Here is a 72,089-nt window from a genome sequence, read left to right as displayed (position 1 = left end):
TTCAAAACCATCGTACAATATGTGTTAGATGAGTATGTGCCAAGAAATATCGTAAGAGATGGAAAAGAGCCACCGTGGTACAACAACCGAGCTAGAAAACTGCTGCGGAAGCAAAGGGAACTTCACAGCAAAAATTAACATAGCCAAAGCCTTGCAGACAAACAAAAATTACGTGAAGCGAAATGTAGTGTGAGGAGGGCTATGCGAGAGACGTTCAATGAATTCGAAAGTAAAGTTCTATGTAGTAACTTGGCAGAAAATCCTAAGAAATTTTGGTCTTATGTCAAAGCGGTAGGTGGATTAAATCCATATGTCCAGGCACTCTGTGACCAAAATCGTACTGAAACAGACAATGACAGACTAAAGGCCGAAATACTAAACGTCTATTTCCAAAGCTGTTTCACAGAGGCAGACTGCACTGTAGTTCCTTCTCTAGATTGTCGCACAGATGACAAAATGGTAGACATTGAACTAGACGACAGAGGGATGGAGAAACAATTAAAATCGCTCAAAAGACGAAAGGCCGCTGGACCTTGTAACCTCCCCCTCACTTACCGACCTTAATGACAGTGAAAAATGAAACCGCGTGTACCTAATGGGAGTTTTGGAAAAGCAATCGTCACCGAAGTTAAGCTGTCGGTAAAGAGGGAGGAAAGGGTTACATCTAAATGAAAGGAAATGTGCTAATGAAACTGGTGGAAATTAATTTTGAAAAGGGGTAAAGTTAATAAAGAAAGTAAATGTGCAGCCGTTACGTTAACAATTAACTAGCGGTAATTAGGTATTTGAGATTTGGGGGAAATCACGGTCGCCAGTCCTAAGGACAATTACTATAGTAACTGAAAAAGAAAGGTTATTACACATATAATTAGCACTAGAAGCGTGGCAACTGAAGGTTGACACGTGTAGTGTGAAAACTGAAAGTTTGTCAGAAGTAATAAATTTCGCTACACCCTGACTTAATTTAGCAAAGAATTAATAAAACCGGAAAATCGAAAGTTAATTTAGTGACTGAAGTTAATATTGAGCTTTCTTTCTGAAGCACATCGAAATTCAGTAAAATACGGTTAGTCTTGGACTACCTCAACAATCATTTCAAAAAACTACTTGAATCTACGCAATTTGGAAATAAGAGATTTAACTTTGAACTTGAATTAAATGATTCTGAACAATTAACAATAGTAAAATTTAGTACGTACCAAGCTGAGCTGCAGTCACAGGTACGCTAAAATATGCTAACAAAACTCGCACTCTTAATTTGTGCTTATGTAATCTGAATATTGTAGCCAGCTATGAATACTTTGAAATTAAAGCAGTGAAATCGAATGGTATAATTTTAATGCTGGCGTTTAAATTTCAACGACACTCGGGTACATTTCGGAAAAGGAAGGGACCCTGCTTGGTAATGCAATTGGGACAATGAGCAACAAGGGTTCATGCTAAGTTGCTGTTATTATAGTTACGAAAATGGTACAGTTTAAAAGCTGAGGTCTGCCATACAGTTCTAAAACTTTACGTGCTTCCAGTCTTCCTTGATGGTTGATTGAAGGTTTGAAGCCGTCGAACGAGGAGGTGGCGACAGTCACTCATTGTCGGCCGTGGTTGTTGCAGAAGCTGGATGTTGGCGCGCCTTCTTCTCGACACGGTCACCAGACGAAACGGGCTCTTGATGTGCGCTAGTTAATGTTTCCCGTCCGCGACACCATGTCAGAAACTATCATCGCAAGTCGAGCGCAATTACATGCTGCCAAACCCCGAAAGCGCGGCAACTCGCGGGAGCGTCACACAACACACCTGCTCCACTCGCTACTCCCGCCAGCCTCCTTCTGCCCAGCCCGCGCTCCACGCGGCAGAGTTAACACTACCAAAGATCCTACACACTTTGATTCTTCACACGACCTATCGACGTAATCGTTCGATAGCAGTTTTCCCTAGGCAAGACCCAGCGTAAAAATACAAATAATATTTACGAAACAAACCAATTATACATCGACATAAATGCATAAATATACAAATAGTAAAACAATTACAATATACAAAGAGACAGAAATGTCATATCTTGAGGTAACAAAGCAAGGAAAAAAAATAGTACAATAGATGGAAATAGGAGGATATGCATTTCCGGCGTTACAACCTGATGGGATACCAGTTCGATTTTACACAGAGTACACGAAGGAACTTCCCCCCCCCCCCCTCCCCCTCTTGCAGCGGTGTGCCGTAGGTCTCTAGAAGAGCGTAGCGTTCCAAAGGATTGGAAAAGGGCACAGGTGACCCTACGTTTTCAAGAAGGGACGTCGAACAGATGTGCAGAACTATAGACCTACATCTTTAACGTCGATCAGTTGTAGAATTTTGGAACACGTATTGTGTTCGAGTATAATAACTTTTCTGGAGACTAGAAATCTACTCTGTAGGAATCAGCATGGGTTTCGAAAAAGACGGTCATGTGAAACCCAGCTCGCGCTATTCGTCCACGAGACTCAGAGGGCCATAGACACGGGTTCCCAGGTAGATGCCGTGTTTCTTGACTTCCGCAAGGCGTTCGATACAGTTCCCCACAGTCGTTTAATGAACAAAGTAAGAGCATATGGACTATCAGACCAGTTGTGTGATTGGATTGAGGAGTTCCTAGATAACAGGACGCAGCATGTCTTTCTCAATGAAGAGAAGTCCTCCGAAGTAAGAGTGATTTCGGATGTGCCGCAGGGGAGTGTCGTAGCACCATTGCTGTTCACAATATACATGAATGACCTTGTGGATGACATCGAAAGTTCACTGGGGCTTTTTGCGGATGATGCTGTGGTATATCGACAGGTTGTAACAATGGAAAATTGTACTGAAATGCAGGAGGAACTGCAGCGAATTGACGCATGGTGCTGGGAATGGCTATTGAATCTCAATGAAGACAAGTGTAATGTGCTGCGAATACATAGAAAGAAAGAGCCCTCATCATTTAGCTACAATACAGCAGGTCAGCAACTGGAAGCAGTTAATTCCATAAATTATCTGGGAGTACGCATTAGGAGTGATGTAAAATGGAATGATCATATAAAGTTGATCGTCGGTAAAGCAGATGCCAGATTGAGATTCATTGGAATAATCCTAAGGAAATGCAATCCGAAAACAAAAGAAGTAGGTTACAGTACGCTTGTTCGCCCACTGCTTGAATACTGCTCGGCAGTGTGGGATCCGTACGAGATAGGGTTGATAGAAGAGATATAGAAGATCCAACAGAGAGCAGCGCGCTTCGTTACAGGATCATTTAGTAATCGCGAAAGCGTTACGGAGATGATAGATAAACTCCAGTGGAAGACTCTGCAGGAGAGACGCTCAGTAGTTCGGTACGGGCTTTTGTTGAAGTTTCGAGAACATACCTTCACCGAGGAGTCAATCAATATATTGTTCCCTCCTACGTATATCTCGCGGAGAGACCATGAGGATAAAATCAGAGAAATTGGAGCCCACACAGAAGCATACCGAGAATCTTTCTTTCCACGAAGAATACGAGACTGGAATAGAAGGAAGAACCGATAGATGTACTCGAGGTAATCTGTAACCTCCCCCTCACTTATCGACCTTAATGACTGTGAAAAATTAAGCCGCGTGTACCTAATGGAAATTTGGGAAAAGCAATCGTCACCGAAGTTAATCTGTCGGTAAAGAGGGAGGAAAGGGTTAAATCTGAATGAAAGGAAAAATGCAAATGAAACTGGTGGAAATTAATTTTGAAAAGGGGTAAAGTTAATAAAGAAAGTAAATGTGCGGCCGTCACGTTAACAATTAACTAGCGGTAATTAGATATTTGAGATTTGGGGGAAATTGCAGTCGCCAGACCTATGGACAATTACTATAGTAACTGAAACAGAAAGGTTATTACACATATAATTAGTACTAGAAGCGTGGCAACTGAAGGTTGACACGTGTAGTGTGGAAACTGAAAGTTTGTCAGAAGTAATAAATTTCGCTACACTCTGACTTAATTTACCAAAAGAATTAATAAAACCGGAAAATTGAAAGTTAATTTAGTGACTGAAATTAATAGTGAGCTTTGTTTCTGAAGCACATCGAAATTCAATAAAATACGGTTAGTCTTGGGCTATCTCAACAATCATTTCAAAAGCTACTTGAATCTACGCAATTTAGAAATAAAATAAGTAACTTTGAACTTGAATCAAATGATTCTAGACAATTAACAATAGTAAAATTTAGTACGTACCAAGCTGAGCTGCAGTCACAGGTAAGCTAAAATATGGTAACAAAACTCGCACTCTTAATTTGTGCTTGTGTAATCTAAATATTGTAGCCAGCTATGAATATCTTAACTGAACTTTGAAATTAAAGCAGTGAAATGGAATGATATTACTTTAATGCTGGCGTTTGAATTTCAACGACACCCGGGTTCATTCCGGAAAAGGAAGGGACCCTGCTTTGTAATGCAATTGAGACAATGAGCAACAAAGGTTCATGCTACGTTGCTGTAATTTAGTGAAAAAAATTTAACAGTTTGAAAAGCTGAGGTCTGCCATACATTTCTAAAACTTTACGTGCTTCCAGTCTTCCTTGTTGGTTGATTGAAGGTTTGAAGTCGTCGATCGAGGAGGTGGCGACAGTCACTCATTGTCGGCCGTCGCTGTTGCAGAAGCTGGATGTTGGCGCGCCTTCTTCTCGGCACGGTCTCCAGCCGAAACGGGCTTTTGATGTGTGCCAGCTAACGCTTCCCGTCCGTGACACCGTGTCAGAAACTAACATAGCAAGTCGAGCGTAATTACATGCTGCCAAACCTCGAAAGCGCGGCAACTCGCGGGTGCGTCACACAACACACCTGCTCCACCGCCCTCCTCCAGCCAGACTCCCCTCTGCCCGCGCTCCATGCGGCAGAGTTAACACTACCAAAGATCCTAAACACTTTGCTTCTCCAAACGACTTACCGATGTAATCGTTCGATAGCATAGTTGTCCCCAGGCAAGACCCAGCGTAAAAATACAAATAATATTTACAAAATAAACCAATTATACATCGACATAAGTGCATATATATATACAAATAGTAAAACAATTACAATATACAAAGACACAGAAACGTCATATCTTCAGGTAACAAAATAAGGAAAAAAATTTGTAGTACAAAAATGGAAATAAGAGGATATGCATTTCCGGCGTTACAAACCTCCGCCACACACCGTCAGGTGGCTTGCGGAGTACGGATGTAGATGTAGATGTAGATTGAGAAATGATATTTGAAGCTGGCCACAGACGAAGACTACTGCCCACACCATACATTTCGCATAAGCACTGCGTTATTGATACAAGATCATAACGATTATGTTACCGCCACCCTGCATAAAAAGCGGTCTTTCGTTTACACACACACACGTGTCGCTGATAGTGTTACGCTTTCAGGTAGAAATACTGTATGTGATTTGGAATCAAGTCTATCCAGTCTACTATAAATGCTAGTTGTATCTTGTAGAAACGTCTTTGAATGGTTACAGCCATCAGTGAATCATATTCGTGTCACTCTCGTATCTCAAAACGATTCCCCTCTTTTTTTTTTAACCTATCTGCTAAGGAACCCGTACACCAAGATCTCCAGCGCTGTTTCTAGACACTCCCTCTGCATCTTGTAACTGCTCGTAAGCCCGTGCCCCGCCCTCTCTGCAGCTTAGTCCATGTGATCGTCCCAATTTAAGTCTGACTTGCACGGAAGTCGGAAAGCGCTATATCTAAGATGTTCTGCATCCTGTGGGGAAACTGGACGAGCTGAATTAAGGTGACAGGAGCGCATTTTGACCACTCGGTGGAAATGGAAACATAAGTGTCATAGCTCCGCCAGCAGTGTACAGTGTGTAAGGCCAGTGCCAAACGAAGCTTTCCCCTGCAACACGAGGTAGTAGAAGAGACAGTACAAGCAGTTATGGTGGTGTCACCTGTTAGGAAAATTATGAAGACTACACATCATACATGGCATGGAGGAAGGACGAAGATTTTGCGACACATCTCCAAAGTACATACAGGTAGTCCGAAGGATATCTGTGTCTCTCACGGTGCATTCATGTCTATCATCCAAACATATGAGGCGATCCTATTAAATATACGAGTATTTATCCACTGGAGCAGGTGGTTCAGGTCGCTTCCACAGACTGGTGTAAAATTTCATCACCTGTACTTTAACATGGCCGTATCCAACAGACTATCAATCACGCAAGAGGTTTCCTTTGTTGCTCCTTCATAAGCAATTTAATACATTGTTTCTTTCTGTTGTAACACACCTAATCAGTGTACACAACCTTACACTTTGTTTTCTCTACCATGACTTAGAGACCTGTGTCAGCTGCTGCTAAATCGACATTAACACACCTCGATGCTCTGGCTCTCGCTGAAAACTGCACGTCGCATTGACATAAACTATACAGCTACGACACTACAGGCTGGTAGAAATAAAACTCAAACACAATGTTTCTCATTGACAAAAAATGTGGAAGACATCGGAACATATGGAAACTGGAAGAGTTTACGGTATTGTAGAGCGCCTCCAACAACTATTTGAAGGTGTTTACATGTACAGTTAATCTCATCTTCCCATCGATGGTTAGTGGATGTCTCAGTCCTCCGTTTCAAAAAGCATTGTTCCTTCATTTTGCAGTCATGTACAGTCGTGCTCAAAAGTATTCGAACGACCTGAATTGCATTTCGCCTGATTCGCATGCAACTGGCATAACGCAGCTGTCTAGCAGGTCCTCTAATCGCTCCTTGGTACAGTCGTTTGACTATTGAAAATGGTTCCAACAAGTCACCACTAGAAAACACTGCTCTGTATCGCAATAACTGAGGATGTAAAGTAATACCACGATACTACAAATATCAGGGAACACCTTATCACAGATAAGACTGTCCTTAAGGCTTGTAATGCTCACATTTATTACAATAAATGACATACCTGAAACTTTACCACTATCATTATTACGTCAGATAGGTAATGCACGTAGTAAGTTCGCCGATTTCATGATCTACTGTCGGAAGTAACATATCGTACTTATTATTTAACACAAAATGACATTAAACATTTAGGTTTTTCACGAGCAGCTAGTTGAGAATATGTATGAACTTCAAATGACACAACGAACCGTCTCGTTCCGCATATGGATTCAAACTCAGGTCATGCAGACTAAGCAAACATTTCGTGACTGACGGAAACTAAGTCATTCCTGATTAGGCATACAGAGAGTAATATACCTCGATTTTAGACAGTATCAGTTAACAAATATCAACTTTAAATTACATAACGCAGACATTTTTGAGGGACGCGAATTCCTACCCAGCATCTACTATCCCTGTTAACGAACTACGAGATATGTTAAATAATGCTTCTTCACAAGTAACTTAGTTGAACTGCCGTGAGGTAAAGCTTTGTGTTGGACAGGGATTCGAACCCAGAACCTAATCGGATTGATATCGAAGCACAATCAACTGTGACATATCGGATTTTCTCCGCAGTAGCTAGATGTTTTAACTGAAATGACGAGACGAAACATTAATTTTTTCCTTCCCAGGACTCCAACCCGGCCACTATCGCTGTTATATTTTAGAGAAAACGAACGTTAAATATGGGTTTGTTGCAACAGCAGCAACATGTGAGCATCTTTGGACTAGAAATAATATGACGAAGAGTTCAGTGCTGACTGGGAATAGAGCCCCACACTTATCGTTGTTGACTACACACAAAGAGACGTCAGCTACCGAATTTTTCTCCACCAGCAGCCCGGAATAACATCTTGAAATTACAGTTATCTCGCAAATAGGTCTGTGTCTCACTGAGAGTCGAAATGTCAAATATCGTTTGTGTTGACAACAAATGAAAATACATTAAACATCAAAATTATTATCCACCAGCAGATAGATGTTCTCATGCTAGAGCTTGATAAGACATAATGAAATCTTTAGTGCCAGACCAGAATTCGAACCCAGTTACGCGCAATATGTGGAGATGTTGAGGAATCTGCAGTTTTGAACAAACAACAAATTGCAGCCGAGCAGTATTGTCACGAAAGGATCAAATTCCGCGTTAAGGGCGGGCTGAGTTGCATTCTCAGTTCAGAACCAATTTTATCGACATACAGAAGCTCAGATAAAAGATGGAATAAGTGTCCTGTGAGCCTACGTAGCGTTTGGTTCGTCACTAGAAATAAATAACTAGTATAAGAAAGGTTACTGGTGATAGAGTTTCTACATGTCGCCACTCCAGACTTTATTGTGGTTCAAACTAACGTCTACTTGGTAGAGAAGGAATATCATTTTGAATGTGAATTTCAGACCACAGTGCCATTATATCTTCTTCACTTGGTGCAGACAGAAGAGAAAAGAATCTGTCTCTTCCTATATAAAATCATTGACAGGAGTTGGAATCGAACCCAGACCATATGTAAATGAACCTATCATCAGTCCAACAGACCACCAAATCCTCTTCTCTGTGACTCATTTTTCTATCATAACGCCGTTGCGCCACATTGGATGAGAATTCTTACACACAGGCTCCCTGTAGTAATTTGCAGCATGTACAGTAAATTCATTTACTTGGTTGACCGAATCACCATGAACTACCTGCCTCGGCTACCCAGTGCATACATTCGACTCTATTTTGTAATCACCGAAATGAAATCACGTAACTGCCACCTTCACAGAACAGCCAACAGTGTAGGATGCAGAAATTTAAATAGGAAGTGTTCCTTTCCACTTCAGCTACTCTATTGCGCTTTTTGTTTGTTGAAAACGTTGTGCAGTGCAAAAGAAAGCTGTAACTCTTTGTCTCTAAGAAGTCTAGACCCGGCCATATGCATTATCTCACAGTGCAGTGGAATGCAGAAGTTCTGGAGGAATTGTTGAGTTCATGGTAAGTGTCGCGCACTGTAGGTAAGATGTCGTGAGTTCGAGTACATTCACTGTTACGTTTTTTAAAACGCAATTCTGCTGTCTGCTAAAGTTATCAATCTAACTTCGAACATAATTCCCTTCACTTCTCAATCCAAAATAGTCGAATGTCAAAAAAGAGCTAACTTCTGCGACATTTTGTTCTTTTCAGGTTTAATAGACAGCCAGGCAGCAGATGCATCTCGAAACTTTTGTTCTATGTATGGGAAGCGCGCAACGTGCCAAAATACGTCAGAAAAGTGTTTTCTACATTAGCTGTCGTGTGGTAGTGGCATTTTATTCTTCTTCAAACCTTGTCTGACAGCTTTAACTCAGAACAAGTTTACTACATGATGTAATCAATAAACTGCATGTGCATTGTCAGACTGTTATAGATAACGTCAGAGAATTCGCATATATCCTTGATGATTAATATCTCTCTCATGTTTACTATTGTTTTAACAACACTAAAGGAAAACTTACGAAAATTGTGCACTGTATTATAAGAAATGAAATAAAACTACCCACGATAACCTTACGACGAAGGTCTGGTTTAATAAAACTGAGTATCTGTACACAAGCGTGCCTCAATGGACACGAATTAGTAAAATACTACTCATTTAGATTGGGTCTGTGTTTAATTGGTATGCTGTGACATACTCAAGGGGTATACAAATGTGGCATTTCATAGATAAAGTTACATATTCCTAAAATACAAAATTTGCTTGCGAGCAGAGGAAAGAAGCGTTACTTGTTGTAACGAGAGAGAGAGAGAGAGAGGGAGGGAGGGAGAGAAATCAAGAAGAATTAGAGAGAGAGAATAAAAAATTGTTGTAAAGAAATTAAATCATGGTATGTAAAGAAATCTTTCCACATCATTACGAAATGTATTCATGAGCTATGGAACAAGAATTAGTCGTAATCTAATCTACTCATATCGTATTGAGAAATAGCAATGAAGATTCATGAATTACCGAAACTTTTTCCAATTCCAGTAACCAAATCTAAACTTGACAATAAAAGACGACAATTTTTGTAATAAACCGGGCCTCCTATCAAGACCCTTCGTCCCTGTTATCTAACCACGAAAGATGTCTGATATACGTCCATTCTGAAGTAACAAAGTGTGCATTCATTTAAAGATGAAGTGCATGATGTGGAGTTCTGTGACAGAGATACCAACCCAACACATAATCGGATTGTTAACTAAGTAAAATCAAATGTTACGTATAGGTTTTTCTTACCAGCTGCTAGGTGTCTGAATCTAAAATAAGGATACAAACTTTCGTGCCTAAGCGACAATCGAACTGCACACCTACCGTGCATCCACGAATATAGCTTAAGTATCAGCTGCTTACTCACCAACAGTAAGATGTGTGCGTGTTTGACCAGAAATAACATCACCTATTGCGATTGTTGGCCACACATGAACAGACATTAAAAATGCACGTTAATTTTCACTAACAGGCCGGTGTGCACGTGATAGGGCTTGAAATATATTATGAATATTTTTGTATTGGATCAGTATTCGGACCCACATACTTATCTTTGGAGGAGACCTAGAGAAGATTGTAATCTTGGGAAAAGGAACGGAATGATTGAACTATACTATTCCGAGAGATTCAGATCCTTGAAAGAGGAGATACGAATTCGAATCACAGTCCAGCACCAAATTTTCAACGATTCTAATTCAGTCAAGTATCAGTAAAATAAGAGCCCAGTTCCTTTAAATGCCTATCCGTTCATCAAACAAAATAAAATTTTCTAATGTAAGTAAGCTTACTGGCGACTGTATTTCTGTTTACCATGATTTCCGCTATGTCATTTCCCAACGTAAACCGGGTCTGCCCAGTTGGTAATGAAGGAACGTGATGTTTAATGCGGATTCTGGTTTATAAGGTGTTTCTCTTGAGGTTACCAGTGGTAAAGCAAATCTGTTTGTGCCTCTTAAAAGTAAATGCCTGAACCCACGCATTGCACCTGTGACAGTTCGTTCCACCAGACCATTGTGGCCACATTTCCCAGCCCCAGGAGTGTGCTGTAACGGATGATGTGCTTAGCTTACAAAATTAGTCACGGTGGACAAAATGCGAGTCTATTCAATGGTTAAGTAGAAGCAAGCTTCGGACGCGGATATTATGCTTTTCTCATGTCAGCAGGATGTAAAGACTCTTCTAGGCATCATAGGCTAGCCATTTTGAAATTTTCACAAATTCAGCAAATTTCTTAGTTCGGGAAAATCCACTGTGAAGTGCGAAGTTACCAGATAATTCGATTATTACCGTCATTATTATTATCAGTTTCTTCATACCGCTGCTGGAACACGTACTTGAAGGTCATATAATGCCTTTTGGTCATTATAGAAGTAGTTTCCCAAGAACAGGTTCTTTCCCTGTCTGCGGAATCCTTTTCATGTTAATATCAAACATCAGCAATTACTCGAAGATTACATTAAAAACAAAGTAATTGATGAAGACGTTACTTGATAGCAAAAACGCGCTGCCTTTCGTCATTTACTTGCGCCTAGAAATGGCTATCGAGTACCTGGAAGTTTGAGAGAGTAATATCCACCACATTCTGCAACCTGTTTGGAAACAGAATGAGCTGAGGGAATGCTATAGAAGCATGAATTTGACCACTCGGTGGAAGTGAGATCATGTTGTCGTAGATCCGCCACCCATTTACGATTGTAAGGTCAGCATCAAATGAAGGCTGCTCCTGTAACAATAGAACAGTACAAACGGTTACGATCGTGTTTCTTGCTGAGAAAATTAGGAAGACCCAACATCCAAGCAGATCCACACCCTTCTGTATCCATTCAGGTCTATCACCCAAACATTCTATCATCGTTATTCTATACCATCCAGCAGAGAAAAAATTATGAACTATAAAAACTCCATTAATTTCATCTGATATATTTTTAACGAATCTCTCTGCCGATATATCGAAAACAAATACTGTCTACGTGCCATCTTCGAGCATACGCGCGATCTTATTAAATACACATGTATTTATCCATTGGAGCCATGTGGCCAGTGATCGCCGTCACCTGCACAGACCGATGTTAAGTTTCATCGGCTGTACTGTACGAGAACCTTCTCCCACATGTTGTCAGTTGCAGGTGTCGGGCCCTGTTTCGTTGTTTGATCACAGCTTTTTTGCTGTAACACGCTTTGTACACTGCCATACATTTTTTTTTTCCGCCACGACTTCGACGTCTGTGTCAGATTCTAAACTGACATTAACACATTTGGTCCATTGTCTCCCCCAGGAAACTAGACAACGCACAGTGTAAATCACATTAGGTGGTAATCAAAAGCGTACCTGAACTCTTGTGATGGAAAAGACACCGTCGATGTACTGTGATAATAAGCATCATAGTTGACAATGCGATTGGCCGGCCGCGGTGGCCAAGCGGTTCTAGGCGCTTCAGTCCGGAAGCGCGCGACTGCTACGGTCGCAGGTTCGAATCCTGCCTCGGGCATGGATGTGTGTGATGTCCTTAGGTTAGTTAGGTTTAAGTAGTTCTAAGTTCTAGGGGACTCATGACCTCAGATGTTAAGTCCCATAGTGCTCAGAGCCATTTTTTTGACAGTGCGATCAATTATAGCAATTTTATCGAAATTTCAAAACCAGGGTTGACAGAAGATATAGAGAAGATCCAACGGAGAGCAGCGCGCTTCGTTACAGGATCATTTAGTAAGCGTTACGGAGATGATAGATGAACTCCAGTGGAAGACTCTGCAGGAGAGACGCTCAGTAGCTCGGTACTGGCTTTTGTCAAAGTTTCGAGAACATACCTTCACCGAAGAGTCAAGCAGTATATTGCTCCCTCCTACGTGTATCTCGCGAAGAGACCATGAGGATAAAATCAGAGAGATTAGAGCCCACACAGAGGCATACCGACAATCCTCCTTTCCACGAACAATACGAGAATGGAATAGAAGGGAGAACCGATGGAGGTACTCAAGGTACCCTCCGCCACACACCGTCAGGTGGCTTGCGGAGTATGGATTTAGATGTAGATGTAGATGTAGAACCAATGACGTGACAGCATCCTTGCCGATTTCTGTATCATCGCTAAAGAGTCCCTCCACTACATTGCGAGTACCATCGCGAATGTAAATAAATGACTGTATAGTGTGTTCATTCATTGCTAATTCTCGAACATATACACCAAAGTATACCACATAGCGACCTGCATATCTCTAGCACTTCGATCATAGTACGTAACTTACGATCTTTCTCTATGTGGATGGGAGTCACAGTGTATTCTTGCATTCTTAGGATAAAGTTAGAGACCAAAAGATCTCCTCACATTGTCTTTGACCAACGCTCCATGCATCTGACTAGAAATAGACCGCTACATTCCACGTTTCGTGTAGGAACAGTGCGAACCGAGGATGTAACTGCTGTCCCGCACCCATCCAAGAACACAAGATTTCTGCAGATGTGCGAATGTCTAGGAGGTTGGTACCCCTTCTTGGTGTACAGTAGATGGAAATGGAAGTGAGCGTTTGGTGTCATTGGTCGGGTGGCCCCTTACGGGGCAGGTCCGGCCGCCTTGGTGCAGGTCTTATTACATTCGACGCCACATTGGGCGACCTGCGCGCCGGATGGGGATGAAATGATGACGAAGGCAACACAACACCCAGTCCCTGAGCGGAGAAAATCCCCGACCCCGCCGGGAATCGAACCCGGGCCCCTTAGGACGGCAGTCCTTCACGCTCACCATTCAGCTATCGGGGCGGACCGGTGTACAGTAGATATGAAACTGTTGTGATGATAAAACAGACGGTTAAGAACAATAAACGGGTGGTTCTTATGCATGATGCAGCTCAGGACGGACGGAGTTTGTTGCGTTTTACGTAAATAAACTGCGTTATCAATTCTGAAGTATTGTTCTAGTGTCTGGAGTCATTACCAAGAACGTATTGGTAAGAGAAAAATGGTTCAAATGGCTCTGAGCACTATGGGACTTAACATCTATGGTCATCAGTCCCCCTGAACTTAGAACTACTTAAACCTAACTAACGTAAGGACAGCACACAACACCCAGTCATCACGAGGCAGAGAAAATCCCTGACCCCGCCGGGAATCGAACCCGGGAACTCGGGCGTGATTGGTAAGAGAGACCATAAACACATGCACTCCTAAGGCTGCAATGTTCTGCACGTAAAACACGCTATAACGTTAGATCGTTGCAGTTTCCGACCTAGTAGGCGTATGAAATGCAACACAGTTATCATTCCAATGTAAGAAATATATTTCCAGGGCATGACATACATTCTCATAGCAGGTTTCTCTACGATAAACTATGGTGATAAACATTAATATGAAAAACTACTACTTTAAAACATCTATTCATTGTAATACACGTACGATACAGCTTTTCAGAGGTGTATAGGTCCCCCCTATTCACATCTGATGACGGTTCAGAAATTATACAGGGTGATTCAAAAAGAATACCACAACTTTAGGAATTTAAAACTCTGCAACGACAAAAGGCAGAGCTAAGCACTATCTGTCGGCGAATTAAGGAAGCTATAAAGTTTCATTTAGTTGTACATTTGTTCGCTTGAGGCGCTGTTGACTAGGCGTCAGCGTCAGTTGATGCTAAGATGGCGACCGCTCAACAGAAAGCTTTTTGTGTTATTGAGTACGGTAGAAGTGAATCGACGAGAATCCGTGGGAAACAACTCAGTATGAACGTGACTCGCCTAAAGTGAACGTTTTCTGTGCCATTTCAGCCAATAAAGTTTTTGGTCCCTTTTTCTTCGAAGGTGCTACTGTAACTGGACTACAGTATCTGGAGATGTTAGAGAATTGGCTGTTCCCTCAGCTCGAACAAGAAGCACAACAATTCATATTTCAGCAGGATGGAGCGCCACCACATTGGCACTTATCTGTCCGTAACTACCTGAACGTCAACTACCGGAGGCGATGGATCGGCCGCCAGGCAGCCCGTGACAGAGCACTTCATCACTGGCCTCCAAGAAGCCCTTATCTTACCCCCTGCGATTTTTTTCTTATGAGGGTATGTTAAGGATATGGTGTTTCGGCCACCTCTCCCAGCCACCATTAATGATTTGAAACGAGAAATAACAGCAGCTATCCAAACTGTTACGCCTGATATGCTACAGAGAGTGTGGAACGAGTTGGAGTATCGGGTTGATATTGCTCGAGTGTCTGGAAGGGGCCATATTGAACATCTCTGAACTTGTTTTTCAGTGAAAAAAACTTTTTTAAATACTCTTTGTAATGATGTATAACAGAAGGTTATATTATGTTTCTTTCATTAAATACACATTTTTAAAGTTGTGGTATTCTTTTTGAATCACCCTGTACTATGCTCACATCAGTCCTATATAAAATCAACTTTAGTAAAGAAGAATGCCTCTTACAAGGAAAGAGACAAACGCATAGCATGGAAGTTTGACATCTGAAATTACATGTCATGCCGCCACTAACTCCGTAATCAGGACATCTGTCAAGCAGATGTATACCTGGGGATTGTAGTACCTCACAAACACCTGTCGTTAACTTAGAATCACTGTAGTTATGAAACTGAAGACTCGATTTTATGCCCAAGATGCGGCGGGGGAATGGAGTGCCTCACATAAATCTTCGTTCGTCTAGAGGAATGTGTTGCAACAGGATGGATGTCCTCCGATGACGGAGAGATTTTGTGTTAACGATGGCAAGTAGACAGTGCTCTAAGTCATACACAGAACACGTATTATTAGGCGAGTCGAACGCAGGTTATGTCACGCAACTGATGCATCTCTACAAAACAACGGAAAAAATGGTCAGATGACCTACAGTGAAATGTCCCTCTCTCTCTAGAATGCCTCTCTGGAATGCACCATCAGTCTACCACTAAATCCTATCTCGCTACAGCTCCATCTCACCCAATCACTCCATCCGCTCTGTCATCCTTTAACGCATATGCAAGTAAGTTTAGAGGAAGATGGTTCTCTGTTTTCCAGGCATCAAAGACGGCAGTACACTTGGCGCGTGTCACTATTACCTCAATAGTAGCATGTTGCCTCGATGAAAAATAAAAGATTGTATCACGCTCGTTCCGTGTTCCAAAATTGCTTGTAAATGTAGTACAGCTGCCAACACCCACCGAAAATGCACTATTTTTCTCGTCGGGCGGCGTAGTACAGCACTGTACTCGCATGCAACCAGTCACCTCCAACCGCATATCTTAGAGTTGCAGCACGTTTGCTCTGTTTTAGCTATGTCAGTGTATGTACATGTGTCGCACAAGGCTCCCATGACGTGCTCTTCCGGCTGGTGGATTCAACTTCGAACATAAAACACATCTCCGTACGTAACGCGTGATTGGTCCACCTTGAAGCCCTATCCCAACTGTGGCGTGTTGTGGATCCGAATCCCAACATAGCTCCGGATATAACGCTCGGCAGATCCGCATTCATACGCTAGCTCGGGTCTACAGTGAGACATGGGAGCCATCTGCGGCACATGCACAATAGGTACTGTTGTTGTTGTTGTTTTGGTCTTCAGCCCAGACACTGGTTTGATGCAGCTCTCCATGCTACTCTGTCCTGTGCAAGCTTCTTCATCACCCAGCCTACTGCAGCCTACATCCTTCTGAATCTGCTTAGTGTATTCATCTCTTGGTATCCCTCTACGATTTTTACGCTCCACGCTGCCCTCCAGTACTAAATTGGTGATCCCCTGATGCCTCAGAACATGTCCTACCAACCGATCCCTTCTTCTAGTCAAGTTGTGCCACAAACTTCTCTTCTCCCCAATTCTATTCAATACCTCCTCGTTAGTTATGTGATCTACCCATCTAATCTTCAGCATTCTTCTGTAGCACCATATTTCGAAAGCTTCTATTCTGTTCTTGTCTAAACTATTTATCGTCCATATTTCACTTTCATACATGGCTACACTCCATACAAATACTTTCAGAAAAGCCTTCCTGACACTTAAATGTCTACTCGATTGTAACAGATTTCTCTTCTTCAGAAACGCTTTCCTTGCCATTGCCAATCTACATTTTATATCCTCTCTACTTCGACCATCATCAGTTATTCTGCTCCCCAAATAGCAAAACTCCTTTACTACTTTAACTGTCTCCTTTCCTAATCTAATTCCCTCAGCATCATCTGACTTAATTTGACTACATTCCATTATCCTTGTTTTGCTTTTGTTGATGTTCATCTTATATCCTCCTTTCAAGACACTGTCAATTCCGTTCAACTGCTCTTCCAGGTCCTTTGCTGTCTCTGACATAATTACAATGTCATCGGCACACCTCAAAGTTTTTATTTCTTCTCCATGGATTTTAATACCTACTCCGAACTTTTCTTTTGTTTCCTTCACTGCTTGCTCAATATACAGATTGAATAGCATCAGGGAGAGGCTACAGCCCTCTCACACTCCCTTCCTAACCACTGCTTCCCTTTCATGTCCCTCGACTGTTATAACTGCCATCTGGTTCCTGTACAAATTGTAAATAGCCTTTCGCTCCCTGTATTTTACCCCTACCACCTTCAGAATTTGAAAGAGAGTATTCCAGTCAACATTGTCAAAAGCTTTATTTAAGTCTACAAATGCTAGAAACGTAGGTTTGCCTTTCCTTAATCTTTCTTCTAGATGCTAGAAACCGGAAAAAATAACAATGCAGAGGACGCGAAATCTGATTATTATGCTCTGAGAAGGACATAACACGCATTTCGTAGGACTGGACTCTCTTGTTTAACTTCTGATCGCTTCTTCGTTTTGTATATCACGCTTGCAAAGTCGTCAAGATTCTCCGCAGGGCGCTGTGGGGTTCACACATTTCCGCCGGCGCATCGGGCGCTTCCACGAGGCAAGCTCCAGCCCCCTCCCAGGAGGCGGTGACTTGCCAGCCAGGCGGCAATCGCGACGGCCGTCTCGCTCCTCGCGGGACGCGCCTACCCAGCGCCTGCTGACCGGCTGCTGGCCTTCTGACATGGAAGGCGCCGCACCACGCGAGCTCTGAACTCTCGGGCGGCTTAACGACAAAGCCGCAACACACGTCTCCGGCGGTCTACTGACTTAGCGTCTTCCCCAACAGCTCTGTCCGAAGGAAAAGTCAGACTATCCATCTGTCTCACAATGAACAAAGCTACGCCGCCCGACCAGTAAAATAGTGCGTTTGCGTTAGGTGTTCACAGCTGTACTACACGTACAAGCAAGGACACTTCCTGGCAGATTAAAACTGTGTGCCGGACCGAGATTCGAACTTTTTTTTAAATAGAGATGGGGCCCCTCCACGCCCGCACCAACGTGGTGACCAAACCAAAAGTTCTACTGTCACCTCCGTAATCATGTTAGTTATCTAGTAAGTGGATCACAGGATGCTGGGCTGTGATGTTGTCCGTGCGTCTGGGTAAGGCTACGCATGAACACGGTCCATCAGGTGATAGATAGTGGACGAAACGCGAGTGAGGGTAGCGATTTGAAGAGCAGAGGGAAAAAAGTGCCATGGCTCGTGCCGTGGGAAAAAAACCTCTGCGACAGTGGGATGGGTAGTAAGAGCAGTAGTGGCTTACTAGCTGCGATAGCTCATGCAAGGCTGGATTTGTTATTATAGCTATCATGCATCATTACCGTGACAAGCGATGGCGATGTGTCCCAGTTGCTGCAGCTGCTACATTTCTGGAACAATCGAAATCGTTATACAGTAGTGGGAGATCGGCCATAGATCATCTCACTGTGTGGAGGATGTGTGGAGCTTGTTTGCATGCAGTGTACGGTACGGCTTCCCTGTGTGGTGCCAGTTACTCGGCAGTGTATTTCAGCTGGAAATCCAGTAAATGCGTCTGATTAACAGGGGCTCGCCTGTGCCGTTATGTTTGCGTATGCTTGGCCATAGATGTTATGTCCTTGCAAGTATGTCTTTTGGTCTTTTATGTTTCCATCTATGGTTGTGGTCGTAGTTCCCCAGATTCAGAATAAACGGGTTCTGCGAATGTCTGGAGTTTCTGTATAGTCTTGTGGTGAGTTTGTGGATTCGAACTCGGTACCTTTGCCTTTCGCGGGCAAGTGCTCTACCAACTGAGCTACCCTAGCACGACTCACGCCCCCTCCTCACAGCTTTACTTCTGCCAGTACGTCGTCTCATACCTTCCAAACATCACGTAAGCTCTCCTGCGAACCTTGCAGGCTGTGGCTAAGCCTTGTCTCCGCAATATCCTTTCTTTCAGGAGTGCTAGTTCTGCAAGGTACGCAGGAGACCCTCTGTAAAGTTTGGAAGGTAGGAGACGAGGTACTGGCAGAAGTAAAGCTGTGAGGAGGGGGCGCGAGTCGTGCTTCAGCAGCTCAGATGGTTGTTCTGATGGCGCGCCAAAGTGGAGCATGGCGCGGAAAGTATTCCTATTTCATTTCACTTCTCTTTTCCCCTCCTCTTCTAAGATTTTTTTTTCCTTACACATGTTTATCATTTTCACGCATAGCTTTCTATCTGCAGCCTATTCGTTTTCTTTCTCCTGTGCTCTCCCCCCCCCCCCCCCAAAAAAAAAAAACATAAAAAAATTTGGGTGCTGCTGATGGTGAGACTGTATACTCATTTATGTTAACAAAAATAAATAAATAAATAAATAAATAAATAGAAAAAGAAGGTCGTTGCGGAAATATAGCTACCTTTTATGTTTCACGTTTTCAAAGGATATTGTGTTATTTTATGAAGAACGTCGTCTTTTATTTTCATACACAAGAGGTTTTTACTTGTTTTCTCCTTACCTGCAAAAAAAAAAATTAAAAAAAAAGATGGTAGAGCACATACCCGCGAAAGGCAAAGGTCCCGAGATCGAATCTCGGTCCGGCACACATTTTTAATCTGCCAGGAAGTTTCATATCAGCGCACTCTCCGCTGCAGAGTGAAAATCTCATACTGGAAGTGGAAGCAATTTTGGAAAAAAATTATTCGCCATGCAAAGAGACTCTCATGATCAATTCAATTAACTAGCCTATCGAACTGATATCAATGACATGCTGCCTGGCGGGTGGAAGAAATGGCTAGGGCACCGCGGAACGATTCTTAACAAGCGTTTCTTTTTTTCGTTTTGGCGATATCTTTTAACCAAATTTCAATCTCCCACCTACACAGCGTGAGACAGGCTCTCACAATTTGTTTCGTAAACGCTAGTATGATGTAGCATCGCACTGGTGAAAGGGTACCTGTCATAGTGTACAAGACAGCTACGTTCTCTCGAATTATAGCTTCGTGTTTTCAAACGTTAAATGAACGTGTTTTCTTCCGACATGTGTGCCAAAGGCGTGACATTTTGTAATGAAATGTTTGCAACTACACACGTACATGAGAGTTTATTTGCAGACACTCAGCCGCGCTGTATTAGCCGAGCGGTCTAAGGCGCTACAGCCATGGACTGTGCGGCTGGTCCCGGCTGAGGTTCGAGTCCTCACTCGGGCATGGGTGTGTGTGTGTTTGTCCTTAGGATAATTTAGGTTAAGTAGTGTGTAAGCTTAGGGACTGACGACCTTAGCAGTTAAGTCCCACAAGATTTCACACACATCTGAACATTTTTTTGCAGACACTGAACGTGAGAGACGCTCTCAGGTCATGTAATTTGTTCAACAAACTGGAAGAAATTGCTTAATATAGATGTTTTTCTTTGGAGTTTAAATTCGAGCTTTCTCGTTACTCTGATGATGGTTTCAAAAAACGCGAAAATTCTGTGGTGATCGGTAGTTCTCACATTAAAATAGTCGAAGCGTTTTTCTTCCTGATTTTACACAGTGTGGGGCATGTCTCTGCTGATCATCTGTGAACAGTGGCGGTACACTTCTCTGGACATCAAAAAATAATGAGATGCGACTGCAGTCGAATATAAAAACTGTACCGATTTTGATAATAGAACTGAAAGACAATGGAGCTTACCTATTTTCGTGGAAAATGGACATTTATTTTGGTTGCAAATGTGTTTTACTTTTTGTAATAGATGCTAGATTATAGGTGCATTGACATCAAATACAATTGTTCTCCATCACTGAACGGCGGGCTGATGCGGGTGGATTGTGGGGGGGGGGGGGGGGGGGGGGGGGGGGAGGGGGGAGGAAAGGTGTGTCTGCTGTGGTGGTGGTCGTCAGACACAGCCGGCTTCTGTCTGGGGGGCCGCATGTGGGGGCTCTGTTGCTGTATTTTAGACGAACAAGTTGCACATGAGGCGTCCATCCTTCTATCTCGTATTGTTTAGTTGACTATACGTGCTACTGGCGTAGAAGCGTCAAATTAAGGCAGCAGGCAGGTGGTGGAAAGCCGAGTTTTGTGGGCCAAATGGACCGTTCTCTGGATGGGCGGGGTTATGCCTGTAAATTTCTCTTTTGTGCTAAGGGCCACCACATCAAAGGCGGAGCATATATTCCCCCCCCCCCCCCCCCCCCATAGGTGGATGGATTGGGAGAGGGTTGGAGGGACGGTGGAAGAGGGTTTCTTTAACGGCGGTTTGACACTTATTGAGGAGAACGTACATTCAACTACCGCCTGCTCTGCAGTCTTTTAGGACAATTATTTTCCCCAGTACATTTGCTGCATTCTGACCCGTTCATTAAGAGCGCAGGTTTTTGCACGACAATTTTCAAGTGTTATTAGAACTTTGACACATTTTTTTATTCCATCAGTTGTGGTAGCGTGTATTGGCTTCGATTACCTGGGCTGTGGGATGATTTTTCAGCAGGCATCCGTAGCGAACTCTGACATCAAACAGTCCTTACAGATAATACACTTTTTAAATTCCTCTCTGTCGAACACCACCATGTCGTCAGTTGAACATATTTCCCACCAAAAAGAATAAAGATAGTACCGTACACCCCAGCCTTTTTCCCACCAGCTTGTAGATGTAGGATAGAATTAGAGTGTGTCTGTCGCTAGTTTCGAGTGGTATTGCAAAATGTTTTCCCAGTGGGATAACACCAGTTGTATAGTATCATCAGTTTTTGCTGTGTATTGCGCTTTTATGCCATCCTTGTGCAGCACTATGCATGTAGTTGTGTAATTAGGACCGATATTGGTGTCAGTTTCCTGACCAAAATAACTGAAGTTGGGGCGAGTGGTAGACAGGGGCAGGGGTGATTAATTGATAAATTTAATTAATTTACGTATCAATTTTATATCAAAATTGCAAGGAGGGCCCTACAACACTACTACTACTGTCTCATTCCGGAGATAGATTTTGTATGTCAGTTGAACGCATTTCCCACCAGCCTTTCTTCCCACCAGCTTGTAGGTATGGTCACTCCCAGTTATTTTTGGAATGTTGCAATATTGGGGAGTCTGATCACTAAACGCGATGATAGGTTTGTAGTTTGCTTGTTTATTTCCTAGGTGGGAAGTTGATATAATGGTCTTTTGAAAATTTGGTCGGAGTTGTTTTGTTTGAACAATTCAACTTCAGGTCTATTGTTAGTGTTGCTTCTTCTTCTTTAAAGCTTTGATCCTGAGCGATCAGGGCAATACCATCAGCATAAACAAATTTCCTAGACTTTGTTTGTGGAAGATGGTACGTACAGAAATTAAAAAGAAATGTGGCCGAAACAGAACCCTGTGGGATACCATCACCTATTTTCTGAATCTTCTTTTGGAATTCTCTGAGTACACCTGGAAGTTTCTATTGTTCAACATGTTGCCAATCAGAGTGGTTAGTTTCCGACACGAAATGACAATGATGAATTTGAGCAGGACTTTGTCATGCCAGAGAGTATCACAGGCTGCAGTTAGATATAAGAAGAAGGAAATGAAAAAATTTTTTACATCAGTGGACATAAACCATATTTAAATAATTCTAAAACAGCCTTTTCATCGTTTCGTATTGAGCTGGATAATTGTATTTATCTTCTTGAATATCAATAATATTTTTTAAATTCAGAGCCGGCCACAGTGGCCGAGCGGTTCTAGGCGCTTTAGTCTGGAACCGCGCGACCGCTACGGTCGCAGGTTCGAATCTTGCCTCGGGAAAGGATGTGTGTGATGTCCTTAGGTTAGTCAGGTTTAAGTAGTTCTAAGTTCTAGGGCATTGATGACCTCAGATGTTATGTCGCATAGTGCTCAGAGCCATTTGAACCGTTTTAAATGCAGACGTTTCTTCTGCGCAGGTGGACGACCCGTTGTTTTACAGGTTATTCTGTGGCGTTGCGAATCCAATGATTACCCGTGCGCACGGATTTTAAAATTTTTGATTCGCCACCAGACGAGGCTGGACAGTTTTTACGGCGAAAAATTGTGGAGATGCCGTTATAAAATCCGGCGGTAAGCCCGAGAACCGTATTTAAAACCATTACGTCGGGAAACCATTAAGTGACATGCCGTATTATTAATGTCATTTATTTTACGGTATGCTTAGCAACACATTTCAGAAACCGCGCGCACGAGTGAACTTTGGATTCACACTGTCATGGAATAATCTACGAACATTGCGAGTCGCCGACCTTAGCGCAAGTGTCGTCTGCATCCCATTCCCGTATAGCTCGTTTAAAAATATCAATAATACACGAAAAGGCAATCCAACATCGGCCTTTTTCCTTATTTTTACCTTCTGGAATAAAGAACTATATTTCATTAAGATCTCTTCAGTGGCGGAGCAGACGGAGCTACTAATTTTAGTATGTATACAGTTTGGAAGAATAAGCTCCCTTGGTGCAGATGTGCATTCTGGCGTGTTAAATCATACGACGTCGTTGGCTGTTTTATCACTGCTAGCCGCTGTTATAGCTTTAAAACAAATCTCACATTCCACAAATTAAAACAGAATTTTTATCTCTCGTAAATCGTGAATCAGTAAAAGCAGTGGACTTGAGACGCCATAAACAAGTACCACGAGTGTTAGTCGCCCTCGTTTCGTCAAGCAAACCTCAGTTCTAGAAAGTTCTCGAGCTTGTGGGGCCTGAGAGATCGACTGCTCGATGCAGCCCGACTTGCTGCATTTGCGGTGCATCGAGGAGTCGTGGAGCCGGTTGGTCCACCCTGCATGTCCGGTTGTGAAAACGAGAAACATAAAAACCTTGTACCAGCCATACACACACGTGCGTGACTCATTTGGTAGGTCCGGATCTCGCAGATATTGCAGTCCGGCAGTTTATTATGCTGCTCATTCACAGTAACGCGACAGTGTTAACAGCAGAACCCGATTTGTGTAGCTTTCGTAACACGTAAAGCGCATGCGAAATGTGCAACTGTTTCCGGAAGCAATAAAGTGGCTAGTGGCAGAATAAAACTGTGGTACACGACCAGTCGATTTAGGGTAGGTGCAATAAGAAACAATGAAAAGAGAAAAAGCCAGTTTTGCGGTATCTTGCATACGAGGCAAGCTGACACTTAACGATGAACGGTGACTGAGGGAGAGATTCAAATAGAAACAGGGCTGTCAGCTGACTAGATGATCGACAAGCACGTTACTTCTAAACTTCCTCTTCACTCAAAATTTTCGAGAAGCATGGCACGAAAGTATGGTAAACTGTACTCGAGCCTAATGTTTGTTTGACTCTTACAGCGATTCACTACATGTACAGTCTTAATAAACGGGGTGAATCAGAAGGTTGAGGGTAAACTGCAGTAGCAAGAGAGGAAATAATTCTGAGCCAGTGACAGCTTTGGAATGGCAGGAACAACAAGGACAATCAATGCACTCCGGTCTTGAGTTCGGCAATGTACTGCTCTTGTGTACGTACGGTTCTATGCAGTCAGACGGAGCAACTGCACACTGAGCAGTGCGAGTTCGAGACGTACTCAATGCCATATATCAAATATGAGTTTCACATGGTACTTAGCGCGATATGACGTGATGAATAAGGATTTTTGCAGCCAAGATCGCGTGTTGAAATACTTTTCTTCCTGAATGACGAGTTTCGGCGGAGAGATCAGCCCTTCCTGACGTGTCGTAGCTATAACGACTCCACGAAGTATTCGCCTCCACACTGTGGCATTCTGTTGGTGATATGGACATTTTATGTGCTCTGTTTTACGTATTTGACAAGCCAGTGGGGAGACTTTATTTCATAAATGGAATTTGCTCTCGTAATGGTTGTGCGATTCATGCGCAATAATAATATTTCTAGAAGCTCCGGAGATACCGAGCAGGGTACCGCAGTGGTTACCACGCAGGATTCGCATTCGGCAGGACGACAAAATGGTTCAAATGACTCTGAGCGACTTAACTTCTGAGGTCATCAGTCGCCTAGAACCTAGAACTAATTAAACCTAACCAACCTAAGGACGTCACACACATCCATGCCCGAGGCAGGATTCGAACCTGCGACCGCAGCGGTCGCGCGGTTCCAGACTGAAGCGCCTAGAACCGCTCGGTCACTACGGCCGGCAGAAATTCCAAACTGCAAGTACTACGACAGTTAGTGGGATATGAGAAAACTTGGATTTCATGGTCGAGCGGCTGCTCATATGCCACACATCACGCCGTTAAATGCCAAACGACGCCTTGCTTGGTGTCAGCATCGTAAACATCTGACGGTTAAACAGTGGTAAAACGTTGTGTAGAGCGACAAATCACGGTACACAATGTGGCGATCCGACGGCAAGGTGTGGGAATGGCGAATGCCCGGTGAACGTCATCTGCCAGCGAATGTAGTGCCATCAGTAAAATTCGGAGGCGGTGGTGTTATGGTATGGGCGTGTTTTTCATGGAGGGGGCTTGCACCACTTGTTTTGTGTGGTGTTATCAAAGCGCAGGCCTACATTGATGTTTTAAGAACCTTCCTGTTTCCCACTGTTGAAGAGCAATTCGAGGATGGTGACTGCATCTTTCAGCACGCTCGAACACCTGTTCATAATTCACGGTCTGTGGCGAAGTGGTTACACGACAATAACATACCTTTAATGGACTAGCTTGCACAGAGTCCTGACCTGAATCTGTAGTACACCTTTGCGATGTTTTGCAACGCCGACTTCGTGCCAGGCCTCACCGTCCGACATCGATACCTCTCCACAGTGCAGCACTCCATGAAGAATGGGTTGCCATTCCCCAAGAAACCTTCCAGCACCAGATTGAACGTATGCCTGCGAGAGTGGAAGCTGTCATCAAAGCTAAGGGTGGGCCACCATATTGAATTCCAGCATTACCGATGGAGGTTGCTACAAACTTCTAAGACATTTTCAGTCAGGTGTCCGGATACTTTTGATCACACAGTGTACATTATTCAGACTGTCAGACCTCTGGAGGACGGATGTTCTGAGTATAAGTATCACACACGCTTACAACAGCCGAGTAAATCCGCTATTGCAGAACATTTTGTTGGCATAGGTCATCATATGGAATACAAAAAACTTAGGTACTCACATGCACTTCCAACTATTGGGATAGTTTTATTAAAGAAGCTGTTGAAATTAAATTAGCAGCTAACATTACAAATAGTGAGGGAGATTTTTGCTTAACATGAGGCCTTAAGACAAGTGTGTGAAGAGACCAACAAAGTAAACTTATAAATCAAAACGAGGAGCTGATATGTAATGCAACTCAACAACAACAGAAAATACGAGTCTTGTGGTGGGACATGAACAGGAATACTGATTACACTTGTAGCGGTTCGCCTACTTTGTCTATTCGTTTGTTGTTCGCCCTGCCGACGTACTGCGTTGCTACACTTGCTGAAAAAATAGGGCTGCGGAAGTACAACTTCTGTATACTGTAAATGATGCAGCCGACAGATGCACAGTTGCGTTTCAGTCTTTTACTTTCACTTTTCACAACCCTCCAGTATTACACACTTATATGTGGGCAGTGCACTATTGTTTAAACTTTCCATAAGCCACATTAATAGTTTGCGAGCGAACCTCCACATACTGCTACAATAGTTTACTATTGAATATCTACGAGCAGTAATAACGTAACCACAAAGATCACAGTTCTTTCTGAATAATCAGGTACGTATGTTGCAATGAGTGTCATTGCTTATTAACACACGGCCTAATTTTGTAAAACTGATTTCGCAGTTAAGTTGAAGCATTATTGTTGTTTCAACCAACACAGGTTTCTCGCCTGAAACTCGGCTGTGGACTGTCTGTCTCGTGACCACAAATCGAGCCCTAGGCCCTGAAACTACACATTGTTCGATGTTTAATTTACAGAAATTACAATTAAAACTTAACTCATTCACTTTGAATACATCGAAAACTTTCTTCCTTTTAACAGCTTATTCTACTACAAGGTTTAGGCCGACTTATTTCTTTTAATCGTGAAATAAAAAAATATAGTTGCACAAACAATACTTTCGGAAAAACTGTTAGTTACTTTGGAATTAATTAAGTGCGGGATTTGCTAACATGTTTTCGAATAGAGCCAAGTAAATACTTTAAGATTATTAGTATATCGTCTTCCAAATGTTTATAATTAGTACAGAATTTATATTTGTTTTTATGTCAACAATAGAATTTAAGTTACGAAACAATTATTGATTTCACCCGATAACAAAAGATACTAACTAGGTATAGTCAAAATAAATTAGAAAATCAATTACATACAGAAAACTAAGCACAAAATTAGATCTGGTGTTATATTCTTCAAAACTGAGGGCAAACCTTTCTCTTTCATGAAAATGCACATTATTCTCACATTTGTTAATGGCAATTAGTTAAAAGTGAAACGAATTTAAGGGGGCATATGGCAAAACCAGTGGGGAAATAAAAAAAAAAAAGCCAGCTTGCTTCGTCACACACACTTGAAAAAAAAATTATATCTCGAAATATGTACTGGATTGGAACCGTTCAGAAATATTTCTTAATGCCTCTATTTTCAGCTTGAATATTCAGTTGTTGAGTTACTTTTTTCCGAGGTAGGAATTTCAAGACTCTTTTATCGTGTTTCACACCTTTCAGTCCCATCCATCCAATCTTATCCATAAGAAGCAGACAAATGAAAACGAGACAGTTGGAAAAAAGTAAATGAACTGTTTATTAACAAGTTTGTTTGTGTGGCCATCCTCCGCAGCAAACATATAAATACAAGTTTTGCAAATCAAACTGCCTTTCCCTGCTGCTAGTTATTTCATTTATCCCATTCGCGTTTCGCCTTCTCCTGTTTTAAGGCATCATCAGTGGGATCTATAGCGATACAGTTTTGTTGGTTATAGATTACCAAACAGTTCACTTCGCGATTTTTTGTAAAAAATGTAATTACTTACGATTTGCTGATCTGCGTTTCCTCACATCTGGTCTGGAGGTCGCACTAGCACATTTATCACTGTTCTATATTCACATATTTGTGTTTTCGCCATCCACACGCTGTTCAGCACGCTGTTCACTATTTTTTGTGGTGGACTATCGTTCTTCTGTCACTCGATACAACTATTTCGTCGTACACTTCTTGTATCGAATGACAGAAGAACGATAATGCACCACAAAAAAGAGTGAGGGACATGGTGAACAGTGTGTGGATGGCGAAACCACAAATATGTGAATATAGAACAGTAATAAATGTGCTAGTGCGACCTCCAGACCAGATGTGAGGAAACGCAGATCAGCCAATCGTAAGTAATTACATTTTTACAAAAAATCGCGAAATGAACTGTTTGATAATCTATAACTAACAAAACTGTATCTTTATGGATCCCAGTGATGATGCCTTAAAACAGGAGAAGGCGAAACGCGTATGGGATAAATAAAGTAACTAGCAGCAGGAAAAGGCAGTTTGATTTGCAAAACTTGTATTTATGAACTGTTTATCACTTCAATAGTAAGCGCTATAACTGTGAACACTTTCATCTGGCTGTAAGACATTACCGGTTTTGCCTTCTTCGAAAAACGTTTGCTGTTGTGAGCTGTAAGGTAACGGGCGATTTGTGGCGCCCTGAAAATATTCTTCTAAGTTCGGAGTGGGCGTGGCCGTGCGGGGGCGTCTCGGCGGGCGCACCCCATTGGCGGCCGTGTGGTGCCGAGCATCGGCCGGAGCCAGAGGGGTGGGCAGCCCCAGCGCGTTGTCAAGGCCGACCGCGCAGCTGGGAATTCCATGTTGATGCTGTGACGAGGACGGTGCTTTGTGTCGACGAAGGAGGTGTGTATGCTGCGAGTGCCAAAGATGGCGGACTTTGTGAAACCATAATGGCAAACATTTCTCAGTTCATGTAGAAATTAATAATAGCCGGAGGAATCGTCACACCTTAAAAAGAAACATGCACATTACCATTATTTTCACGACGATTCTGATGGTGTTATCAGAATTTCAATACCTTTGTTAGTTTAAAGTTTAGTCTTCTTTCTTTCTTTCACTGGTGCCATGTCCCGTGCAGACGCAGGGTCGGCATTGTTAGGAACGGATTTGGCAAGGTTAGTGGAAAGGGGTGGCCGTATGCCCTTCCTGCCGGAACCCCGGACCCCCCGGGATGGAATCAGTGTACCCCTGCTGTCTGTTTCCAGTGTAATTCATGGAATAGTGCGAGCGTGTTCAGATGCCTGTGAGTTGTGTAACGGAGGTGGAACGCGGGGGCTAGCCCAGTTTTCGCCTAGCGGGATGTGGAAAACCGCCTAAAAACCACATCCAGGCTGGCCGGCACACCGACCGACGACGGTAATCGCGGAATCGATCCGGGGTCGGTGCGCCTACCCGAGTCGAGGAAGCAGAGCATTAGCGCTTTCGGCTAAACTGACGGGTCATTAGTTAAAGTTTAATCTGACTAAATTATGCAAGTAACACCCAGCAACGTATTTCCAAAATGTAAACGGTTCATCCGATTTTGCCGATCAACGTGTGTTTACAAAGCTATTGGTCTAAACTTAAATTGGTATGAACTAGAGGCATGTAACTTGATAGTACATGAGTTATTGGAGGTCAAAGTGGCCGATTACTATTGATCGCGTCAGGCCATAAGTACTCCACAGTTACACGAAAACACGGTAGCAGCATGCTTATAAACATATTTATTCGACTATGTCTTTGTTTATTCCGATATATGTTATTCATGAAGAAATTGGTTAGATATTTACTGTGTTTAGAAAGCACAGAGACATAAGCCTACTGGCCTACCTTTTGTTTCTATTCCTTTGATATATGTTTATTTGATTTTTTTGTGTATTTAATAATGTGTGTTAGAGCTTGTTTATGGTCCATCTGTAGGAATATTTATTAGTTGGGTCTGAGCACTATGGGACGTAACTGCTATGGACATCAATCCCCTAGAACTTAGAACTACTTAAACCTAACTAACCTAAGGACATCACACACATACACGCCCGAGGCAGGATTCGAACCTGCGACCGTAGCGGTCACGCGGTTCCAGACTGTAGCGCCTAGAACCGCTCGGCCACGCCGGCCGGAGGAATATTTATTTAATTTCAAGTTATTTAAATGTAAATCCAGTATATCGTATGTTTTTCAATAGGTCTGGAGTGTGCATTGGCTTGAAGAATTGGCGGGAGCGCTCTATCCAATCACAGAGCTCGGTGACGAGGAGACTGGATGGAAATGCTGGACAGGACAAGAGATTGCTGGATGGCAGGCAGCAACGGTCGGTCGCGGGAAAGACTGGGAGAGTGGTGCAGTTTGTGTGTGCTCGCAGGAGATAGAAATATTTCGTAGTGCCGATTTGTGCACTTGTGAGATTTCCGTGGCTTCTGCAATGAAGACGTAGCATGCATTTAGAAGTGAATATCCCGCGAGCTATGTTGTTGGTCATAGCTAATTACGTGAAATGGGAATCTATTGTTTCCCTGTTATTGAACTTATATTTTATTTAATTGCTGGCCCATCGACACGAATAAGTGTTTTGCAGTAATAAACGGCATTCTTAAACGTACTTATGCTAATGTACTCATCATTTAAAGTCGTTAAAAATAGTACTTGCAGATTTTATTTAATTGCAATTTTTCATTTATAACTTTGTATGTTACGTTCAAAATTCCTAATTGCAGAGTGATAGGAACCTTCAATCATGCGATTCATGTGTATATACATATGTATACTGTAGACTCAGCAGTATTTTTTTATTTAATAAAATTGCAGCCAAATAGCCATATACAGTTACTTTGCTTAACATTTTACATTTACATTTTACATTTTTGCATATTCATTTATCGATTTCACTCTTTTACTGCACAGTTCTATGTGATATCGTTCACAGGCTTCGTTACACAGTTCACATACACATGTTGCGATTGGGTCGTGATAAGTTTTGTTCTTGCAGATTAGATGATGAAAGCCGTGAATAGAAAGTCTAGTTACGACATGTCGCTGTTCGAAGTTTGGTGCTGTCCATGAGCGGTTCGTCATTGCTTCGGTGCCATAAAACTCCGGCCATATTTTTTCTCGTTTGTCCTCCATGATCTTCAGTTGCTTTCTGGAAGCCCTGGTGTGTGGCATCATATATCAAAGTCTGATGTTTTCAATTAGGAATGTCTCTCTCGCTAGCAGGTACACTAGTCTAGGTCTTGTTGTCTTTGAGAGACCTAGTACTCTTTTTAGATAGGTCGATTTTACCTTTTCTAGTGTTTCTAGATTTTTTTCTGTCACCTGGTCCCATATAACCTCCATCCCATAGGCCAGGATTGGCTAGATTTTTTTGTTGAATTATTTCATGGCTGTTTCTAGACTGAGTAGGCGGATGTTTTTGATGTCCTGTATTGCTATTATTGCTTGGGCTGCACGTTCTGCTGTATGTTTTGTGAAGCATTTGGCTGTTGGTTGCAATGTCACTCCTAGGTATTTAAAGTCTGATGACATTTTTATTTTTTGTCCTCTGATACTGATTTCCGCATTCTTGGGTGTTTTGCCTCCTTTTCTGAAAATTACAATTTCTGTCTTTGTTATGTTTATGTGTAGTTTGTGTTCACTGCACCATCTGTCTATTTTCTCAATGATTCTCTGCAGCTTCTGTATATCTGTTGAACCTACGGCTATGTCGTCAGCGTATGCATATACATACACATCTTCTTCATTTTCTCCAATTCGAAGTACTTCTTCAGTGGCAAGAATGTACAACAATGGGCTCATTGGGTCACCCTGTATTGCAGAATGGGGTTCGAAAAAGACAGGTTGTCTGATATTGTAATTCAGTTGTATTCGAGGATTGATTTGATTATTCTTGCCCATACACTATCTTCTCCCATTGTGTTTTCCAGTTTTCGGACTATGAGCTCTCTTTCCAATAGGTCAAAGGCTTTGGTATAGTCTATGAACACTGTGTAGAACATTTGTTTCTTTTGTAGAGCATCATCGATGTTGTTTAGAAGAAGCCTGACTGCCGTAAGTGTTGATCTTCCAGATCTGAAACCCATTTGTCGTTCTGGGAGATGACTGTCAACAGAGGCTTGGATTTTTTGTGTTATTATCTTTGAAAACATCTTGAATTGAGTATTTTCCAGGGCTATGCCCCTGTACTTGTTTGGGTCCATTGGGTCTCCTCTATCTTTGTAGAGAACTTTTATTGTCGAGTGTCTCCATTGTGTCGGAATTCTTCCAAGTTCCAGGCATTTGTTAAACAGTTTGGTCCATATGTGTTGGAGGGCCTCTTTTGCATCTTTTATATGTTCATTATATATATTATCAGGTCCTGCTGCTTTCTTGTTCTTCAGTGCTTTTATTACTTCTTTCACATCATCTTCATTTAGGGGTTCCCATGTAATGTCTTTTTCCTTAGTTTGATGTTGTTTCTCTTTCTTTGGGGGTGTTTTGAGTCCTCGTTTGTTCAGTATCTTACTGAAGTGGTCTTCCCATTCCTTCAGGTCTATATTTGGTGTATGAGCCATTTTTCTTGGTCTTGCTGCTATGTATGGGTCTTTCTCTGCTTCATCCGCTTCTCTTTTTGCCTCACTTTATATGTATTCTTTTTTCTTCTCTTCTATTAGTTTTTTGTAGATTCTCCTCTCTTCTGCGTACAGTTTGTATGTTTCCTCATCATGCTGGTTTCTTAGTCTGTGGAGGATTCTTAGAACAGTGTTCCTTTTGCTGTAGCATTCAGCATCGAACCATCTTTTGGCTGTCCTTGTTTTGGGGATTGTTTGTATCACTGAATTTTTTAGGACGTCTTCTATTTGGTCTGTTGCTTTTTCAAGGTCTCCTTCCTCTATGAAAGTTTCTATTTCTGTTAATTGTTCTTGCTCGTTTGTTAATTTTTCTATATCAATTTTTCTTTGTGTGATTTGGTGGGTCTTTCTTGCTGGCGGTGACGTGACGATATTTATTTTTATCTTCATTGGAATGTGCTTTCGTATACGAGTAATGGAGTCATGCCATATTGTTTGAATACTTCCTTCTATGTCTCCTCTTGTTAATGCGATATCAATGGTGCTCTTCCCATTGTGGCATATGTATGTAGGTATCTGTCTGTCGTTAAGTAGGGTGAAACCACCTTCTTCTAGGGTTTCAACGACTAGTTTTGTTTTATAGTTTTCTGTGTCTACTCTGCAGTTGAGATCGCCTGCAATAATGGTGGGTTTGCTGTCGCATTGTTTGATGAGTGTGACTATTTCGTCAATTATTTCTACAGCATTTGTGTGCGGTTTAAAATAGGCTGCAATTATATTTATGTTTGCCGCTTCTATTAGCATACTATTTTCTTGTTTTATGATTTTTTTGGTGGGCGTCATCCAGGGTTTCATTTGGATAGATATTCCTCCCATGGGTCGTCCTCTTTCTCCCTTCTTTGCCATTAGGTGATAATTATAGAAATCTTTATGTTGCCAGCTGTCTATCAGGAAGGTTTCTGTTAGAATTGCAAAGTCCGAGTTTTGCAGAATGTCTGTTGGTGTTAGGTTAAGAGCACTTTTTATTCCCTCTGTATTCCACAAGATTGCTTTTATTTCTTGCTCTTCTGGTTTTCTTCTTAGTTTAGTTGAGCTCTGCTACTCAGCAGTATTTGACTTGTAAAGCGGCAACTACGTATCCCAGCCCCTAGACAACATAACCAGCCAAAACTTTTGATATTTCAACTCTGAGTCTCAGGGTAAACAGTTGAGGGCCACTCATCACACTTTTCAATTTGAAAGCCCGCACAACATAACCATGGCTGTATAGCCATGATTGGACAAAGGAGAGCATCCCTTTGTCCGAAGCAAATCGAAGGCCTCAAATGTCTCTCTTCAGGGCTCCAAAGACGTGGAAATCGCGTTGGGAGAGATCGGCACTGTCAGGAACATGTGTAAAGGCTCCCCACCGAAATTTCTGCTGCGTAGGAGAAACAACCTTGACTGTGGGCGGTCCTTACCTTGCAACATAATGATGCCGTCCGTCAGCATTCCTGGGTTCTTGGACTTGATGGCGCGCTTTTTGAAAATTGCCCACGTGCCGCAGTACATTAATTGTGACGAAGAGGTCCACACCTCGGTAACAGTCATAGTTCTGTGGGCAACCGCAACATTTTTCCATGGATCCAGTGACCGTCTCGTCTCACAGTGGGACAAAAGTACTAACTGTTAGTGAGCCTCCCCCTGTCGGAGGTTCGAGTCCTCCCTCTGGCATGGGTGTGTGTGTTGTCCACAGCGTAAGTTAGTTTAAGTTAGATAAGTAGTGTGTAGGCTCAGGGGCCGACAACCTTAGCAGTTTGGTCCCATAAGACCGTACCACAAATTTCCAGATTTCCTAACTGCTATCACGATTAACTTTTTTTTCACTTGTCTCGTTTTTTTTTTTTTTTTTTCATTTGTCTCGTTTCCATCTGACTGCCCAGTTATACAAAGCGACTGTAATGCAGTCCAGAATCCTAAACCAAGTACTGATTGTAGATGGTCTGTCTATCTAACGGATTCCAGGGGCAACTAAAATTTGATTTTCAGTAACTCGCGCAAGTAATGAGAATTTGAAAATTTAAAATGGTGCCACAAACTACTAATTAAGAGATATAATTTTGTGTTATATGTTTAAAGAAAGAATTACAGTTAGAAACTGTGTGCTTGACTTGAGACTGACGGTGCACAAGTACCTGGACTTAAATCATTCAGTATTTGATAATGGAAGCACATAGCGACTTCCTAAAACTTTACGCAGGTTTAAAACTTTTCGAATCTTCTTCTCTCTGCACCTCCGTCAAAGTGATGACCCCTCTTCATGCAGTAAAACGGCAGAATCACGCATGACGTTTTAATGCCGTGTATCAATTCTTTACTACGAACTCTACACCAAACACACATTAGTGACAGTTTCCTCATATACCACAGATGTATCTATAAAATTATATAACTGTACGACACTTAGTTCAGGAGATAGTCATAAAAATTTACACGCGTCAAAAGCTGCACTGTCCAGTCACATCAATGTGACCACTTGTCGAAAGCCACAGCAACTAAATTTTGCAGCGTGGACATCTGCGAGACGTGCAGGAAGGGTTTCAGTGATGAGCTGGGAGGTACCAACGAGGCCGTGGAGCCATATCAAGTTGTAAGGAGTGTGCCGCAACTCTCCATTACATGCGGCAATATATCCAACTTAACGCTATTCTTTGCATTGTGTAAGCACTCAGATATCGATACTAACAATCAGAGGGCGAAACACTAGAGCGAGATTCCAATCACTGTTGTGAGACGAGTTCTGTCTGCAAGAGTGGAAGAGTACTGTCGGTCGAGAGCTCGGAGACAGAAGACGTGTCACGCTGCCCTCATGTCGATGATGGCAGACCTCACCACACTCAGTGCCTGATTTCATTTATATAGCCAGGTGAGACCCAGATGGCTTAATTACGTTTGAAGATGGAATTCAAGGTAAGATTCGCAAGCATAGCGGACAAGCAATTGCAGGGCTAGGCTCTGATTGTTAGTCCGAGTTTGCAATAATCCCATGTTTTGCTTGACACTGAAAGAAGCCTCCTTATCCTCAAAATAATAATAATTATTCTCCACATCTAAATAATATGCTGTGGTTACTAAATATAAATGCAGTTTTGGAATAGAAATAATTTGTTAATCTGCCACTCAGCCATTATTGACGCACATGTCATTTGCAATTGTCATTTTAACACTTGTTCATGATGACTATGAAGTTTCGAATAGACTTAATTGACAAAATCCCTTCTCAAAACTTATTTAGTAGTTCAAAAAATGTTCAAATCGCTCTGAGCACAACGGGACTTAACTTCAGAGGTCATCAGTCCCCTAGAACTTAGAACTACTTAAACCTAACTAACCTAAGGACATCACACACATCCATGCCCGAGGCAGGATTCGAACTTGCGACCGTATTGGTCGCGTGGTTCCAGACTGAAGTGCCTAGAACCGCTCGGCCACTCCGGCCGGCATTTAGTAGTTAACGGGACCCAAGCAAATTCCTTTTCATTAAAGTTACTCTTAGTAACAATAAGCTTTAGCCGCTGCTGATGTATGCTGCTGTGAATTGCTGTAAACCACATGGAGAAAGGCAGTCATCTAAAGAAGTGAGTGCAAAACACAGGTCTATAACAGAGACACTGACACAGCACAACATGTCATGTACTCTAGCTTAGTAAATTCCGTTATACAAGTCAGATTCTATATCACTTGTAAATTCATATTGAAATACGCAGTCAGATAGCTTTTCGAAATGGTTCAAAATTGGTTCAGATGGAACTGAACATCATGAGACTTAACTTCTGAGGTCATCAGTCCCCTAGAACTTAGAACTACTTAAACCTAACTAACCTAAGGACATCAAACACATCCATGCCCGAGGCAGGATACGAATCTGCAACCGTAGCTGTCGCGCGGTTCCAGACTGTAGCGTCTAGAACCGCTCGGCCACCCCAGCCGGCTCCTTTTCGAAATGTTAGTTTTAAGTTTTTCATGTAACTATCTGTCGATGGCTTAAATGACAGTGAAACTAACACTCATGCAACAGACACACACATTGTCAAGCAGGTAAGATTCCGTTTACTGAGAGCTCAGGTTGCTTAAACGGTAAGCATGAATGTCAAAATAAGAATTTTATGTAACATTTATACTACTGTTAGTATAAGGACTAATGGAACTTTTTCAGTTGAAAAGAGAATAGAGAACATATGTTGAACAGTATTCCATAGTGAATACAACAATGAAAATTCTAACTATACCAATTCCCTTTACTGGATTCCATATCCTGTAGAAAGATGTATACAGTTTATGTGTAGTGTAGATCTCTGTGTGTTTTGTGGTAGTTAGGGTGATGGTAGGATAGTATTTCCAGTACCCCAAAAAGGTACACTTCTGATCACACAAATAACTGTTGAACAGTACAATATTATTCGGTTTATGATTACTAAGACATTAAGCTTACTTAAGTAAATATGCACCAAACACTGCCTGTGCAGATCAATATTTTCTTAGCATTCTTGCGTATAGCTGTCTCAAGCGGCATATCGTATGTCCATATATATACAAAGAATTTGTTATTCAATATAATATTTTCGTGTCATCTTGTGTATGGCGCTGCAGTATGCAAAGCATTTCTTAGGCAATATAAATTTTTGTGTGTCATTTTCGTGTATAACACTGTACAGTGCAGCACACTTTGTTTGATGTTTATATTATAAGGCAACACTGCCATGCAGAATTACGTCTTCATATTTTATATGTTTACCTTAATAAACTGCATGAGCAGATATCTTAATTAGTAATTAAACAGTTTTCTATTGATTTTATGTACAATAATTTTAGATTTATGTTAATATATTTGTGTCTCATATGAAAGAATTGACAATTTTTTGTTCATATAAGCTATATGTGCAGTTACTTACTTGATTATCTTCACTTATGTTTACAGGAATATGTAAAAATTTTTGTAAAGTTGTCACGATACGTATTTTCTGTCCACAGAGTACCAAGTAACTGGGCTCTGACAGGGCACAAACAAATTACATAATGCACATGTGATGCCTGCAACAATGACGTCACTTCCAATAATGGCAGCAAGCAAGGTCTGTCATAAAAGGGTGTCTGCAGTAAGTACCTGTTCTTGAGTGACAATCAGCGACCAATGCTGAGCCTCGCGTTCAAGAGCAACAATCACACAGTGCTGTCTCAGTGAAAGGACACTGACAATACAAGGTACTCTATCAAAAATGCTGAACTTTGCCTTCGAGAGCCACAATTACACAATGCTGTCTCAGTGAAAGGACACTGGAAATACAAGTCTCTCTGCCACCAAAAATGCAGTTTCCCCAAGCAAAGGTGTCAGTGAGATAGACACTGTACACACCGCTACATGATTCTACAACACCCTTCGTTTCTGCATTGAGGTGTTAATGATACAGACACTAAACACACCTATACACAGTTTGTAAAGTTGTTCTTCCTCTCGTATTTCTACAAGTGTGCAAAATGCAAAACAATACAAAACTCACTGTGCAGTGAACATTCCCTTTTTACAAAACAATAACACACTACATGTTTTTCTTGTTATATTTCTAAACTGTATAGTCCGAAATTTTTCATGTATTAAATTGTGCCTAATTACTTATTTTAAAAGGCTCACAAAATGATCACAAGGTAATTGAACCAATAATGAACAATCCTTCTAACATTAAATGAACTTATACACCTTTATGTACTTTCTTTAAATATTTGGATTAAGGATATTTAGCTCCTTTTGTCCTATTTGTACGTAAGTATTGTTCAAATTCTTAAATAAACGACAGTGAGGCTTTGTCAGGAGTGTGTCAGAATTCTTCATAAGATACAACAACATATCCAACTTACGGCTATTCTTTGCATTGTGTAAGCACTCAGGTATCGATAGTAACAATCTGAGGGCGAAACATGGGAGCGCGATTACAAGCATTGTTGTGAGACAAGGTCTGTCTGCGAGAGTAGAAGAGTACTGTCGGTCGAGAGCTCGGAGACAGAAGACGTGTCACGCTGCCCTCACGTCGGTGATGGCAGATCTTACCACACTCAAGGCCTGATTTCATTTATATAGCCAGGAGAGATCTAAATGGCTCAACTACGCCTGAAGATGGAATTCAACGCAAAACTCGCAAACAGCGCAAAAGCAGTTGCAGGGTTAGGCTCGTGATTGTTAGTCCGAGTCTGCAATAATCCGATGTTTTGCTTGTCAGTGAATGAAGCCTCCTTATCCTCCAAATAACAATAATTATTCCCCACATCTAAATAATATGCTGTGGTTACTAAATGCAATTTTGAAATTGAAATAATTTGTTACTCTGGCATTCAGTCATTATTGACACATGTCATTTGCCATTGTCATTGTTAATAATTGTTCATGATTATTCTGAAGTTTTAAATGGACTTAATTAGTTAAATCCCTTCTCAAAAGTTGTCTAGTAGTTAACAGGACTATATTCATCCAGTATTTGATAACGAGAGTACTTAGTGTCTTCCAGCAAACTGTTATCGCAATTTCAAACCCGTTCCAACAGTTTTTCTCGCTTACTTGTTGAAAGTCAAATGTTTATCGCATCAACTCATTTGGGAGCTGTTTCATACACGGGAGCTCACTGGTTGTTGTTTGACAGCCTTCTGCATTATACATCTAACCTTGTAGCCTCTAGTTGGCATGTAAGTTACTCTCAACCGTAGCACAGATATCGCGTAACTTTATTGGCATGTTGCAATACATGACAGAAGAAAATTACATCGCCAGAATCTGATCGTAAAAGGAAGAACGTAAATGTTCAGGTCACAGGATAGTGCGTTGGAGCCGTCCGTTAACTACAACATATCGCAAAAAGACATCAATATTACGCTCGTGCCACAGATGTCTCCATGTAACAGTCGCACGACACTCTTCCAACGGAAGGATAGCTTTACCTGCGTACAAAGAAATTTATCATTTCACTCCAGTAACTCCGTAATATATACGAACTCATTATATGGAGATACAATCTGCTGCCCCCGTAACTCGGCACTAGAACCTATGCGGTATTTGCAGTTTAAGAGCGGCAGTCTGTGATTGGATCAGGTCATAAACACACTGTTCTTGTGACATAAAAATATTGATTATTCCGGTTAGTCTTGCATGCTGTTCTAAGAAAATCAGCAGTGCACTAGCCAAGTACTTTTTGTTACTGTCATCCGAAAATAGGCTACTTAACTCGCATTATAGCGAGATCGTAAAATTTAATGGTTTCACTACTTCACACGAGACCTCCATTACGGGTTTAAACGTTACACGCAGCTAACTACTTACTTCTAGCAGCTGCAAAAATAGTGTGGTGAAGTGCAGGTGCCAAATTACGCTAAAAAAGAATTACTGGAGAGGTGTAACAGAAAAAAGTGGTGTCTTGATTATTCGCTTAAGGGCAATTGGAGACCATTCCTGTTCACGTAGGCATGACGTCAAATGAGTTGAAAAAGTACAGAACGTTAATGCGAAGATCATGGGGACAAAACGCACTGAGTAAACAATTTTTTTCAGTTTATACGTTCCTGTAAATACAGGAAGTGTGTTGTTTAAATTGAGGACAGGGGGGTACCTACTATAAATTTCTGTCCCAGAATATTCATCAGCAGAGAAAAATACCAAACAATGACCTGTAATATGTGCGCAACGGAATTAAATGCAAATAGTTATACGGCCAGGCTCACTGACTGGAGTACATCACACCCCTCCGTCTACTTATCAAATTAATCAAATTATTTCCACCAACAAAATTACATCTCAAAAACAATGACGTCAGCATATTATTTTCTTGATTTATACACCATAGTAAGGATCACGAAAATATCTATTTCCAGTCAAAGAAAAACCATACACCCGTTTAAATCATTTAGGGCTGGCAACGTGGAGGAAGTGAGGGGAAGGATTTCTGCAACTTTTCTTTTGATGAAATGAACGGATAACGGAATCTAACAAATTAATCCAAAAGTGAAAATACTTAAATCTCACTGGTTGATGGCCCCCTAAACTTGCAAGTATAACGGCTCTCGCTGTTAAAAACGGCTCAGCTTTACACGTGAACTAATAACTCCCGTGCGAAATAACTCTGTCTAAGCTGCGAGGATCTCACTTGCATCCAACACAAGCTGCAAGATAGCTGACACAGCGAGCATTGCGTTGTGTCATAAGTAATCTCGAACGGACTGCTGGCTGCTCCGGAATCTGCCCGAACAGGCTCCTCTAGACGGCGTCTTTATCCCACCGTTCTGCTGACCGAAGTCTCCTTCTCGTACGGCGCCCATGGGCGAAGTCCTTACTCTCCACCTTCCACGGCCATAGTGTCTTTACTGCACGCAGCCCACAGCCGAAGTATTCTTACTCTACCTTGACTCCTTAAAATTTCGACATTACTCCACTACGAGCAGTCAGAAAAATATATTAAAACACCAGTGCGAGCATTGTTGCACATCTCTGCACCAATCACATGCATTCTACACTGGAATGACACAAAGGAACTGGTGTAGCCACGCGAATTCAGAGATATGTAAACAAGCAGAATACGGCACTGTGGCAACGCCACCTAGGAACAAGGCCTCACATCGTGAGTCTAATGAGCCTGTGACGTCACGGGTAGGGGGCTGAGAAGCTAGGTACCGACAGTCCGACACACGTGACTCGTAGCGTTTCCATATTGTACTTTGTGCTGTTCGTGAGTGGTTATTTGATCTATACTCAGTTACGATGCCCCGAAGGTGTTGTATGCCAAACTGCAGCGGCAATTACGATAATGGACCTAAAGTCAGTGTATTTTATTTTCCATCTGACGAGAATTTAAGACGAAAATGGTTATCGGCTGTTCACAGACAAGACTGGACACCTAGTAAGCACTCTGTTGTAAGTATCAGTGTATTTGTTTGGTTAGTGTGTCGTAGTTACTTGAAATTTAGTCCAGCTGAACAAAATACAGTAAACAGAAGAATGTATTTATAATCTCATACCTCATTAATTTTCGTTATATGTTTTAAAGAGAACTGTATGCTTGTTTTTAGATATGTGAACTGCATTTCAACAAGGGCGATATTTTAAGCAGTACCAGCATGTATGACCCGAAAACTGGTACACTCTTGTCAGCACCGTTGGATCGTCGACGCTTGAGAAAAGGTGAGTTACGAAACACGCTCTTAGTAAAGTACAGCGGCATAACAACTATCTTTATTTCACTTGTATGCTGTGAGACCGGTTTCATACTTCGTTATTAATTTTTCAGATGCTATCCCATCGAAGTTGCCTGGATGCCCATCTTACTTGTCGACTCATCAAACTGCAGTACGAGAGGACCCAGAAATTCGCAGGGGGCGTTTAGAAAATCGTGCTCTTCAAATTGCTATCCAAGAAAATGATTGATGCGATATCGTTCGATAGTTTAGAACAAATGAAAACAAAGATGAGTGAATGTGAAAAGCACAGTGACTGGGTAGTGATAAACAAATCTGACAGTGTGTGCCTAGTGTTACTAAAGCATAATCCTTACCCAAGAATTTTTTGCCACGTAGTTATAAGCAGTGGTTTATTACTCAGTGTCTTCAGTAATGATATTGAAGTGGAATGTATTGGAAACATGAAATTTCCCATCAAAGTAAACAACATACAGGTGGTTCTTAAGAACATTTATCTTCTGTGTGATAGTTGTGAGGCTCCTGTAGATAACATTTTGTCTTTAATTGACCAGTAATTGCAAAATTTATTAGAAAAGTTGCCAGGAAACGAAACTAAAATTACATTTTTGAAGGAACAGATTCCATTTTTGAAGTGCAGAAGTTCAACTCAATTTAGGTATGATACTAACTCTATGATAATGTGGTCGTTAGTACATTCTATAAGCCCACATGCTTACAAATTTTTGAGGAACACTGACAGTTTTTCTGTGCCTAGTCCTAACACCCTTTCAAGGCTTTGTAGTAAACTCTCAACAAATCGTGTCATTGAGCAACAGTTTATGAGCTACATCACAAATAAAGTAGGTACTTTATCTTCAGATGATAAAACTGTGCTCCTGTTGGTGGATGAAATTCATCTGAAGTCTCAGCTTGATTACAAAGCTGGAAATGTTGTAGGATGTGCCTTTAACACTGAAAATTTTTTGTGTGCAACCAGCGCCTATGTTTTTATGGTTCAGAGCATGGAATCACCTTACAAGGATGTGGTATCTATTCCGCCAGTTCATACTATTCAGGTTGATGTTCCGTTCTCTTACATTAAAGCAGTCATTCTTAAATTAGACGCAGTTGGATTTGAGGTGGTTGGTATAGTAGCAGACAATAATGCAATTAATAAGAAAGCAGTGTCTAAGTTTTCTGCTCCTCCAGATGTGAAAATAAAGTATGATCACCCTGTATAGTCTTCTCCAAATCGCCCATTGTATTATTTCGTGGACACTGACCATATTTTGAAGTGTATCTGCCATAACTGGTTTAACCAAAAGGAGCAGATCTGTGTTTTCCTGACTTCAGTGACAGTTTGAAGGGAGGTTTGTCTTCTGTTGGAGCACTGAAAGAATTGCACTTGATAGTAAAAGATGAACTACTGCAATATGGCAGTTCCTTAACTTTGAAGTCTCTATTTCCTAACTCAACTGAGCGCCAAAATGTCGAGTTAGTGTTGCGTATTTTCAATGATACGACAGTTGTTGCTTTGGACACATTTGGTTCAAAGAAAGCAATTAGCAACTGGGAAAGTATTGCAACATTGATAAGAATAATAAATCATTGGTGGGATATTGTAAATGTAAAAACATTACTCAAGGGACAGAGGTTAAGAAATATTTTCCAAGAACCTGTGACTAGTACATCCCATCACATACAAGAATTCTTACAGTGCTTCATCTCATGGTTATGTTCTTGGGAAGAGTGTAGTGATGAAAGAAAACTTACTCGAGAGACACATAGCGCTTTGAATCACACAACTGCTGCTTTGATCGACTTCAATGACTACTGGCTTTCTAAGAAAAACAGATCATATTTGCTGTTAGGAAAAGTACAGACAGACAGTTTAGAAGAAAGGTTCGGCAAACACCGCCAGCTATGTGGGGGAAATTATCATGTTTCTCTAAGACAAGTTTTTGAAACTTCGGTCGAAAGTAGTTGGGGATGTTGTTATTAAGACCACTGATATTTTTTCTACTCATATTGAAATTCAGGGATTAAAAGAAACATCAATACCAGAATTTTTAAATGTAGCAATAGATGAAAATGATGTTGATGGAATAGATGAGAATACTTGGCGACTGTTGCATTACATAGCAGGTTACTGCTCATACCAAGCTATTAAAAAAACCATTGTGAATATTGTAAGGTATTCCTTACTACAGATGAAATTAAGCAGGGTGGTGATGATTTGATTATGGTAAAAGACAGAGGAGGGTTGACATCCTGCAGATGATGTAGTAGTGTGTATGACATATGTCTATTTAACTATACAGAAAATTCTGCATTTTATTTTTAGAACAGGCAAATCAGAGAAATGTACTCGTGAAAGTAGCATCCCACAACATTCCCAGCAATCTTTTTTATGGGTTTCTTTGTAAAAATACACACTCAATTGATTCAGTCATGAATTGCATACTGTTTTGCTGTGCAAATATTTTGCTAAACAATTACACCAAGAGGAGAAATGATGAAACTACTGTTAAAAAAGTAACTGTACAAAAGATTGAAAAAATGTTAAATTATGCTGTGGTTGCATATTTTCACTGTTTGAGGCTTGGGAATATGATGTGAAATAAATGTTTATTTCTATTTTCTGTATTTATTTCATGCACAGTATCCCATACATCTTGTCGGTAAATGTTATGTATTAGACCCCTTCTGCTCTGTTCGATATGGTGCAGCCATAAACATGAGGCTTTGCTACAGATTAATTTGTTACCACAAATTCTCTGTGAAACCCCAATCTCATAGAATTAGAGGAATAGTCTTTTCTGTTCATCAGTGAATATATAATTAATGCTGCTCCTGCTCTGTGGTTGACAAGTTTTTGTATATATTTTTGTCCAGTCAGTAAATTAATTACTCTCACAAGGAGAACAATTCATTGCTAGTATTAGCATGTTAGTCTACCATCATCATAAGTAAAAATTAATCTGCAGAACAGGTCCAGTCTGTCAATAAAACCAATATTTCGGGGAGGGGGGGGAGGACAATACATAACTTTAGCCATTCTTCATTTGAGAGAAATTCTATGCAATTTTATTTGATAATGTTTTTGGAGTTTGGAATAGCAGTGCTTTTTTTTCCTCTGGGACAACATTAAATAGTGAACAATAAAAGAATTTTATTGTCATTTAGCTATTGCAGCAATAGACAGTCAAATTACAAATGTTTAAAAAGTATGCAGCATATATACAAAAATTACTATACGCAAATTAAAAAACAACGTTACAACAGATTTTCCATAAAGTAAAATATTCAAGCTAAAACTATTTGTGTAGTACATCTTAAATAGAAATCATTAAGGAAATTATGGTACAATCACCAAGCAGTTATCACTGTGATATTTAGACTCATACATTAAAGTGAGTAGGGAGGATTTACCGATGACCAACTGTACTTCTTGTGCTTGAATAAATCAAATAAAGCTTCTAGCCATTCTATAGGCAGTTTGTTAAACAGCTTCATACTCACTACATTACTGTTCTATGATGTAGATAATCTGCAGTAAGGTATGTGAAGATGCCTACTATTTCTAGTTCTGGCATTACTGAAGATTGGGATACCACTCATCTCCTTTCACAAATGGCCCTATAGATGACATTTTAAATTTTTACAACGCTGTAATACCCATTGCCAATGATCAGTGTATCAAATGACAAGTATTTTAATTAAAAGATGGGGATCAGTATGTGGATGGGTGAATACAAATGGATCAGTTTGTACAATAAAAAGTAATAACAGGTTCTTAAAATATGTCATTACATGAAGTTGATGGGTGGTGTCCCATTCTTCAGTTAAACCCCATTTCCATGAGAGAGTAAATCCTGCTTAAGCTGGTATTCTGTTCTTTGTATACAGTAGAACAGTGTAAATGTGCAAGTTTGTAACAGTTAAAATTTTCAAGCTGATAAACAATGGCTTACAGTGGGCAAGTTTGTAATAATTCTACTGTGTGGTTCCCATGTCAATTTATAATACCTAATAACTTAACACTACCTAGTCTTCTACTGGCAAATTTCTTAAACTAAGTAGTATGTAGAAGGTTCAGCTAAGTTTGCACAAGTTTCTGTACGGTAATGTTTTCTTAAGTATAAAACTGTAGATGACTGCCAAATGAGGTATCTGTCATACGAAACTAGAATTTGACATAGATACAACTATGAGTACCTGCTTCGATTCATTGTCAGTCTTTCCAATTGCGGTACCTCATTTCCAATTAAATTATGCAAGGCGACTTACACGGTGAAAATAGTGCTTTCAGAGTTGTGGAATTAGAAATTCGCATTTTCAAAACGCGAGTGACGGAAATTACGAAAAAGTATTTTCACCTTTGGAGCTACAGTTTACGAAATTTGAACAATTTAATTCTCCAGTGAGAAGGATTAGCGTTTGTTTACAGATTTATGCATAAAACACTATGAGTAGTCTGCCAGGAAAGTGTTTAATGTTTTCATATACGTGGCGCAGAGCCTAACAAGCCGCTCGGTATTTCAGACCCCTAGTCATGACGTCACGAGTCGCGCTGTGAGGCCTTGTTCCTAGGTGACGTTGACTGTGGTCGCCAACGCCTATGTAAGACAAGTGTCTGGCGCAGTTGTTAGATCGGTTAGTATTACTACAATGGCAGTTTATCAAGATTTAAGTGAGTTCGAACGTGGTGTTATAGTCGGCACACGAGCATCTCCGAGGTAGCGATGAAGTGGGAATTTCCCGAATGACCATTTCACAAATGTACCGTGAATATCAGAAATTCGGTAAAACATCAACTCTCCGACATCGCTGCGGTCGGAAAAAGATTCTGCAAGAACGGGAACAACGACGACTGAAGAGAATCGTTTAATGTGACAGAAGTGCAACCCTTCCGCAAATTGCTGCAGATTTCAGTACTGGGCCATCAACAAGTGAAAGAGTGCTAACCATTCAACGTCACATCATCGACATCGGCTTTCGGAGCCGAAGGCCCACTCGTGTACCCTTGATGACTGCACGGCACAAATCCGTACGCCTCGCCTGGGCCTGTCAACACCGACATTGGACTGTTGACGACTGGAAACATGTTGTCTACTCGGACGAGTCTCGTTTGAAATCGTATCGAGTGGACGGACGAATACGGGTTTGAAGACAACCTCATGAATTCATGGACCCTGCATGTCAGTAGGGGGTTGTACGAGCAGGTGGAGGTTCTGTAATGGCGTCGGGCATGTGCAGGTGAAGTGATATGGGACCCTTGACACGTCTAGATACGACTCTGGCGGGTGACATGTACGTTAGCATCCTGTCTGATCACCTGCTTCCGTTCATGTCCATTGTGCATTCCGACGGACTTCGGATATTCCGGCATGACCATGCTACAGGCCACACGTTCATAATTGCTACATAGGGGCTCCAGGAACACGCTTCCGAGTTTAAACACCTCCGCTGCCCACCAAACAACCCAGACATGAACATTATTGAGCATATCTGGGATGCCTTGCAACGTGCTGTTCAGAAGAGATCTCCACCCTCTCGTACTCTTACAGATTTACGGGAAACAGTGCAGGATTCGTGGTGTCAGTTTCCTTCAGCAGAAATTCAGTCATGGGCCATGCCACTTCTGCCTGCTCGCGTGGGCCCTATATGATATTAGGCCGGTGTACCAGTTTCCTTGGCCACAGAGCTCCCCACACCACTCTAACCTGCATTCACTTCTTTTTTAACATTTTTCTCATGAGCAGCCGACCAGCTAAGGGGACGAGACGTGGTGTCGCCTTTTCACTTCATGAACGTTCGCCCTATGCTCAGACCACAAAATTTCGCTGTCTACGGGCTGACAGCGTCCCAGTCTCTCTTTGATAAAATCCGCCCAACAAAACAGAATATCTTCGCCCTGTACTAGCCGCCAGGAAGGCGCCACGCTAATGCAGACCTCATACTGTGCCAGATCCCTCAACTAGAGGTTCAAAATGCTTTTCTCTCCCTGGTGAGGCAAAATTCCTCTGTTCGTCCCCCTGCTCTCCCCAGCAAGCGATACTATGCTCAGTAAAAGGCCTTCATCCACCAACCACATTCAGAAATCGACCACTGTCAATAACGTTTAAGATATGCATCTAATCGCTCAGCAAAAATTTATTACCAAATTAACTGATTCCGCAATAGCGACTGATAGCCCGATAATGATCTTAAAGTGAAAACAAATGAAGTGTAAATGATGTTCAACGCTTCAAAATCTCCTACCTGCTATAAATTTGTACGCAGAGGATGTTGCAAATAGTTCAGGAAGTGTGACACGTACAAGTAGTAACTTCAGTGAATCATTTGTCCCACCACTGAAATACCCAGCCATATAGATGTGTAAGGAGTAACATTGCCAATCTTTAATAACATTGTTATAATTGAATCACTTTCCTGCAACAAGCACTTTTAGGGAAACGCAAACACTCACAGACTCAACACACCTCTTCACAGCAATATTGGAAGCATATAAAAACTATGGTGGGTGCTGTTCATAGAATAATTGCTCCTTACGATTTTCAAACTGTTCAGATCCAATAGAAAACATATACTGAGTTAAATGCAAGCTGTTTGTATTCACATTCACATGACTAATGAGCACAGACAACATGTACTTCTGTACCTGAGTAAATTTGTTTGTCTCCCTAAAGTCACTTATTCACTAAAATAACAAATAAGTGAATGCATTAAATTTCCTAACTTCATCAATGAAAATGATTTGAAACTGCCCACATTCACGAGCATTCATAGGCAATAGAACACATAGTTAAGTACATCTCTGTGACATATTGGAAGTGTAAACCTTATTGTCTAAAGTGAAACAAATCATGTACACTGATGAATTTGTTGTGTAATTAACATATAAAATAAAGAACATTTTTAATGAAATATATAATGACACAATTCATCACATACAGCACTTCAAAATATTTTTGTGATTACTTGTATAGTGTCAATGAGAACAAGTGTGACACAACTATATTCAAGTAAATAATCTAGCTATTTGTATCAACACGAAAAAAAATCAGGGTAAACTATTTGCTAGTGTATGTGATGTTGAGTCAAGAATTACACAGAATAACTAATGAGCATCCCAATGGGCCACCATGATTTCAAAGACACTATTCAACATAGAGGAAGTTAACAGATTCATTACAACAATGCACTTACATAAAACTTTACATAAAATATTTTTAAGTTAAACTGATATACCTGCTGAAAGAGAAGTGAGGTTAGAGAATGTGTGACTGATCACTTTCCTGAAACCGCTTTTCTAACAAACATTGACTTTATACCTTCACGCAATTTCACTGAACTCGCAACACTTCAGGACCTATCTTGATTGGCTTCATCGGCGTGAAATTGCTATCCAGCTCAGGTGTGGCGACTTTAGGACCAGGGCCGAGGTCACCTCACAGGATTGCCTCTGGGCAGTGAGGGTATGGTGTACAGCTAACATCTATCCTAGTACGTGGTATGGCAGTTCGGACCGCATGAAAGAAGGGCCATAGAACTCAGTGCTCACGAGACTGCGTAAATTTCAGAGGAATTGATTTCACCATGGGCAGTGCGTATTGGTTTTCCAGATTAAGTCGTTTAATTTTTTTTGGATTACAATAAAACTGATTAAGCACACCATTTCCTCAGCAACACGTCACACAGTAAATTTGCATAACACAAATATTACGCATTTCGTATTCATTGCCAAATAAACACATTACTTCTATAAAGAACGTTACACTTATATAAAGAACGTTCCAATATAAAAAATGAAACTATTCAATACTAAACTATCACATAAGTAAACTTAGTAATATTGTTTCTTTCATTATCTAACAGCTATGTTGATGTCAGTGGTTCCATGTGTGGTGCCGTGCATATTTCTCGCACTAGAGCTCATTAGTCATTCGTCTTGTTCTAATTACTTCCTCCATTAGCGAGACTCAATGCCAATAACGTACTGCCTCCCTACTGACGATCTGTCTCTACTTTGCAGTTGCGATTACCCTTCACCAATTTATAAAATCTTTTAATATTTAATCATGGTCATGCAATGGGTCAGAATATTAATAAAGACAACTACAGGAATCCCTAAGCTACACTCGTTCGATCCGAGGTCGGGACGAAAACACCTGTGAATATTTTTTTTTAATAAAGTTCACTCGTAAGAAGGTACATTATAAAGGAATGGCCTACTCTCATTGCTACTGAAGCGTGATGAAAACCACAGTGAATAAATTTTGTTTTTGATAAAACAAACAGAAAACAAAATACAATATGAAATAACGGCCAAGCTCTCGGTTTTTTTCCAAATATTGTTTTAATCTTACTACTACCGCTGTTATAGCATCCACGCAGACCTTGTCTCTTTTGTTACCGCGCGTTATCCAGTCGTCGTATTGTCTGGCTGTTTGTCTTGCGTCTGGAAATTTCAGTCGTATGTACCAGTCGCCTCCCTTACGGCTGTTTCTTTCTGCAACTTAGGCTTAAACGTTAAAATAACTCTACACGCTCTTCACTGTAGTTCCTTGGGATATTCGGCCACATCTTAATAAATTTCCATCTCAACAAACTCTCTGGTTATTTTTAAATCTGCTCCTTGCCCAACTCCCTCCTTCGATGTATCTATTCGTCACGTGATTATGACGTGCACTCTGCCTGCAATGTATGTGAACCTTCTCACACAATTGCAAATCGAACGCCTCTTGCAGGTCCGATGACGTGGCGGCTACACCAGCGATAACACGCCACACGAACAGACTATAACGTTGGGGATACACCAACGAGACTAATCGAATGCCATGACGTGCTGCGTTTCAAATGAGCCTAAATAATGCTCAGGATACTAGATTCATTAACATTTGCATAAAAGTGACGGAAAGGAAAGCCAAAGGCAAATCTGAGATTTCAAATAAATTTTCATGAAAGGATTATATTCACAGTGTCCACAGGACCTCTACGAATAACTTTCCAACATGAGAATTCATCTCTGAACAGACTCTCGACATGTAGGTTGACAGTGTATGGAAGCAGCCTACTCACGCCTTATAAAATTCTCATCAGTCTTTCCATTGTGTGCCAGCCAGTCCGCTGTAACTAGCTCTGACGTCATAAATGTTGCGCAATACTTTAAAAATCAAGTAAATAACCTGAAACCTATCTAACATGTCAGGAGTAATACTAAATCAATATGTGTTGGATATCAGTTCAATAACTTCAACCATTTTTGAAATTTGGATGCTTTTCTGTAAAAATCATTGGCGCAACAGAAAAGAGCTACAAACTTAAAAATTTATATTTAGATTCCTTTTGCATAATAATTTAGTAGAAACAGTATTCTGGATCCCACAAATTAAAATTTTAGTTGAAATTCATGATTTTCTGGTTTTTGTCTTAGAAATTAAGGAAGCAAGATAGATTAAGTAGGCAAATAAATAAAGCTAGGATGTTTAAATTTAAGTAGAAGGGAGATCCGCTATAATCATAAAAATGTGAGAAGTTTCAACAGAATAACTATAAGACTATAGCAGTAGCGTATCTCCAAAGGGCAAGTTCAGAGCTCATCTACTCCGTGTAGTGTAATTAAATTAATTCTCTCGTCCAAAATATTTGACTTAGCTACGTCAGACTTTTATTACGATTACTTACTTGTGTGCTGATTGCACAATTAAATTGAAAGCTTCATCGGCCATCAGCAAAGGAAGCAATGATTTATTCGATAACTTAAAGTGGTGCATTACTAGCCCAGCGGCTAGTCGGGAGAGCAGATTTGATCAGGCGTTCCTTTAGCCGTCCGCACCGCGGCTTTATATGTAAGAACTCTGCGTGAAAAGAGGAAGGCCCCAGTTCTCTCCAGACGCTGATTAGCGCACCACCTGTGCCGGGAGTCGTGTCGCGTCGGTATCATTGATATAAACAACCTCGGATGCAGTAATAAGTTACTCGGGATACGCGTAACCGTGAAATCGTTTTCGAGTGAAGTGTTAATTTTGGGTTGACGTTAATGATCTACCTTTAGTTTGCGTATGTCGTATTTTCACGTGCCGCTGCAGGACACACGTTATTAGCGTGACGTTTGATGAACGTTATCATCAAATTATGGCGAGCATTCACTTAAACATTTACTTTGAACAGTTATAGTTGCATCAGTGCATTAGACTCTGAACTGCTCTGGTAGTTGGATTGTGTGGATTCTTTTTGGTCTGTGACTTGCAGAATGTAGTGAACATTTTAGAGAGAATGGTTTTTGATTGTGAATCCCAGACAATCTCCTAATTCCTCAGAGCTATAAGCTGTAGCTATAAATGTATTTCTCAGATGAAGTGGGCACTAGGAATTCTAATTACAGGCTTCACGTTTTGCTAATCACTTTCTGGTTGCCAATATTATAGTTAGAGAGCCAGTGTTGAGAACGGCAAAGAACAGCATAAAATAAATGATAAGAACATTTATTCTATTATTCCACCTGCCGCCCCACAACAGGTTCCTGGTGCGGATAAAATTGGCCTATCGACTGAGTTAACTGCATCAAAAACTGCATCAAAATACCTTCCAATGTCATTTAATCAGCAGTCTTCTGACTGATTTGATGAGGCCAGCCATGAATTCCTCTCACGTGCCAACCTCTTCACCTCAGAGTAGGACTTACAGCCTACGTTTTCACTGGGTATATTCCTCTCTTTGTCTGCCTCTACAGTTTTTATCCAGTACAACTCCTTCTACCACCACAGGAATTATTCTGTAATGTCTTAACGGCTGTCCTATCATCCTGTTCCTTCCTCTTGTGTTTTCCATACATTGCTTTCCTCGCCGATTCTCCAGGGACCCTCCTCAGCCCTTTCCTTATCAGTCGATCAAATTTTCAACAGTCTTCTGTAGCACCATATCTCGAATGCTTTCATTCACTCCTTTTCCGTTTTCTCACAATCCATGTTTCACTGTCTAGCAATACTGTGCTAATAATCTACATTCTCAGAAATTTCTTCCTCAAATTAAGACCTATATTTGATAGTAGTAAACTTCTCTTGGCCAGGAATAGCGCTCTTACCAGTGCTAAGCTGCTTTTTATGTCCTCCTTTCTCCGTGTGTCATGGGTTATTTTGCTGCCTAGGTATCAGTATTTCTTAATTTCAGCTGTTTCGTCATCACCAACTCTGATATCAAGTTTCTTGCTATTCTCATTTCTGTTACTTCTCATTACTTTCGACTCTCTTCCATTTACTCTCAATCCATATTCTGTACTCATTAGACTGTTCATTCCATTCAGCAGAACCTGTAATTCCTCTTCACGTAGACTGAGGATAGCAATGTCATCAGCGAATCTTATCTTTGATATCGTTTCACCTTGAATTTTAATTCCACTTCTGAGATTTTCTTTTACTTCTGGCATTGCTTCATCGATGTATAGATTGAACAATATCGGTGAAAAACTACATCCCTGTCTTACACTCTTTTTAATCTGAGCGCTTCGTTCTTGGTTTTCCACTCTTATTGTTCCCTCTTGGTTCCTACACATGTTGCATATTACCCTCCTTTCCCCTATACCGTACCCCTACTTTTCTCAGAATTTCGAACATATTGCACCATTTGACATTGTCCAACGCTTTTTCCAGGTCCATAAATCCTATGATTGTGTCTTTATTTTTCTTTAGTATTGCTTAATTACCAAGATCTTGATCTCCGGACCCTTTAATTTCTCTGAATGCAAACGTATCGTCATCCAACACATCGTTAATTGTTATTTCCATTCATGTGTACATTTTTCTTGTCAGCAGCTTGGATGCATGAGCTGTTAATCTGAGTGTGCGATAATTCCCGCACTTGTCGGCTCTTGTATCAGCCACTGTCGCCAATATTTGGCGAAATGATGTGTAACTTATAGTTTGCTACTGAAGTGTGCGATGAGAGAGAATCTTACGTATGTAAACCAAGTCTGTTTTTCTATAGGAAATTTCAAACAACCATGTAATTGTAAAAATGCAGAGTCTATAGGGGGTGGAAGACGTGAAGACACTCCAGGCATTTGTAAATCGACTGTGAAATAATAATAGTATCTAATTTTATACATAATGTTCTCGAGTAGGCTCCTAGTCTCTTCCTTGAAATATATTTACAATCCCAAATTTTCCTTTGTGGGCGTTTAATGATACTGTTATTAAATATACTATATATTGATCAATATTTCTGTTTACGTGCTGTGCAAGTAACGTATAAAGTGAATATAAAAAGTGCTTTCTCCAGAGTGTCTGGGCGTCACGACCTTCAGATTGCTATTGTGAACTGTTTCCACAGAGCCAATCGCTGTTCGGTGTTTTCGTTTACTGGGCCGTATTGGGAAAAGCGTGAAGCGATTGTTTAAGAAGGCAACATTGACATATTTACATTTTTGAAGGTCAAACTGCAAACAACTTTTTTTTATTAAATATTACTTATTACTATAAATGCCCCCCCCCAAAAAAAAGGCCTTTACACACTTTAATGGCTAACTTGGCGATGCCATTCAACATGTAGTAAGATGGTTGCTGTTAACTGTTTGTAACACACATGCTCGTTTTCAGCTAACACATATTTACACTAACAATTCAATAATCTACTTTACAGAAGATGGTACAGAATTTCATTTTACATATTACAAAACGGTTTTTCTTTCATTTACATCGGTATTGTCTTTTGCTCACCTTAGAGCTGCATTGTCTTCTTCGTTTTTGTATATAATTCTCAACACACAGTCATTTCATTGTTAACGATAAACGGGGTTTCATGTAAGGAATAATGGTTGCAGTTTTGGATTTTTTTATTCCGTATCACAATACATTACGTGCCTAGATGTAGAACCGTTGACAGCAAGGAGACCTCGAGTGACGGGGGATGACACAACAGAATGACGAGCATATGAGCCCGGGAAGTGGGGTCCAAGCAAGAACTTGTCTATCCGGACTGACATGCGGCGCTGCAGGAAGACCAGGACGTCCTTCAGGTAAGCCCCAGGTGCTCAACAGGTTCAGAAATCACTGAACAGCTACACAACACAATCGGTGATACCTGAGCACAGCGCACGATGGTTCAGCTGAAAGAAAAATGTTAGACATAAAAACAGAACGCTCGTTACAGAAAGCTCGTTCTTGACATTTAGAGGTATACTGTTCAAATGGTTTTTGTATTTGTTTCCAAGATCCATTAAGTTTTCTGCCTAGAGACACGACCTTCCTTAAAGGTTATTTGCTTTATTTTGCTACCTATATTTCGTTGCGGAGTAACCGCGCAAGTTCTGCGATTGCCGTATAACACAACGCACTCTCTGTCATCTTTATTCACTATACATGTATTAGCATGCATGTTATTCATTCTCTTTACTTTCATCGACACCTTAAGTTACTTTGAAATTCTGCAGCGACTTTACCTGCGCTGCACTCAGCTCGACAGTCAGGTCTGTAGCGCGCAGCTAGGGCGAAGCAGTGGCTTGAAAGTAGCTGCGGAGCGCGTGAAGTGTTCCTGAGTGAGAAATGCAGGATGGTGGCGCTACGAAGAGTCCGTTGGCGGCCAGCGTCTCACACCATAGTCCGCAAGTAGTCAGGTGCTCACCGGGTACAGTTCAGGTAAGCAAAACGTTCGTTATTTCTTCGGGTGTTGGCGAAATAGTTTGTACACAGGTAGCAAGTTATACCAAACACTCGACGCCGTCTGGGTTCAATCTTTACTTTCACGAACACGTCAGAGTAGGAAGACAAACTCCCAAAATGGTTTCCTATAGTTTTAACTCTAGTTCTCATACGGTACTTTCACGTCGTAGCTTGTCACAGTTTCTTGCATGACACAATAGCAGTTGAGATCTCGTCAAGAAACAAATTTACTTGTTCTGCATGTTCTACTTAAAAACAATAACAGTTTTTTTTTTAATTTGTAAGTCTACCTTTGTCCTTTGCAAAAGCGTTTTATTTGTATATCATTACATCAAATAAATGTAAGTAAATGACGGTTCGCTATACTTATTTTAAATTCAGACACTACTTTAAAGCGTACCCTATATGAAATAGGAAATATCTGCACACGGCACAACACGAAAAACCGAGAACGTGTGTAAGTCATAGGTGAGCTAAGTCAGACAAAGTAAAGCTCAAACATGGAACCTCAGTGGAGAGTGTACATACTCGCACAACTAACTTCATCAAAACTTTCATCCCATAGACACTACTAGTTTCTTATTTTCATAAATCTATCAGAAAAATAAATTAAAGAGGCTTCGAAGGTTCTTGCATGAATTACCATCAGAACAGAATGTATACATTCGAAATAATGCTTCACTGAAAAATGTTTACGTAAAAAAATCTCTACGGCTCTCGCCATAGGAGTTCGTCATATGTGTTCTTGGGCGTATTGCAGTTTAGTCGATGTTACACTATGTGATCAAAAGTATTCGGACACCCCCAAAAACATACGTTTTTTATATTACGTACGTAGTACTGCTGCCTACTGCCAGGTACTCCATGTCAGCGACCTCAGTAGTCGCTTGACATCGTGAGAGAGCAGTATAGGACGCTCCGTAGAACTCAGGGTACTTCGAACATGGTCAGGTGACCGGGTGTCACTTGCGTCATACGTCTATATGCGAGATTTACATACGCCTATAAATCCATAGGTCCATTGTTTCCGATGTGATAGTGAAGTGGAAACGTGAAGGGACACGTACAGCACAAAAGCGTACTGGTCGACCTCGTCTGTTGACTGACAGAGACCGCCGAGAGTTGAAGTGGGTCGTATTGTGTAATAGGCAGACATCTATCCAGACCGTCACACAGGAATTACAAACTGCATCTGGATCCACTGCAAGTACTATGAAAAGTTAGGCGGGAGGTGAGAAAACGTAGATTTCATGGTCAAGCGGATGCTCATAATCCACACATCTCACCGGTAAATGCCAAACGACGCCTCACTTGGTGTAAGAGCGTAAACGTTGGACGATTAAACAGTGGTAAAACGTTGTGTGGGGTGACGAATCACGGTACACAATGTGGCGACAGGGTGTGGGTATGGCGAATGCCCGCTGAACGTCATCTGCCAGAGTGTGTAGTGAAAAGACAGTAAAATTCGGAGGTGGTGGTGTTATGGTATGGTCGTGTTTTTCATGGAGGGGGCTCGCACTACTTGTTTTGTGTCGCACTATCAACAGTACAGGCCTACACTGATGTTTTAAGCACCTTCTGGCTTCTCGCTGTTGAAGCGCAATTCGGGGGTGGCGATTGCATCTTACAACACGATCGAGCACCTGTTCATAATGCACGGCCTGTGGCGAGGTGGTCGTGGCTTCTCGCTGTTGAAGAGCAATTCGGGGGTGGCGATTGCATCTTACAACACGATCGAGCACCTGTTCATAATGCACGGCCTGTGGCGAGGTGGTCGCACGACAATAACATCCCTGTAATGGACTGGCCTACACAGAGTCCTCACCTGACTCCTATAGAACACGTTTGAGACGTTTTGGAACGCCGATTTCGTGCCAGGCCTCACCGACCGACATCGATACCTCTCCTCAGTGCAGCACATCCCCCAGAAACCTTCCAGCACCTGATTGAACGTATGCCTGCGAGAGTGGAAGCTGTAATCAAGGCTAAGGGTGGGTCAAAACCACATTTAATTCCGGCATTACCGATGGAGGGCGCCACGAACTTTTAAGTCATTTTCAGCCAGGTGTCCGGATAGTTTTGATGACCAAGTCTACGCTGCATACAAAAGCTTATAAATGCTAACTATTCTTCAACATAAAATCGTAATAGGCAGACAGTATCGTTCATGCCACTTTTTTTGTCTCTAAGGTATTTTGAGAAACAAAATTTTCATTATAATGACGAGACATCAAAATTAAAAACCTGAAATTTTCGGCGTAGCTGCTTTTCGCTGACTCTCATGAGTAGGAAGATGTTAAATCGAGTATCAGTAATGAAGATTTGATTCGCCACTGCTGGTGTGCAATAAAAATGCAGCCAGGAAATAGCAATCGGACTTCGTAAATTACGAAAAGATAATGAAGAGAGATCTCTGATTCATCGTGCAGATTTTCGTATAAAATCACGAACCAGATGTCGCGTCTGCTAATTATAGCGTGCCCCGACTACAAGGCGGGAGAAGAGAAAGAGAGTGTGGAAGATACAAGTCCTTCACCAAAAAACTAGTGTGATTAGTTCCAAACATTATGTTTAATTTTTACAACGCATCATTCTGTCTAAGGAATGGTGGATGGTGCAATTAATTTTTGAAAAATGGTTGTCATACAACCATACCAACAGTGATAATAAAACTCAACATATAAAATTCAACCCTCTTGCTTTTTCCTAATATTGTATATTACCCATCTTTCCCAATAGCTTACCCCTATTGTTCTCAGAATTTCAAACATTTTGCACCATTTTACAGGGCCGAATGCATCTTCCAGGTCGAAAAATCCTATGAACGTGTCTTGATTTTCCTTCAGTCTGGCTTGCATTATCAACCGCAAACTTAGAACTGCCTCTCAGGTGCCTTTAGCTTTGCCGGCCGGAGTGGCCGAGCGGTTCTAGGCTCTACAGTCTGGAACCGCGCGATCGCTACGGTCGCAGGTTCGAATCCTTCCTCGGGCAGGGATGTGTGTGATGTCCTTAGGTTAGTTAGGTTTAAGTAGTTCTACGTTCTAGGGGACTTATGACCTCAGCTGTTGAGTCCCATAGTGCTCAGAGCCATTTGAACCATTTCTTGCCTTTAGCTTTCCTAAGAGCCAAACTGATCATCATCTGTAGTTCTTTAATTTCCTTTTTCATTCTTCTGTGCTATTCTTGTCAGCAACTTGGGTGCATGAACTGTATAGCTCACTGCACTACATTAATATAAATGGCGCATTCATCTCCCGACCCGCGTCAACAATGCTAGTTCTTTTCCAAAAGCATGGCCATCTGGAGTTACCACTTCTGTCTGTTTCATTTCTGGCAAAGCCCTGCGTATACAATAAGTTTGGACGAAATGGACGATGAGAAGTGTGCGCTAATCTTCAATGACCTCTTTTTCGACGGAACATTAAACACTAATCTCTTCCCCTCCTCCTCCTCCTCCTCCTCATGCAGGAATAGGCGCGATTCTCTTGTTAGACAGTTTAGTAGTAGAACACAAGATTAAATTTTTGAGATTGATTTGGAAGCATATAGGGTGAGGAAACTGCTGCATGGGACTGCCACTTTTGCAGCAACAACGACTCTAAGCCAGTTGGCATTGAATCTAACTGATCTTGGATGACAGATCAAGGTGCACTACTCCACGCTCCTTCAAGTCTGTGACAGAGTTCATGAATCGCAGGGGTATTGAGCTGTGGCGCTCCAGTCCTTCAGTAACCCAAGATTAAATGTTTCCAGTGGGTGTCGGTACCAGCCGAACAGTCAGAAGAGCACGGGCAACATCCTGCTGAAATAGTAAACGCCTTTTTCCAAAGCTGTTTCACAGAGGAAGACCGCATTGCAGTTCCTTCTCTAAATCCTCGCCCGAACGAAAGAAAGGCTGACATCGAAATAAGTGTCCAAGGAATAGAAAAGCAACTGAAATCACTCAACAGAGGAAAGTCCACTGGACCTGACGGGATATCAGTTCGATTCTACACAGAGTACGCGAAAGAACTTGCCCCCTTTCTAATAGCCGTGTACCGCAAGTCTCTAGAGGAACGGAAGGTTCCAAATAATTGGAAAAGAGCACAGGTAGTTCCAGTTTTCAAGAAGGGTCGTCGAGCAGATGCGCAAAACTATAGGACTATACCTCTGACATCGATCCGTTGTAGAGTTTTGGAACATGTTTTTTGCTCGCGTACCATGTTATTTCTGGAAACCCAGAATTTACTCTGTAGGAATCAACATGGATTCCGAAAACAGCGATCGTGTGAGACCCAACTCGCTTTATTTGTTCATGAGACCCAGAAAATATTAGATACAGGCTCCTATGTAGATGCCATTTTCCTCGACTTCCGGAAGACTTTCGCTGTCGCCTGATAAACAAAATAGGAGACTACGGAATATCAGACCAGCTGTGTGGTTGGATTGAAGCGTTTTTAGCAAACAGAACACAGCATGTTGTTCTCAATGAAGAAACGTCTACAGACGTTAAAGTAACCTCTGGCGTGCCACAGGGGAGTGTTATGGGACCATTGCTTTTCACAATAGATATAAATGACCTAGTAGATAGTGTCGGAAGTTCCATGCTACATTTCACGGTTGATGCTGTAGTATACAGAGAAGTTGTAGCTTTAGAAAATTGCAGCGAAATGCAGGAAGATCTGCAGAGGATTGGAACTTGGTGCATAGGCAAATGTAATACATAGAGAGAAGGATCATTTATTGTGTGATTATATGATAGCGGATCAAACACTGGTAGCAGTTACTTCTGCAAAATATCTGGGAGTATGCGTACGGAACGATTTGAAGTGGAATGATCATATAAAATTAACTGTTGGTAAGGTGGGTGCGAGGTCGAGATTCATTGGGAGAGTCCTTAGAAAATGTAGTCCATCAACAAAGGAGGTGGCTTACAAAACACTCGTTCGACCTATACTTGAGTATTGCTCATCAGTGTGGGATCCGTACCAGATCGGGTTGACGGAGGAGATAGAGAAGATCCAAAGAAGAGCGGTGCGTTTCGTCACAGGGTTATTTGGTAACCGTGATAGCGTTACGGAGATGTTTAGCAAACTCAAGTGGCAGACTCTGCAAGAGAGGCGCTCTGCATCGCGGTGTAGCTTGCTCGCCAGGTTTCGAGAGGGTGCGTTTCTGGATGAGGTATCGAATATATTGCTTCCCCCTACTTATACCTCCCGAGGAGATCACGGATGTAAAATTAGAGAGATTCGAGGGCGCACGGAGGCTTTCCGGCAGTCGTTCTTCCCGCGAACAATACGGGACTGGAACAGGAAAGGGAGGTTATGACAGTGGCACGTAAAGTGCCGGCCGCCACACACCGTTGGGTGGTTTGCAGAGTGTAAATGTAGATGTAGATGTTGAATTATAATGTCACTCAGACCCTGTTGACATGACACAATCACCAACCTCAGCGTGTGAGAATTGTAACCACTGCCGTCCATATTATCGGCTGTGCGAAGCTGCGAGCATGTCGTGTATCCGGTGGCATCCTACACTAACGCAAGGTGCTGGGCTCATCTGGCGATGACGGATGCAAAATTCGTTCCACTCGAACCCCCACAGACGGACACGTCCATCATCATCGCGACTTGACTGAAAAGACGACGTGATGCCACTCCTGTGTCAAGTGCTGTCATTGGGCGTGTCACGGAAACGATCTCTGCGCTGAAAGGTTGTCAGGGTATCTGGAAGACATCACTCTGCCGTTGTGTATATCCTTCTTGCTTCAAAGGAGCCCATTTCTTAGCTCAAGGCACGTGACGGGGCTGTACGACACTGCACAACCGAGCGAATTATATGTCTGACCTCGTGGGCGCAATTCGCGCGGGGCAATTGAGATTGTGGATGGCGTTGACTGTAGTTTACCTAACCCTAAGGATTCCGTACTCATAGTTTCGTCAGGCGGTGATACTGCCGCTGTCAATTTACAGAACATGCTGTTAAACGTTTCTCTATCTCACACGTGGCGTATGGAAGTCTATCGACATCTTCCCACAACATCATGGCTGTGTTGCATAAAGGTTCCGGCAACCAATTCGTGTTACATTCAGATATAATTTTATGTACTGGTACGAAGATCGTTCATACTAAAAAAATGTGTTACTACTAATTTCTTTTTCGGTAAGTCAATATGCCATTTGCCTTCTCCCTCCAAAAACACTCGATATCTACGAAGCTACGGTTACACAGTGGTAATGACGAAAGTGGAGTTAAGTACAGAAATGATCTGGTGGCCGTCGACAGCGCTGCAGGCGTAGTCTGGCGGGGCGCTCAGTGAACTCCAGCTGGAACCGACAGACAAATAAGCCAGAAGTGACGTCACATACCAAACGAGGGTGCAGTCAGGCTAGAGGTTCGACGGCGGCAGTCTAGTGACGTGTACACTATGCTCAAGGGCTTCTTGACTTTACATATTTCAATGAAAGAAACGTTAAGACAACAAAAAGTTTTTCTTCAAAAATGGTTCAAATGGCTCTGAGCACTATGGGACTCAACTGCTGAGGTCATTAGTGCCCTAGAACTTAGAACTAGTTAAACCTAACTAACCTAAGGACATCACACACATCCATGCCCGAGGCAGGATTCGAACCTGCGACCGTAGCGGTCTCGCGGTTCCAGACTGAAGCGCCAGAACCGCGCGGCCACTTCGGCCGGCAGTTTTTCTTCATTGGAGTTAAGTACTAACCCATAGCGTGTATTATAACTCCCCCCTGCTTCCCCGGATTTGCGAAATTACAAGTTAACAATGACCATGAATTATAAATTTTGACCCTTATCGGGATAAGGCATCCGAATCCGAAGTAAATAATGATTATTCCGCGGGAAACAGGAGACGTTATAACTTGATCGCTATTGAATGAGTAATTTCATTCAATAACGACCGGTAAATGAAATAATGGAAATACTTTGGAAATAAATTTTGCTAGTGGAAATTTTGCCGCAAGAAATGATTAAGTTGTAAAAGCAATTAAAAAAATCGGTCGCCAGCTCAACTGATGAGCGACAGTACTGTTAAGTACGTGAATAATTGTATCAAAAATAATGTTTACTTGTTTGTAACGCACCAGGTGGAACGGGAACTTTTACGTTAAGTGCTGTGTCAGGCTCAGTAGTCACATAAAATAATGTCATAACAATCTAACTACACTTAAACATTAATGGTTAACTTTCACGAAGTATTTTGATAATTATTTTGTTCATAATTTGTCGCCGGCCGGAGTGGCCGAGCGGTTCTAGGCGCTACAGTCTGGAACCGCGCGACCGCTACGGTCGCAGGTTCGAATCCTGCCTCCGGCATGGATGTGTGTTATGTCCTTAGGTTAGTTAGGTTTAAGTAGTTCTAATTTCTAGGGGACATGACCTCAGAAGTTAAGTCCCATAGAGCTCAGGATCATTTGAGCCATAATTTGTAAGCTAAGTGCAATTCTGACAACACAGATAATTATCTATCAAGATTTTGAATAATGGACTGTCATTCTGTCTTTAAAATTACGTACTTTGCACAGTTTAATCTACTGATAATGAAATATATCTCCAATAATTGATTAACTATGTTTTGAATGCTGAATATGCAATGAAATAAATCTTAATAATCTAATTTATTACTTCAGTATATTCTTAAGTTACTACGGTTGGCGTAAGCTTATTAAGTGCAACAATTAACTACGATAAGCAATCGTTCAAAACAGTCTGAAATTTACTCTTCACCGTCTATGCAAATAATTTGATAATTAACATATTTTCTCTTTATAATGGCGTGACACACTCGGTTCAATAAGGTAAGGTTCGGAAGGAACCTACTTGGTGTTATTGTCGGGTGGAATGTAACTGCAACACTTCTATTATAAAGTGCTTGTTATTAAATGTTCAACTTCAGAGAAAAGAACAGTCTCTGGCAAGCTTTCTACAATTTTATCCTACTTCCCTCGTTGTCGGTGGATTGACGGAAGTCCACGGCAGCGACACAATCTGGCAGCGGGCCTTTACTGTTGCGACTTGGGCCCACAGTGCGCTTCACATTTGAGTCCTCGTTTCTGCAGGACTATGCCCACTAATCCATAACAACTTGCCCGGCCATGCTTCCAGATATGCCGACCATTACTTTCAAAATGGCTCTGAGCACTATGGGACTTAACATCTACGGTCATCAGTCCCCTAGAACTTAGAACTACTTAAACCTAACTAACCTAAGGACATCACACACATCCATGCCCGAGGCAGGATTCGAACCTGCGACCGTAGCAGTCGCGCGGCTCCGGACTGAGCGCCTAGAACCGCTAGACCACCGCGGCCGGCACTATTACTTTCCCGTCGTACTTAGATCCACACACTAGCCGTTAGATGTAACACAGCTAGGGATAGCAGCACTCGACTGTACGTCTTACTCCGAGCACGGCGTCACTGCTACTACTACCCGCTGGCGCGCTCCCACGCCCACAGGCGCGACAAAACAATCTCTCTGACTTCAGCGTTAACTAAATATGCCCTGACTTGCCAGTGTTAAATATTACATAATTTAAACACAGTATTTACAGTACATATTTACACTGGACAATACATCGTATACAAACAGTTTCATGTGTTAAGTAAGCGAAAAAATCCATAGCAAGGACTGCGTTGTTGCGTCACAGTGTGACTGATCAGTCACGTGCCTAGGAATATTCTGGAAATGTGGCCAATTAGCTGTGTACACAGATTCAGTAAGATAGCTTCAGCACAAGACGGGATATCCTGGCACACAGCACAGTATTACATAACGTTAGGAAGGTTCACATAGTAGTATGCATAACTGAAAATAAACGCGTTATCTACACTCGTTGTCAACGCTTCCAGCAGCTTTGTTATACATCAGTTGCTGTTCAACATACGTTAGGAAGCACTTGGTATAAGTTTTACTAGCGTGAGCTAGCCCTCGTTGTTACGGAAAACTAATGAGGAACTTGGTTTTATTCGAGATGGAGGACTGGTCTATCACCGATGCAGAGGTGGATCTGTGGCCATTATGCTGCCTTCTGTTAGAATTGCACCAACCTGGAGTCGTTTCCACAGATGAACATTACAGCATACTAATTCTGTATCGTCAGACATTTTGATATCGTCAAAACCAATAAGCTGATTAAGTGTTTACTCTCCATTTCGTGTTGAGTTATGAATGCAGAAATCCTCACACGTTACCTCGATAGCATTTTTCCGTCTCCATCATCCGTGGAAGTCTCTAATACTAGCATGAAATCACCCTGTATCTCTATCCATTTACAGGCGCCCGCGATTGTAGTTCTGACGTTCGGCAGCGTCGACGGATGACGTTCCGGGCGTAGGTTCCTATGCAAAACTTGACCAAACAAGTCGCTTCTACAAACTCTAGAAATGTGCAGCATGAACTGTGAAAAACGGTATATGTAATTTTGTACTCTGAGTGTGCAAATATCTGATGCTCAAGCTGATAAGTATGATGAAGAAGATAATAACAAATATATTTCGTTAAGCAATGAACTATCGGGCATGCATATTGAGTGAGTTCCAACTGTTCAGTAGGTCACTGGGTGTGATTGAGAATAACACTATGTTGAATGTTCTTCAGTCCATTCCTCTGATCAGTGTTACAATAAATGGTCAAAATGAGCACCATTACTTTCGACGCAAAACCGGACTCGTTAGTCTGATGGAAAATTTGTGGCAGATCCTGTCTGTATGTGGGCGCTGCAAGAATATTTGCTACTAATTCCTCCCCTGAGCTTACAGAAGTAGAAAACATTTTTGTTTCCATGTAACACCGGAGAAAGAAGTCTAATGGTGAGCCAAAACATATGACTGAGGACTTGTTTTCCGGGTTTTGGGACTAAAAATCGGTTAGATTACAGCAATCTTGCTTTTTTTATTAATTTAATTTCGAATTTTCTGACCAGAGTTTCGACCACCAGCATCTTGAGAGTGAAATCGGTGCCAGACGTCATCACTTTACTGAGTTTAACCAGCGCGGCGTCTGTATCAGCTACGGCGCAAATACCGGAATTTTTAAGAGCGTAAGACAAATAGAAAGCGAAAGGGCTCTTGTCCTGAGACAGAGCTCTGAATGACTAATTCTATCTTTTGTACCCTTTTAACTTCCTTCTCACTCCAAATAACAACGCCATTGACTGGCATCACTGCAAATACAAACAGAAATTTTCGCGTGACCAGTAATATAAAGACGATCAAAAATACATCCAGTGACCACCACTGAATAAAGACTTCAAGAAAATAAAATTCTAGCTTCAATGAAAATTAAATGACAAGACAAACAGTACAGTTGAATTTGATATCATACGGTTTGTAATTCTACGCCTACAATTAGTTTATGCCGCATATTTGGGTCATTTCGGGGAGGGGAACAGACATCGAGGTCATCGATCCCGTCATATTAGGGAAGGATGGGGAAGGAAGTCGGCCGTGTGCTTTCGAAGGAACCCTATCGGCATTTGCCTGAAGCGATTTAGGGAAGTAACGGAAAACCTAAATCAGGATGGCCGGGCGCGGCTTTTAACCTTCGTGCACCGAATGCGAGTCGAGTGTGCTAACCACTGCGCCACCTCGCACGGTATGTCTGGCGCTTCACAGAAATGCAACCACTTGGTGGTACTGATAACCACACAGGTTCCATGATTACCTCAGATTACGATAACAAATCACTTAACTGGGATAGTTACCTACACAACACAGGTATTAACATGTACCCGGCGGGCATAATTTTTTTAATGGTTAGAACTAAACCAAAAACTAAACTCCTCCTGAACAGGCCACGAAGGCCCAAAGGTACCGACCGGCCGCCATATCATCCTCAGCCTACAGGCGTCACTGGATGCGGATATGGAGGGGCTGTGTGATCAGCACACCGCACTCCCGGCCGTATGTCAGTTTACGAGACCAGAGCCGCTACTTCTCAGTCAAGTAGCTCCTCAGTTTGCCTCACAAGGGCTGAGTGCACCCCGTTTGCCAACTGCACTCGGCTGACCGGATGGACACCCATCCAGGCGCTAGCCCAGCCCGATAACGCTCAACTTCGGTGATCTGACGGGAACCGGTGTTACCACTGCGGCAAGGTCGTTGTCTTTTTTTTTTAATAATGGTTACCATAAATTAATAAACACAATAGTGGCGCCACTAAGCTAGAGCGCTCATTCGGTTTCATTATTTTTAATGACGACAAGGTCATTTACAACTAATCCGGTAGGAGTTTGTCGAACGATATCACCTGCAAATGTCAGGCATAAAACCCATTCGTGCTAAACGGTGCTAGCCGTAGCTTAATCTAGGTTAACATCGGGGCCTTCGCCTGTTTACAACTAGACAGATATTAGCGTAATCGAAACTGGCAGCAGAACGTAACGATGTGTCAGCTGCTTTGCTATTAGACGGCACACCGACGCTGATTTATCACTGACAGAATCAGAACAACTCTCGCTGTAACATTTTGCCGCTGACAGCTCGGGATACCAACTGAACAAAGCGGACAAGCTCGATATCGAAAGTAGGCTGTGCCTTACCACGTGTTGACAGACGTCCAACCAAGCCAGTCGCTTTTCGACAGAAATAAACACCTTAAATTAGACTTACAGACGTGAGTGCAATAAAAACTCATTTAAGAAACACAGCCAGCAAGATAACATTTTTTTATAAAAAATAGCCAGAAAATTAACCAAAGTTCGTAAATACAGCCAGCGAAACTCAACACTCGCTCGGATACGACGTCTGCGAACCAGACGTCCTCAGACAATGCAAACAGGGACACGCCCGACCGAGTGACAGTTCAGCATCAAGTGCTGCAGCCGGTCTTCATTATATGACACCCACAATGAAATACACACTGAAGCGCCAAAGAAACTGGTATAGGCATGCGTATTCAAATACAGAGATATGTAAACAGGCAGAATACGGCGCTGCGGTCGGAAACGCCTATATAACAGAACTATATAACAGGAGTCTGACCCACTGTTAGACCGGTTACTGCTGCTAAAGTGGCAGGTTATCCAGATTTAAGTGAGTTTGAACGTGGTATTACAGTTGGCGCACGAGCGATGGGACACAGCATCTCCGAGGTAGCAATGAAGTGGGGATTTTCCCGTAGGACCATTTCACTAGTCTACCGTGAATATCAGGGATCTGGTAAAACATCTAATCTCCAACATCGCTGCAGCCGGAAAAAGATCTTGCAAGAATGAGACCAAGGACGACTGAAGAGAATCGTTCAGCGTGACAGAAGTGCAACCCCCCCCCCCCCCGCAGATTTCAGCAGATTTCACTCCTGAGCCATCGACAAGTGTCAGTGTGTGAACCATTCAATGAAACGTCATCTATATGGGTTATCGGAGTCGAAGGCCCACTAGTGCACCCTTGATGACTGCACGCCTCGCCTGGGCCAGTCGACACTGACGTTGGACTGCTGATGACTGGAAACAAGTTGCCTAGTCGGACGAATCTCATTTCAAATTCAATCGCACGGATCGACATGTACGGGTATGGAGACAAACTCATGAATCTATGGACCGTGCATGTCAGCAAGGGAACTGTTCAAGCTGTTGGTAGCTCTGTGACGGTGTGGAGCGTGTGCAGTTGGAGTATATGGGACCCCTGATACATCTACATACGACTGTGAGAGGTGACACGTACGTAAGCATCCTGTCTGACCACCTGCACCCATTCATTTACATTGCGCGTTCTGATGGACTTGGGCAATCTCATCAGGACAATACGACATCACACATGTCCATAATTCCTACAGAGTGGCTACAGGAACACTCTTCTGAGTTTAAACACTTCCGCTGGCCACCAAACTCCCCAGACATGAACATTATTGAGCATATCTTGAGATGCCTTGCAACGAGCTGTTCAGAAGAGATCTCCACCCCTCGTACTCTTACGGATTTATGGACACTCCTGCAGGATTCATGGTGTCAACTTGTAACCTCCCCACAAAAAATTAAATAAATATTATGGATAATGATTCTAATTTTTGTGTAACCTCAAAACAAAATTCTTTAACAGTGTAACCTCCCCACAAAATTCTTTCTCACATTAACCTCCACACAAAATTCTTTCTGATTTAATCTAAGCTCAAAATTCATTCACATTTAGCGTAACCTCACAACAGAATAATTCCTAAACCTCTCAACAGTAAAAATTATAATTATGTCATTCACTTATGACTTTTCAATAATTCACTGTGAATTTAACCTGGTAAATTTTGGACGACAGCAGTGCTGCATCATGGCCCTGAAAGATGATTCTGAATAAAAAAAGGAAAAATTCTTACCTCAATGAAGTCGCCGGATATATCTGCTCTTACAATAAATTTTTCCGGCACAGCTCTGTGCAATGCTGGCCGACCAATCTGTCATTTATGAAAGGGAGCAACTCATTTTTTTATTGCAATAATCGGGATGATCATGGATGGCAGAAATAAGAAAATTCTTTAAATTGAAATGAATGATTGTTAAAAGTTACTTTTTATGAGGAAGATTGTTATTACGAGAGTTTTTAAAACATTTACATGCGACTTGAGATAACATTACTACATATGCGCGAGGCTGCTTTTTACCTTGTACAATAATACTGTAAGTAGGCTGTTTAGATTTTTATATTGGTAATGCCACGTCCCCCCCATGAACCATGGACCTTGCCGTTGGTGGGGAGGCTTCCGTGCCTCAGCGATACAGATGGCCGTACCGTAGGTACAACAACTGCGGAGGGATATCTGTTGAGAGGCCAGACAAACATGTGGTTCCTGAAGAGGGGCAGCAGCCTTTTCAGTAGTTGCAGGGGCAACAGTCTCTGTGATTGACTGATCTGGCCTTGTAACATTAACCAAAACGGCCTTGCTGTGCTGGTACTGCGAACGGCTGAAAGCAAAGGGAAACTACAGCCGTAATTTTTCCCGAGGACATGCAGCTCTACTGTATGAGTAAATGATAATGGCGTCCTCTTGGGTAAAATATTCCGGAGGTAAAATAGTCCCCCATTCGGATCTCCGGGCGGGGACTACTCAGGAGGACGTCGTTATCAGGAGAAAGAAAACTGGCGTTCTACGGATCGGAGCGTGGAATCTCAGATCCCTTAATCGGGCAGGTAGGTTAGAAAATTTAAAAAGGGAAATGGATAGGTTAAAGTTAGATATAGTGGGAATTAGTGAAGTTCGGTGGCAGGAGGAACAAGACTTTTGGTCAGGTGATTACAGGGTTATAAATACAAAATCAAATAGGGGTAATGCAGGAGTAGGTTTAATAATGAATAAAAAAATAGGAGTGCGGGTTAGCTACTACAAACAGCATAGTGAACGCATTATTGTGGCCAAGATAGACACAAAGCCCATGCCTACTACAGTAGTACAAGTTTATATGCCAACTACCTCTGCAGATGATGAAGAAATAGATGAAATGTATGACGAGATAAAAGAAATTATTCAGGTAGTGAAGGGAGACGAAAATTTAATAGTCATGGGTGACTGGAATTCGTCAGTAGGAAAAGGGAGAGAAGGAAACATAGTAGGTGAATATGGATTGGGGGGAAGGAATGAAAGAGGAAGCCGCCTTGTAGAATTTTGCACAGAGCATAACTTGATCATAGCCAACACTTGGTTCAAGAATCATAAAAGAAGGTTGTATACCTGGAAGAATCCTGGAGATACTAAAAGGTATCAGATAGATTATATAATGGTAAGACAGAGATTTAGGAACCAGGTTTTAAATTGTAAGACATTTCCTGGGGCAGATGTGGATTCTGACCACAATCTATTGGTTATGAACTGCAGATTGAAACTAAAGAAACTGCAAAAAGGTGGGAATTTAAGGAGATGGGACCTGGATAAACTGAAAGGACCAGAGGTTGTAGAGAGTTTCAGGGAGAGCATAAGGGAACAATTGACAGGAATGGGGGAAAGAAATACAGTAGAAGAAGAATGGGTAGCTCTGAGGGATGAAGTAGTGAAGGCAGCAGAGGATCAAGTAGGTAAAAAGACGAGGGCTAATAGAAATCCTTGGGTAACAGAAGAAATATTGAATTTAATTGATGAAAGGAGAAAATATAAAAATGCAGTAAATGAAGCAGGCAAAAAGGAATACAAACGTCTCAAAAATGATATCGACAGGAAGTGCAAAATGGCTAAGCAGGGATGGCTAGAGGCCAAATGTAAGGATGTAGAGGCTTGTCTCACTAGGGGTAAGATAGATACTGCCTACAGGAAAATTAAAGAGACCTTTGGAGAGAAGAGAACCACTTGTATGAATATCAAGAGCTCAGATGGCAACCCAGTTCTAAGCAAAGAAGGGAAGGCAGAAAGGTGGAAGGAGTATATAGAGGGTTTATACAAGGGCGATGTACTTGAGGACAATATTATGGAAATGGAAGAGGATGTAGATGAAGACGAAATGGGAGATAAGATACTGCGTGAAGAGTTTGACAGAGCACTGAAAGACCTGAGTCGAAACAAGGCCCCGGGAGTAGACAACATTCCGTTTGAACTACTGATGGCCTCGGGAGAGCCAGTCATGACAAAACTCTACCATCTGGTGAGCACGATGTATGAGACAGGCGAAATACCCTCAGACTTCAAGAAGAATATAATAATTCCAATCCCAAAGAAAGCAGGTGTTGACAGATGTGAAAATTACCGAACTATCAGTTTAATAAGTCACAGCTGCAAAATACTAACGCGAATTCTTTACAGGCGAATGGAAAAACTGGTAGAAGCCGACCTCGGGGAAGATCAGTTTGGATTCCGTAGAAATGTTGGAACACGTGAGGCAATACTGACCTTACGACTTATCTTAGAAGAAAGATTAAGAAAAGGCAAACCTACGTTTCTAGCATTTGTAGACTCAGAGAAAGCTTTTGACAATGTTAACTGGAATACTCTCTTTCAAATTCTGAAGCTGGCAGGGGTAAAGTACAGGGAGCGAAAGGCTATTTACAGTTTTTACAGAAACCAGATGGCAGTTATAAGTGTCGAGGGGCATGAAAGGGAAGCAGTGGTTGGGAAAGGAGTAAGACAGGGTTGTAGCCTCTCCCCGATGTTATTCAATCTGTATATTGAGCAAGCAGTAAAGGAAACAAAAGAAAAATTCGGAGTAGGTATTAAAATCCATGGAGAAGAAGTAAAAACTTTGAGGTTCGCCGATGACATTGTAATTCTGTCAGAGACAGCAAAGGACTTGGAAGAGCAGTTGAACGGAATGGACAGTGTCTTGAAAGGAGGATATAAGATGAACATCAACAAAAGCAAAACGAGGATAATGGAATGTAGTCAAATTAAGTCGGGTGATGCTGAGGGAATTAGATTAGGAATTGAGACACTTAAAGTAGTAAAGGAGTTTTGCTATTTAGGGAGCAAAATAACCGATGATGGTCGAAGTAGAGAGGATATAAAATGTAGACTGGCAATGGCAAAGAAAGCGTTTTTCAAGAAGAGGAATTTGTTAACATCGAGTATAGATTTAAGTGTCAGGAAGTCGTTTCTGAAAGTATTTGTATGGAGTGTAGCCATGTATGGAAGTGAAACATGGACGATAACTAGTTTGGACAAGAAGAGAATAGAAGCTTTCGAAATGTGGTGCTACAGAAGAATGCTGAAAATAAGGTGGGTAG

General features: G+C 41.7%; 1 long non-coding RNA gene across 1 annotated transcript; it reads left to right on the top strand.

Annotated features, from left to right (window-relative positions):
• The first annotated feature begins 37,707 nt into the window (after positions 1 to 37,707).
• On the top strand, positions 37,708 to 42,526 carry LOC126092255 (uncharacterized). Its single transcript, XR_007521317.1, has 3 exons — positions 37,708 to 37,845; positions 41,686 to 41,797; positions 41,904 to 42,526. It is a non-coding gene; the product is annotated as an uncharacterized LOC126092255 (long non-coding RNA).
• The last annotated feature ends 29,563 nt before the right edge of the window (positions 42,527 to 72,089 follow it).

This window comes from Schistocerca cancellata, chromosome 7 (genome assembly GCF_023864275.1).
Source record: "Schistocerca cancellata isolate TAMUIC-IGC-003103 chromosome 7, iqSchCanc2.1, whole genome shotgun sequence".
Lineage (NCBI taxonomy): Eukaryota > Metazoa > Arthropoda > Insecta > Orthoptera > Acrididae > Schistocerca > Schistocerca cancellata.
This window is presented reverse-complemented; position numbering and strand designations above follow the sequence as displayed.